Source organism: Chiloscyllium plagiosum, unplaced genomic scaffold (genome assembly GCF_037043375.1).
Source record: "Chiloscyllium plagiosum isolate Xiang-an unplaced genomic scaffold, Cpla_swu_hap1 HiC_scaffold_20, whole genome shotgun sequence".
Taxonomy (NCBI): Eukaryota; Metazoa; Chordata; class Chondrichthyes; order Orectolobiformes; family Hemiscylliidae; genus Chiloscyllium; species Chiloscyllium plagiosum.
In genome coordinates, this window is record NW_028270158.1 from 61766279 (window position 1) to 61837449 (window position 71171).

Sequence of the window (71171 nt, forward strand, 5' to 3'; positions counted from 1 at the left end):
TTGGAGGGAGAAATGATGCACTCCACTCCCTGCGGCGCCCACCTCTCCCTGAACAACTCCAGGGTGTTGGTCGACACCGCGTGCTCCTTCTCCAAGGACACCCGGGCCCGTATCCCTATTTATTTATATTTTTTTCCACCTAAGTGCAGTAGTGCTTATTTTTTTCCCCCAGCACCCATGGTGTGTGTGTGCAGGTGTGAGACACAGTGAAAGACACAAAGTGCACGAGTCTTTATTCAATTTCCACCACCAGGAAGATAGGAAAACACCCGAGTGGCCAGTGATAAACACTGCCCTTCACATCAAAGGGCAGTGCTGTGTGATCAAAACAGTGAAGGGGAGGGCTCTGGTAACATTTAATTTTTTTTTTTTTTTTTTTAAAACACACGGGTGGCCAGTGATAAACACTGCCCTTCACATCAAAGGGCAGTGCTGTGTGATCAAAACAGTGAAGGGGAGGGCTCTGGTAACATTTTATTTTTTTTATTTTTTTTTTTTTTTAGTGCACCAATCTTTTATTTTTTTTTCTTCTTTTTTTTTTTCCACACTACCACCTAAGTGCGGTAGTGCTTATTTTATCCCCAGCACCCATGGTGTGTGTGTGCAGGTGTGAGACACAGTGAAAGACACAAAGTGCACCAATCTTTATTCAATTTCCACCACCAGGAAGATAGGAAAACACCCGGGTGGCCAGTGACAAACACTGCCCTTCACATCAAGGGACAGTGCTGTGTGATCAAAACAGTGAAAGGGAGGGTAGGGACTAAATCAAAATAGAATTGGAGGGAGAAATGATGCACTCCACTCCCTGCGGCGCCCACCTCTCCCTGAACAACTCCAGGGTGTTGGTCGACACCGCGTGCTCCTTCTCCAAGGACACCCGGGCCCGTATCCCTATTTATTTTTTTTTATTATTTTTTTTTCTTTCTTTTTTTCTCTTTTTTTTTTCTTTTTTTTGTAACGACACTCTTCCCCCATTTATTTTTTTTTATTTTAACCCCCACACTACCACCTAAGTGCAGTAGTGCTTATTTTTTCCCCCAGCACCCATGGTGTGTGTGTGCAGGTGTGAGACACAGTGAAAGACACAAAGTGCACCAATCTTTTATTCAATTTCCACCACCAGGAAGATAGGAAAACACCCGGGTGGCCAGTGACAAACACTGCCCTTCGCGTCAAAGGGCAGTGCTGTGTGATCAAAACAGTGAAGGGGTGGGTAGGGACTAAATCAAAATAGAGTTGGAGGGAGAAATGATGCACTCCACTCCCTGCGGTGCCCACCTCTCCAATCTCCTGTTTATTTTTTTTTTATTATTTTTTTTTTTTTTTTTGTGTGTGTGATCTCCTGGTTATTATTATTTTTTTTTTTTTTTTTTTTTTGCTTGCGGTTTATTTTATTATTTTTTTTTTCTTTTAACCCCCACACTACCACCTAAGTGCGGTAGTGCTTATTTTTTTCCCCAGCACCCATGGTGTGTGTGATCTCCTGGTTATTTTTTTTTTTTTTTTTTTGTGTGTGTGTGCAGGTGGGAGACACAGTGAAAGACACAAGGTGCACGAATCTTTATTCAATTTCCACCACCAGGAAGATAGGAAAACACCCGGGTGGCCAGTGACAAGCACTGCCCTTCTCATCAAAGGGCAGTGCTGTGTGATCAAAACAGTGAAGGGGAGGGTAGGGACTAAATCAAAATAGAGTTGGAGGGAGAAATGATGCACTCCACTCCCTGCGGCGCCCACCTCTCCCTGAACAACTCCAGGGTGTTGGTGGACACCGCGTGCTCCTTCTCCAAGGACACCCGGGCCCGTATCCCTATTTATAGTGGTCAGCCAGGGCTTCCAGATTGGCCCAAGTTAACAACCCCAGTCAGGAATCAAGGTCAACAAGGTCCACCTGCTTCCAAGCACTACATTGGCATAGGGAAGTTATTCAGAAGCAGCAGGTTAGGGTGCAGGTTAGGGGGCGTTTCGGTGGTATTTTGCTGTGTTTTCAGCAGTTGACACCATTGAGGCCTCATTTGCTGCTCTCTGTTCTGTGCGGTAAGAGCATTTTTACCTGGGAAGCAAAGATCAGGAAGGAAAATAACCTATGATTGTGTAATTAAACTATTAAAAGATTCCCTGGAATACTTACTTTGTTTGTACATAATGTTTTGCGTTTGTTTATAGTACACTCCATTTAGAGTTGCTTGGTGATTTTGCGATAATTGCTCTGCACTTTAATCATAAAGGCATCACTACACAGGAAGAGGCCAATCAGCTCTTTAACTCGTTGTGGTTCTCCTTCCCTGCATAGCAGTGAACTTGACATGCACCAGAGGCAAATGACAAAGACACTTCTTAAATCTTACGTGCGGAGTTACACTATTTCTCTTCAGTACTGGATCCGATCACTTCCGAAATATGCTCAGTGTTTTTGTCTCCATTACTCTGACTGACTGTGTGGAGTTTGCACGTTCTCCCCGTGTCTGCGTGGGTTTCCTCCGGGTGCTCCGGTTTCCTCCCACACTCCAAAGATGTGCAGGCCAGGTGAATTGGCCATGCTAACTTGCCCATAGTGTCCAGGGATGTACAGGTTAGGTGGATTGGCCATGGGTTATGCAGGGTTACAGTGATAGGGTAGAGGAATGGATCTGGGTGGGATGCTGTTCGGGTGGGGGTTGGAAAAAAACCTGATTGGTTAAATGGCCTCTTCCCATACTGCTGGGGTCTATGATTCTCTCTGGAGCCTTCTCTAGTTGTTGACTGCACAGTGTCTGAACAAGTTTTTCCTGTGATCATTAGTACAAACATTTTAGATCCTTTTGATCCACTGTACTGTTATATTCAATGTAATATTCCAAGTTCTCTTGGGTGGAAATTTCTCATTTGAGGTTGAGATACAGGGACAAGGATGTGAGTTTTTGTAATACCCACCATGGCCCAGGGTGAGATGCATCAACAGAATATGTGCTTCTCATAGCATCCCTGCCTTATGGAAACAGGCCATTCAGCCCATCGAGTTCATACCGATCCTCTGAAGATCATCCCACTCAGATGCACCCCACCTACCCAATCCCTGTAACACTGCATTTCCCAGAGCTAATCCACCTAGTCTGTACATCCCTGGACACTATGGGCAAGTTAGCATGGCCAATCCACCTAACCTGCTCATCCCTAGGAGGAAACCAGTGTAGCCGGAGGAAACCCACACAGATTCGGAGAGAATGTGCAAACTCCACACAGACAGTCGCCCGAGGGTCGAATCGACCCCAAGTCCCTGACGCTGTGAGGCAGCAGTGCTAACCACTGAGCCACCATGTCGTCTTAATACAAATTCTCATCTCAATATCTACGTAAAGCAAGATGTTGCATGTGTTACTTGGTGAATCATGCATTAAGAGAATTGGAGATGCTAAAACAGGAGGGATCTTCCAGGCTTGATGGCTCCAATGTAACATTTAAAGACCAATTGGACACCACTTCAGACTCTCCAAGATAGGCTTTTCCCCACAGTCTATGGTGGTTATCCCTACAAATCAAGAAATGGGTCCAATGAAGGTCAACCTTTAAAGCACTGGAAAATAAATGGTCTGTGTAATGGGCAATCACTATCTTACACATACCATGACAAGAAGAACTCTCTCCAGACCTTAAATAAAACAAAGAACTGCAGATGCTTGTACAGAAATAGAAAATGCAGGTCTGACAGCGTCTACAGAGAGAAAACAGAGTTAATGTTTTAGAACCAGTGATCCTTCATCATCATCATCATCATCATCATCACCATTGGTTCTGAAGAAGGGTCACTGGATCTGAAATGCTAACTCTGCTTTCTCTCCATAGATGCTGCCAGACCTGCTGAGTTTCTCCAGCAATTTCTGTTTTTGTCTCTCCAAACCTTCTTTGCAGAGGCACATTTCACAAGGAGTGGACAACAGTCTCTTCCCCACCGTAGCCTTCTGAAGGGTAATGTGTGGAAGGGCTGCATTTGCAGGCATGTAGGAAGGGTCTGATGGGAATAGGCTTTCTGATTGCCAGTAAGTTTTAAACACATTTTTAACCACTGAAATTACTTCCCCTTTCCCCATGCAGGACATAACTAGACCTTTGTTATGTTTCATTAGGGGAGTCACATTAAAGGTCAAATCTTTTTGTTAGAGAGGCCCTTTGCAAATAGTTTTGCAGAAGTATGGCTTTATTCATAAGTTATGTAAATACAACATGGAAGTGGTCACTTTGAACATTGCAGAGAATACAGTGAAATTCTGAAATTTCACATTTGAGCCTCAATCCAATTACCAAAAGAGTAACGGTCACTAAACAAGAAACAATTTACATTCCTATAAAGACTGTGAGTTGTTCTCAGATGTAGCAGTCTGTATTTCAGGGCAGAAAGACCTCAGATGGTGGTCTTTCCCCACTGCGCCTTGGCAGCAGCTGCTCCAAGCTTTAATGTGTCCCCCAGCATGTAGTCCTGGACCTTTGAATGTGCTAGTCTGCAACACTTGATTGAGGTCAACTCCTAGTTCTAGAAGACCAACAGGTTTCGGGCAGACCAAAGAGCGTCTTTCACTGAGTTGGTGGTCCTCCAGGCACAGTTGATATTTGTCTCCGTGTGCATTCCTGGGAACAGACCGTAGAGCACAGAGTCCCTGCGTCACGGAGCTGCTCAGGACAAAACACAAAAAAAACCATTGCATCTTTTTCCAGACCTTTAACAAGGAACATTCCAGAAGGAGATACATAACAGTCTCTTCACCACCGTGGTCGTCTCAAGGGCAGAGTGCAGTGGCATCTGGGTGTACATGAGGGATCGCACAGGTAGGGCCCTTCTTACCACCAGCCACGTTACATTTCGGTGCTTGTTGGAAAGTTCTGGCGATGGGGCATTCTGCAAAATGACTCTGACGGTCTGTTCAGGGAACCATCCGACAGGATCAGATCAAGCTTCTCCTTTCCCTGCAGGGTATTGAGGAGGTTACAATGTTGATCACTGTCTGATGGACTTGTGGTCGAAAGGGCTTTTACTGGTCAAAGTTTTCCGCAAGGGACAGCTGAAACGTTACAATCCACTACCCATCCTTCACAACACCCCGGGGACAGGTGGAACACACAGAGTTTGCGCACTGATGGTCTACACTGAGTTTGATGCAGCCACACACAAAGGTAGCCATGGGGATGAAGATGGCATTGGATACCTTCTCCCTATCTTAGCCAGAACTTTGTATATGGTGTCCCTGAGGATGTGGTCCATGGAGTTGGCATAGGTGCCTTCTGTGGCACCCGCTCAGGGAATAGGCCAGACTTGCAGAAAACAGTAGCGTCATCCATGTGCAGGGAGGCTTTGACCCGCAGGCCTCCCCTACCTGAAATAGTCACCCCTCTCAAGCTCACATCGTCCCTGATGGACTCGGCAGAAGGTTCTATACAGCACACAAACAGAGCGGGAGAGAGACTGGGCAGACCTGCCTGATTCCGGATCTCTTCGGGAAGCTTTCTGATTCCCACCCACTGAATGACACAAGTAGCTAGCAAATGTGCAATCGTCAGGCATGGGTCAAATTTCATAGCCCAGGAACCAGTTAGCACTTTAACTGAGCTTTCAAAAGACTTTGTGAAAACATTACGTCAGAAATAGCCAATCCAGTCTGATCATATAATGTGACATGTTTGTCCAGATTTAAGTGACTTCCTTGATGAGTAAAACTTTAGGCCAAGCTCTGTATGGCATTTGAGACCTAATAACCGCTGTTCCAAGTCAGTACCATTGGAAATGATCATTGCTTCAGAGGATGGATGCCATTCACCAACTTGGAGATGCCAGTGTTGGACTGGGGTGCACAAAGTTAAACATCACACACTACCAGTCCACAACCACCTTATGAAGGAGCAGTGCTTCGAAAGCTAGTGCTTCCAATTAAACCTGTTGGACAATAACCTGGTGTTGTGTGATTTTTAACTTAATTCACCAATTTGTTAGAGTTGACATAGTCACCATCAAAATGCTTTTAGATTCTTCACAAATTCAAAATGGTGACCTTGTACACTGTTCACTGTACTCCTGTGTTCAAGTACACATGACAATAAAATCTAAATATACAAGATGTGGCATTGATACAAGACTTAAGATGATGCAATCCAGAAATCAGTCAGACGGAACAGTAAGGTTAATTCAATTATTGCCGCAGATGTGTTTTGTTTTTTGTTATTTGCACATTCAGGTATTAGTTTGGTAAATAAGCTCTCAAAAGAATTGTGGGTTATGAACCTCAACAATATTTACCTCCAATGCAAATTGGTTCAGATTGGACTCTGGAAGTGGAGCGTATTTTAGGGGAGAGTGCTGGCTCACCTCTTTATCCTTTATCCTAGTTATCCTCTTTATGATTATGTTATTTTAATCTGAGCTCGTTGTTTTGCTATTCTTCTGTTTGCTTTTATTTTTGTACTTTTAAAGGTGCTTTTCTAGCCTTCCACTGACACTGCATGGAACAACGTGGCTGAAGAAATCAGGTTCCTATCACCCTGGCGCCCTTTAACTTTAAGTTCATGTGCAGTGTTTGGATCTTTTAGAACTGATACATCAGGGATGAGCTTTGCCTCTCAATCTCTTTGTTAACATACTTGGCCAAGGGAAGTTCATGCATTTAATTTACCAACTCTTACTCTAGACCACCATGAGGCATTTTGCCATTCTGGTGCTATAGTTGTGCTGTTGGCTGCTTTAAGGCGTTTTGGTTTCTGTATTTTTATGATGTAAATTGTTTTACTTCTTTCTAATTTATCATTATTTGTATTTATGTTAAAACAGGCCAGAGTCCAGAACTTGTCACCCAATGGAGCTGCACAGAAGGAGAAGCTCTTGATTGAAGATGTGGTCGCTGGGACAAATTAGATTTGGACCAATAGATTTTTTTAAAAAGTTTGGACAATAGATATCTGATTTTATTGTCATGTGTATTTTAAGAATAAGAATAGAGCAAATTACAATGAAAACCTTTCATTTATCACCAGGATCTATTTTGAACAGTTATTTTGAATAATTTAAGAACGAGTGAAACAAAAGGATATAGCTTGAAGAGCCATTCCTGAACCCCTCGTCACTGCTTCGCAACCATCTACACCGGACCCAATCAACGTCAACGTCACCAATCCTCAGGCGCCATCTTTCGCCGCTGAGCTGGTTCTCCTCTGCCACAGCCTCGCCGCTGGGCCCACCTCATCGATGTTGCCATGACTCCCTTCCATCACCATTTTGCCGCATCAGCACCGCACCCAACCAACAATGAAGTTGCTGATCCTCAGGCACCGTTTTTTGCCGACATATGACACAGGCGGCTCACCCACTTGGACGCCTTGTCTACTGTAATAGTTTGGGCAATGGCCATCAGGCCAATTTGAGGGGTGGGGGTGGAGAGCAGAGGGTGAATGCAGTTTTGTCCTGTCTGAGGATTACAGTGGATCACATCTATTTTGGCACAAACCTAAAGAAAACCCCATACTGAGGTTAGGGTTTGAACTAGTGGCATTTGCTTAAGATGCCAAAGGCTTGGCCAAGGAGGTGTATAAAAAAATCACCTTCAACAACGTTGATCATACTATGGTTCTGGCTGCAGGCCTAATCCCAGGCCAACACACAGGAGAGTTCATAACCACCTGGCAATAACCTCTTTTACATGAGAACCTCCTGTTGCTGTGAGTATATATTGTTTGGTGTGTAAGTGTAATTTGCATTGACAGTTGAGGGAAAATTAAGTCACCATAGTCCCAGAGGACCATAGGTTGCTCTCTCATTCGAGAGAAAGAGCTGATGGGTGGTGGTTTAACCTGAGGGTCACCACATCTCAGACTCTGAGCAATTTTTATAGATGCACCATAGAAATGCATCACTGTGTGGTTTGGCAACTCCTCTTCCCAAAACCGCAAGGAACTACAGAGAGTCATGAACACAGTCCCCCAGTTCACCACACAATCCAGCCTCCCATCCATTGACTCAGTCCATACTTCCCGTTGCCTCGCAAAAGCAGCCAATGCCAAAGATCCCTCCCTCCCCGGCTATGCTCTCTGCCACCCTCTTCCATTGGGCGGAAGATATAAAAGTTTGAATGCACGTACGAAAAGATTCAATAAATGTTTCTTCCCCGCTGTCATCAGACTTTTGTATGGACTTCTCCAATGTTAATGCCAATGTCTCTCTCTGCACCTTCTCTGCAGCTTTAGCACTGTATTCTGCACTCTGTTCTGCTACCCTGATGCACTATGTACGCTGCGATCTGCCTGTAGAGCACACAAAACAACACTTTTCACTGTACCTCAATACATGCGACAACAATAATTCAAACTCTAATAGAGAGGTTACTAAATGGGTCCTTCACAGTGAGTAAACCTGTGCTATTCATGTTACTCTGCATCATAAACAGCTGTCCATCCAACTGAACTAACCAGCCCCCATGTATATTGTAGTGCTTTCTGAAATAGATAGTATGAGATGAAAAAGTAGAGAAACCTCCCTCCCCCTTTAATTTACTTCCCTCAGCTTTTCCTAGTTTACATTTAGCTGATTAATATTTCACATTGAAACATTCTTATCCTATTCATCTTTCCTTGTCCTCCTCCATATGTTGACTTGGTGGTCTTTAGCATATTCCTGATGTTAGTTTGGAATTTTTAAAATTAGCATGTTTAATCAGGGCATTTTTACAGCTTTCTATGTACCACGCAATCAACTTCATTTGCCTCCCAAGTGTCACTGACATATCATCTATTTGGCATTATAAAAGTGTCTGTACCTTGAATTTATCCTCACTTTTACTCGTTGGAGTCGTACCTTGTACAAATGAAATGGTTGTGGCTGTTGAGGGCAATCATGTCAACTCTAGGCCATCTCCACAGGAGACCCTCAGGGTAGTGCCCTCGGTCAAAACATGTTCAGCACTTCATCAATGACCTTCCTCTATCATTAGGTCAGAATTAGGGATAAGAGACTTAACAAACAATCCAGGTCTTTTTCAATACATAATTCAGTGACATCACACTGTAAACTTTTGCAATAAATTCTGTGCCTTAACATGTTATTCTCCACAACCACCTGATGAAGGAGCAGCGCTCCGAAAGCTAGTGCTTCCAAGTAAACCTGTTGGATTATAACCTGGTGTTGTGTGATTTTTAACTTTGTACACCCCAGTCCAACTCTGGCATCCCTGAATCATAACTTTCACAACACCTTTCCCATAGCAGGGAGACCAGAACTGAAGGCAGTATTCCAAAAGTGGCTGAAGTCAATATCCTGTACAGATCCCAATCAAGTTGCTGTGAGCACCCCCTTGTCCAATTGACAGCTCATTGGACACAAATTGGCTAAAAATACTCGACTTTCTAATCAACCTGTGCAGAGACATTGTTACATGCTTTGGGGGAGTGGGACTTAAATTCAGGCCTCCCGGATAAGTGGCAGGGACGTTACCACTGTCTCAAGAACCCTCCAAGACCGGCCTTTTCCAGAGGTAGGCAGAAATACATGAGTCATTGGAATTGCCCATTAGTGTTCGTGAAGGAAGGGAATGGAGCTGACAACGAGCAAATAATGATCGATCTGCTTTGCAGTGCGACGTCATGTGTTAAAACCAGTCAAATGATATTAGTTCAGACTAAGAGGCCGAGCTAGTGGTTAGTGTCTTCTTATAGCGATATATACACAGAGCTTTCTGTACACCGCTCACGGACGGTGTGTACTTGAAGGATTTAAGGTAATAGGACACCTTGGTATCTCTACAATTCTCTCGTTACTTTATTGGGCTTGCCGAAATGTGTTAATCGGTTTTTATTTTAAACTGAAAGTGTTAGACGGTGATTGTGTGTGTGTGTGTGTGTGTTAGAATCTGTTGCTCGACAACAGCTGAAGTAGATGTCGTAAACATTCTGGGCTTTTCCTCCTCGTCCTCAAAATCAGGCAGTGTTTTATATGTTTAATACTGGTGGGGGTTGATTTTTGGGTCGTCTGTGTATTTTTAAGAGTCTTCTGGTAAGTAAATGATTTCTAAGCTGATTGTTCACTACGTCGTATTTACTGGGTACCAGGATTTTAAAACTAGCTATTTTAAAGGGATAAAGTAAGTACATCATGATGACTTTTAACATTTTTATTATAAGAAATGTTAGGTCAACACCTCCTACTATTTTTTTAAGGCTAACCACGACAATGATCTGGGGAAAATCTAACTTAAGCGATATGACCTTTTCGGGAAGAATGTACAGATCTCCATTTACAGTTTCCTGTGGCATTGTTAAATAACCGCAGTAACTAACTTTTTTTTGAATTTTAAAATTAGTTTAATCAGTCACTTAGCAAAGTATATTTGAACAAGTTGAAGTAAACATTGGTGTTCAAGTAGCAGGCAGTTGGTGTTGTTTGGCGCGTAAGCTATGGGTGGGATTGTAAATAGGATCTTTTTAGACTACAGGTGTAGCTGTTTAGCACTGAAATAGCCAGTGCTTAATTCAAACACATAACGTGGGGGGAAAAAAAAGTCGGAGTGAAGTTTGGATCTGCAGTAAACGTGCAAGAAAATGGCGTTTCTTTTTAAAAAAAACTGAAGAGTCTCGATTCAAAATGCTAATTCTGCTTTCACGTCACAGGTGCTGCCAGACCTGCTGAGTTTTTCTAGCATTGGTGTTTTTTTTTGTACAATGTTTTGCTACTTTTTACCCCTTTTTAATGGGTTAACAAGCTTATGTCTGCAGGGATCACTGGAATGGACATGGCCACTTAAGCAAATGGCTTTCATCATCAATTCTATAGTGACTAGTTGTGAAGTCTATGGGTAAATGTTTGGAAAACGGTGCTACTTCTCCAGAGTATGGAGGCTTGTGGCTCTTATTGAAGGTATTATCTGCAGACACTTGATGCATCTATCCACTGGGTAAGCTTTCAGAGCTGTGCATGCGGTATGGTGGATGTATGTGAGAGAGATTGTTTCACTTTGAAGTGTGTGAAAAGATTGTGAACTGCAACTGTGTAAACTAGGCTCTTACTCGGGAGTTTAAAAATGCGTTGCTGGAAAAGCGCAGGTCAGGCAGCAAAGGAGAACCGACGTTTCGGGCACAAGCCCTTCAGAAGCGGGCTTATGCCCGAAATGTCGATTCTCCTTTGCTGCCTGACCTGTGCTTTTCCAGCAATGCATTTTTAAGCTCTAATCCCCAGCATCTGCAGTCCTCACTTTCTCCTAGTTTTTCTTACTTAGGAGGTTGCTGACTAATCTCTTCAGGAAACTAGATCTACCTTGACCAGTGTGATGGAGAAAAGTCACCACTTCTGACCAGATTCTGTTGTGAACTATCTGGTTCATTGTATCTGGTCCTGAAGAGGTGTTACACCTGAAATATCGACTTGTGCACCTCCTGATGCTGCCTGGCTTACTCTGTTCTTCCAGCCTCCTGACTGACTGACTACTTTAGATTCCAGTATCTACAGTGTTTTTTTTTGTCTCATTGTGTAACATAGGGTGAGAGGGGAAAGCTATGAAAGAGACGTAAGGGGCAACTTTTTTACGCAGAGGGTGGTACGTGTATGGAATGAGCTGCTAGGGGAAGTGGTGGAGGCTAGTAAAATTCCAACATGTACAAGGCCTCTGGATGGGTATATGAATAGGAAGGGTTTAGAAGGATATGGGCCAGATGCTGGCAGGTGACTAGATTGGGTTGGGATATCTGGTCGGCCTGGACAGGTTGGACTAAAGGGTCTGTTTCTGTGCTTATACATCTGACTCTAAATTACAGGTTCCACCGAGGGGTTTTGGTTCTTTAGTTCCTCAAACAGATGTTGAGTCTTGTACCTTGAGATACTAAACTGTTCTGTCCACAACTCCACTTTCTGTTTACGTGATCTGTAGTAGGTTTTTTTATACTGAACTGGTTTGTAGGACTGTAATCTTCAGATAAAGCCTGTGTCTAGAACACTAAGTTGGACTTCGTTATCAGATAACAACACTTGGGTGTTTTAGTTTGTTCATGTATTGAATGTGAAAACCAGGTTTGTGACCACAGCACTTAGTGGGTGATGTTTATGGCACACTCCAGTGTTAACCCTTCCAGACCCAAGAGATGAGAAACTATGTACTTCAGTTATTGAAAGTCTAGATATAGCTCCTGTGTTGATCTTGTGATCAAGGTCAATATAACAAAGTTGAATTGAATAATTCAAGATGTCAAACTCCAACCCCTCCACTGTTTGTGCAAGTCTGAGTGCTGTCCAGCTGACACCATGTGACCCATTATAGTCAGGAGGTTGACAGTGGCAGTCGTGCATGTTGTGTTAGTATAGCAAATTGCCCCAAGGTACTTTTCCATCTGTGTTCCTCTTAACACTTGACCCTGAGCTAGAACAGCTGGCTAAGCTTGGTTAGAAAAGCAGGTTTTAAGGACCTGAAGTCATGGTCACCAGTTATGGAGTTTTTAACACTGGATGTTCTGAATGCCAGGATTGAAGCAGATTAGTGGTGTGGGGGGATTTGATTAAGGATGAAATACTTAAAATGAAGATAATGATTCAGTCTGACAGGTAAGTTAGTGAGCACAGGTACAGTGTTTGACCAGCACTTGGTGTGAGCTCTTATATGTGAGCAAGTGTGAAAAATGGTCAGTACTGTGGTGATTTAAGGACTTTGCACATTTGAAACTTTAGAATTGTGCAATCACTTGATCGATGCTAGAAATCTGAATAGTGTGCTGGAGAAAATCTGCATGTCTGGTAGCATTTGTAGAGAAAGCAGAATTAATGTTTTGAGTCCAGTGACCTGTCCTATTGGAATTGCAAACTTGCCTACTTCAATAAATTGAATGTGATTTTAATTGAATCGTGAAACAACCGGCTTAATGGACAAATGGCCTAATCCTGATTGTCGGGATTCTGATTTTGATCATTAGTGACCACAATATGGAAACAGGCCATTTGGCCCACCCAGTCCACACTAACCCTCCAAGTAATCCACCCAGACCCATTCCCCTACCCTATTATCCTATACTTACCCCTGACTAATGCATCTAACCTACACATCCCTGAACACTGGGCAATTCAGCTACAATTCCTCTTTGGATTGTGGGAGGAAACCAAAGCACTGGGATCTATGGGATTGTATTTCGTGTCCGTTGATGCATCAAATGCTTTTATGAAAGCTGCTACCATTAATTTTATGAATGCAATAAATTTCTCAAGTCAAGTTTTGACGCAAGGCTGATTTCCAGTTAGAATACAGCTATTCTGCAAATCGATTTCATGCTGCTTAACAAAACCTTTTTTAACCTAAAACAATCTTTCTGGGGTAGAAAACCATGGTTTTGGGGGTGAACTTTCAGGTTGCCCAACTGATTTAAACAGAGGGGATAATAATTACAAAATACCTCTTTATTGGGAAATCCTGCATTTCTTTTGAAGTGAAGACACTGCTTTGGCACTTGATGGCTCGGTGCCTTTTTACACATTGAAACCGATCAATACTGTGAACGGCAAATGAGGAGTTGCTATGTCACTTGATACAATTATGGCTGACCTCATCTCTGCCTCAGTCTGCTTCTCTGTAACTCTTCGACCCATTTACTAATTTTAAAAGTCTATTGATTGCAAGTTTTATTCAGTGTCCCAACATCCACCACACTCTAGGGTAACGAACTCCATAGATTAATTGTTTTTTTGAGAAGTAATTCCTCTTTTGTTGCTTTGAATCTGCCACCCCTTAGTCTAACACTGATATCCTGTTCTGGATTACCGCAGAAGGGGAAAGATATCTGCTCCGAGTCTATTGTCATTCCCGCTAGCATCTTGCACGTGTGTCTTCACTTTAATCTAAGAACTTTATCTGAACTGCCTTCAGTGCAAATGCTCCTCTCCCTTTCTTGTAAGGGGACAAACTGTGCATGGTACTCCAGAGAAAAGAAGCCAGATAGAGTTAGTCATCTCTGGAACTGCATTGTCTGTCAGTGATAACTCTTCAGGTTTTTTTCCCTGAAGTGCTTGGGGACTCTAGATAATATCTTCGAGGAGAAAATGAGGACTGCAGATGCTGCCTGACCTGCTGTGCTTTTCCAGCAACACATTTTTGACTCTAGATGATAAAATAGTTCAGGTTCCCTAGTTATTTTGAACTGATCATTATTTTCAGGCAGGCTTTTTTCTTGAACTTGTTGGGAGCTTTCATTCAATATTAATAGTGCTTGAGGGAAATGTTTGTTTGGTGCCCATTACTTCCAATGGGTTGGAGTGGATCCGCATTATTAATACCTCAGATGGGGAGTCTGTGTCTTTACTACAGAGCAAACTGTAAATTCAGCTTCACAGATGTATATCAGTTGTCTGTAATTCCTAGCATGTTGCACAACAGATTTTATCCAATGTGCCACTGCACAAATCGCAATTGGTTCACTTCAATAGATGGTTAACAATGGATTAAATGATACTTTTTTAAAAAAAAAAAAAATTCCCTTGCTGCAAATATTCAAGTTACCAGCTCATTTAGTTGAACTCTGTATTGCACTCTACCAATGGTCTTTAGTAGAATTGATATCTATATAGAGTCAGATGTACAGCATGGAAACAGATCCTTCGGTCCAACCTGTCCATGCTGACCAGCTATCCCAACCCAATCTAGTCCCATTTGCTAGCACTTGTTCCATATCCTTCCAAACCCTTCCTCCTTGTATACTCCTCCAAATGCCTTTTGAAATTTTGCAATTGTACTCTCCTCCATCACTTCCTGTGGCAGCTCATTCCATACACATACCACCCTCTGTGGAAAAGGTTGCCCCTTGGGTTTAGAGTGAGAGAAAAAAATTATGCCCTCTAGTTCTGGTGTCCTCGTCCTCACTTTGTTTATTTATCCTATCCATGCCCCTCATAAATTTGTAAACCTCTCTGAGGTCACCCCCTCAGCCTCTGCTCCAGGGAAAACAGCCCCAGCCTGTTCAGCCTCTCCCTAGAGCTCAAATCCTCCAACCCTGGCAACTTCCTTAAGTCTTTTCTGAACCCCTTCAAATTTCACTACATCCTTCCAATAGGAAGGAGACCAGAATTGCATGCAATATTCCAATAGTGGCCTAACGAATGTCCTGTAACAGCTGACACATCACCCCCCAACTTGTGTACTCAATGCTCTGACCAATAAAGGAAAGTATACCAAACCCCTTCACTATCCTATCTACCTGTGACTCTGCACTCCAAGAAACTATGAATCTGCACTCCAAGGTCTCTTTGTTCAGCAACACTCCCTAGGTCCTTACCATTAAGTGCATAAGTCCTGCTAAGACTTGCTTTCCTAAAATGCAGCACCTCGCATTTATCTGAATTAAACTCCATCTGCCACTTCTCAGCCCATTGGCCCCTCTGATCAAGATCTTGTAATCTGAGGTAACCCTCTTCGTTGTCCACTACATCTTTAATTTTGGTGTCCTCTGCAAGCTTCCTAACTATACCTCTTAAGCTCACATCCAAATCACTTATATAAAAGTAGTGGAGCCAACACCAATCCTTGTGGCACTCCACTGGTCACAGGCCTCCAGGCTGAAAAACTTCTGATTCGGATCCAATTATTTCACTAAATTGGTCACTTGGCAGAAAACGAGCTTGGTTTTTCTATCTGCAGGATATCAGTCTAGTGGTGGTTTGGGAAATGTTGCCCAATACTGTTAGTGTCAAACTTCAGAACACTTCCAATTTATGGAGTGAAAGTGAAGAAGAGTACATGTATTTGTGCAGGGACTTTCATGACCAAGTCGTACCCAAGCTATTCCAGTCAGTGAGCTACTTTTTTTTTTTGAGATGCAGTCAGTGATGTAGGTAATAGTCCATCTTTGCAGCATGAAATGGCCTCTGATGCAGAGGTCCTCAGGGCTCACCCATTTTTTTTAACTTCCATTTAAAGGCAAGTGAAGCTTGCCATTTTTTTTTTGTATGGGTCAAAGATGTTTTGAGGTTTCTGTTCCCTCCTGGAGTAGTTTTTGACATTTTGAACCCCTAAGGACAAAGTGAGGACTGCAGATGCTGGAGATTAGATGTTGCTGGAAAAGCAGAGCAGGAGAATCGATGTTTCGGGCAAGAGCCTTTCATCAGGAATGAGGGACAGAATATTGAACCCACTATAATCTCCCCTTGAAGTGGAGGTGTTGCCACTCCAGCCTGGCAGTGGCTCTGATCACCACCTTTTTTTTTTCAAAACTGCTGATCACCTCACTGTCCCCTGCAGGCTGTCTGGCATCTGGATTTGTAGCAGCCTTCAATAGCTTGCTTAATATTTTCAATTAATTGGAGCAACTTTCTTCCTCTGTCTCATTTTGTAAATTGAAGTTTGGAAAACCTGCTGGTAACAAAGCTATGTAAGACCCACCAGTGTGGGGACACTTTGTATTGACTCCAGGGAGTAGGATATTAGGTTAGATTACTTACTTACTGTGGAAACAGGCCCCTTCGGCCCAACAAGTCCACACCAACCTGCCAAGTGCAACCCACCCAGACCCATTCCCCTACATATACCCCCTTCACCTAACACTATGGGCAATTTAGCATGGCCAATTCACCTAACCTGCACATTGTTTTGGATTGTGGGAGGAGGAAACCCACGCAGACACGGGGAGAATGTGTGCAAATGCCACTCAGTTGCCTGACGTGGGAATTGAACCCAGGTCTCTGGTGCTGTGAGGCAGCAGTGCTAACCACTGCCACCGTGTTGCCCACATGATCCATTGAAAAGAATGGGAAGTATTGTAGTGCATTATACCCAATTACTTGCTATGCCTTTGCCTCAGCCCAAACACAAGGGTTCCCTTTCTTAATATCTCCTCATCTCCAGCTACTTCTGCATATTACTTTAAAGTGCATCTGTCCTTTTGTTGGCTGGTACTGAGACTCTCATCCTGAGCATGATGGACATTTTATCCTATAACTCTCTAGTTTTTGTATGTTTGCATACTTTTAATGGTGTAATGCTATATTGATGCTACTAGGCAGGCTAATGTTCTGGGACATGGATTCAAAATATCACCAACAGATGGTAAAATTTGAATTAATTGATCTCTTTGAAGTTAAGCTATGTTCCTGGAACAGGCTCTTCTGCTCACAATACTGTGCTGAACATGAGACAAAGTTAAACTAATCTCTTCTGCTGAGCTATGGTCCATATCCCTGCATTCCTTGTTTTGTCTTGTGCTGCTCTAAAAGCCTCTTGAATATCCCATCATATCTGCATAATACCATGAGATTTCAATAAAAATCCCAGGTTCTTTTTTAAAAAGGGAAGGAAATCTTTTTGCTTTGCCTGCCTGATCTGTCCATGTGACTCCAGACCCAGAGCATTCGGGCTTTTGAATGCTCTCAAGCCTAGCAAACTATTCTAGCTGTATCAGACTATGAAGCCTTAGGGGGGGAAAAAAAAAGCTGAGCATTTACCGAGATACTGGAAACAATAGAAAATCAGTTCTACAAAGTCAACCATCCCAATGAAAAATCTGCTGTCAGAATATGACCATTCCTGGGTATCTCCTAATCCTATACCTTGGAGAGACCCATAGCAGTGGTGGCTGCACGGAGCATATTTAGCATCATCAACATTGACCAGACGCCACTAACTCCGGCATTTGATCAAACATAAATGTGGACATATCTTGCCTGCCTATCAATGCAGTCTCAATGACCATATTAGAAAGAATGACTACTGCACAATCCTTGTGAAGATGAAACCCTGTCTTCAAATTCTGAGGATGACGACTTGTGGTACTACCAAGTGCTAAATGTAACTGAACAGATTTCTCAACCTGCTTGGGTATCCGTGAGCTACCACCCCCAATAGCAATATTGTATTCAATCTTCTAACCTGGCACACTCAGCCAATAGGTCAAGCTGAGACACCAGTCTTCATTCAAAGAACACCATAAGTGGGCTTACCAGGAGCAGTGCCAGGCACACTAAGTTGAGTTTTGAATCTTCAGTACAGAACTAAATATGCTAAGCAGCATGTGATAGTGCTCAACAATTCCTGCAGCCAACAGACCTCTGCAGTATGCCACGCACTACATTGTGGTGGTGAGCAGTTCGATAACTGGCTGCATGTAGCTCCTCAAATCCCATGTAGTCCAGCATGGTGTGAACTTTACGACTAAAATTCTTCACCCAGAAGTATTGACTGGATTCTGTCAGGAGGTTCCTGGCATCATGCAAGAGCTACAATGGTTCAGGGAGGCAGCAAATGCTTAGCTGCTGATCTTTCTCTTTTTCTGGCCTATTGGCAAACCCAGTTTAAACATCAATCTGGATAGTGCAGGCTTGACTCTTTTTTTTTGATTACTGATTTGTCACAAATCTTTACAAAACCAAGATTTTCATCCTAACTGGGTAATATTGCAAAACTCCAAACTACTTGGTTTGTCCCTGCACCCCTGTTTCATTTGTATACGTAGCTGTCTAATGGTGAGCAAACATTAGCCATTGATCATTTGTTTTTAGTTATGAGATTCATGAGGGACCTTGGCAACAGGTTAATGTGTTAGAGAAATTGACATAATGTCTTCCACAAGCATGAAGAATGGCTTTTTGGCTTTGTTCCAAAGTGCTGGAGAAACTGAGCAGGCCTGGCAGAATTCCTACAGAAAGTTAATATGGAGTCCAGTGACCCTTTTTACAGAACTAAAAAGCTACTGTGAAAGTAGACAGAATGACCAACCCATTCCAAACAGGAGGGTAATGAAAATTGGAATGAGTTGAGGTAAAACCACTTAAATGCTGCAGAATGTTTCTGCAGACTGACTCATTTGATCAGTGAGAAATGGCAATTCATGGAGGCAAGTTGAGCAAAGACTGAGATTTTGCTTTCATGTAAATGAGAAACTTGTGATTTGAAGAGAAATTAAGTAAACAAAGGGGAAGAAAGCCTAGTGACTTCTAGGCAACTTTCAAGTGAAAATAAAGGTTTCAGTAAGTAGCTGAAGAAAGTGTTAGTGGAGTGTCTGCTCTAAATTAATCTTTGACTGTTCTAATCTAGCAAATTATATAACTTGCCATTTGTAATCTTTAAATAAATTTAAAGACCCACCAAGTGTCCCATCAGACACTTCTGGGTGGGGGCCATACTACTAAAATAGTCTTCTCTACCCTATCTAACCAGAAAGTAAGGTTTCCTTTAATCAAAACAAAAGTAACTTTTTATTTTAAAAATGGCTCCTTTGACTCCACCCCCACTCCCTACACTTTTTTGGTGTAGGGACAAAAGGGGTTGAATTAAAAATAAACTTTATTCCAGCTCATTCAAAAGTAAAAACTTTTTTGTTTGGGGGGGAAAAATCAAATCCCCTTTTTCTCTGTCCCCATTGAAGGCTCCTGGGAGAGAGACAGCAAGGGTTTCAAAATCCACAGAAGTTTCTCTACTCTAACTAAAAATAAAATCTCCCTCACTTCAACCCCATCAAGCACACTGGGATGGTATAGGGTTTAAATAAAAAGCTCCCTTTTGGCTCTTACAAGGACTTCACACTCCCTTTAAAAGAAAATTTAAAGCGACCCTCTTTCTGAACACACAACTGAATAACAAACTTAAACTTAAAAAGTCAAACTTATACAACACAATAAAATAATTGCCATCTTCCTGATGACCTTTTTTCTTACCATTGCCGGAATGGAATATTCAAAACCTGCATTGAGTGCTGTGGTTTAGTCACTCCATGTTCTTCCTGTTTTCATGACCTCTCATTAAAAGTCTGAGGATTTGAAAACGGAGGTTTTTATTTTGTTTTAGAACTAATATTAAAGACATTTTTAATTTGTTGGCTTTTTTGGCTAATGCTCATTTGTCTGACAGGTCTACAAGATGCCACTTTTTATTGAAACTTTTTTTCTTAAACGAAACTTCCAACCCAGGCAATATTTTTGAAGGCAGAAGGAAGTTGAAGCAAACTGTAGGAATTAGTCTTAAAACCTAATGCATTAGGTGTGAAATTTAACTAACCTTTTTTTTTAAATTCAATGTTATTCTTATCTGAATTCCGTGTGCAATTCAAAAATAAGCTGGTGCTTTTGGTACTGTTCTTAATCTTTTTTACAAATGCACTTGAGCAAGTACTTCAGTTAAACAATTCATCTGAGAATGGGCTTTTCATACAGTACTGTATTTCTAAAGGAAGGAAATCATGTGGTGGTGGCAGAGGTTTACTGGTCTTAAAAATTACAAGGGCCATCTCATATCTGGAAGCATTATGACCAGTGTTACCCCCCTCCCTTTTGTGAAGGCAGAGGATATTTTGTTCATTCTAGTCATTTCATGGTCCGACTGAAATGTTCACTAAGGCCTCTTGTATTGATGTGGTATTGTCCTTGCCTATGGACTGGAGGTCTAGGTTCAAGTTCCACATCTCTGAACAGGTTGATTATAGAAAATATCTCTAGAAGAAGAGTCTGCATAGCTTCAAAGTGCTCCTGTTTTCCTGGGAGAAAGTGAGGTCTGCAGATGCTGGAGATCAAAGTTGAAACTTTATTGCTGGAACAGCACAGCAGGTCAGGCAGCATCCAGGGAACAGGAGATTCGACGTTTCGGGCACAGGCCCTTCTTCAGGAATGACCTGTTTTCCTGGGTCAACATTATAAAAAGCTGTGGTGAGTTATAGGACCATACCATAAACTGGATCAGTGACCAAATGATTAAATGCTTTTGGGGAGAGTGGGGCTTTTTTAAACAACTGATTATCTGCACCTTTGATAAATGCACTGCAGTTGTTGCTTTTTAGTCTTAAAGAATAAAACTACTTGCACATTGAGATGAGTCATGAAATCGCTCTGACTGTGGGTGTGAATGTCCACTGTTGTCCTAAGGCTGTTTGCTCCCTATCTCTAACTAGGTCTTTTCAAGTCATTTATATTGTAACAAATTTTTTTCCTCTGTTTGTTTGTATCTGTGCATGGTATAGAACACAGAAAAATACAGTGCAGTACAGGCCCTTTGGCCCTCGATGTTGCGCCAATCCAAGCCCACCTAACCTGCACTAGCCCACTATCCTCCATATGCCTATCCAATGCCCATAATGAGGGAGAGTCCACCACTGCTACTGGCAGGGCATTCCATGAACTCACAACTCACTGAGTAAAGAATCTACCCCTAACATCTGTCCTATACCTACCCCCCCTTAATTTAAAGCTATGCCCCCTCATAATAGCTGACTCCATACGTGGAAAAAGGTTCTCATGGTCAACCCTATCTAAACCCCTAATCATCTTGTAAACATTAGAACCAATGTTCTCAACAAGGGGAAAAATGCTTGGGTCAATGCATTGAAGCTGCTTGACTCAGGCGGTCTAATAACAAAACCAGTGAAGTAGATGTATTGCAAAATGAAGTACCTGTGTAAGTACTAAGGCAGGGAAACTAAATCCTCATGTGATTTCAAGCAAACTAAGACTTGGAATGAAATGATGCAGATTGGGGAAGGAGCAGGGGGAATTCAGTGACGAGTTATAAGACACTTTCCTTGAAAGATATGAAACCATGGCAGGAGGTGGCTATTTGGCCAGCCAAGTCCCTCCTAGCTCTCATCAAGAGTCATTTATCTAGTTCCACACCCTTGCCTTTTACCCGCAGCCCTGCAAAAGTAGTCAGTCCATGTTCTTTCAACATAGCTTATGTGCCATAATGAAGACTTGGCCATCCGAGAGTTATGGACAAACTTTCCTCATTCCTGAAGAAGGGCTTATGTCCGAAACGTCGATTCTCCTGTTCCCTGGATGCTGCCTGACCTGCTGCACTTTTCCAGCAACACATTTTCAGCTCTGATCTCCAGCATCTGCAGACCTCCCTTTCTCCATCCTAGAGTTGAGACTGCTGTCTTCTGTCAGTCACATGAATGATTAGGTTAGATTCTCTACAGTGTGGAAACAGGTCCTTCGGCCCAACAAGTCCACACTGCTCCTCAGAATGTGCAAACTCCACACGGACAGGTGGGATTCGAACCCAGGACCCTGGTGCTGTGAGGCAGCAGGGCTACTGCTGAGCCACTGTGCTGCCCAGGAATGGTTAATTCCTGAATTATACAAATCTCCTCGTACCTCAGTACTGCCTAGGCCCTTTGCTCAAACTACTTGAATTGAGCACTTTTAAGCATCGGTGATATGGTTTTAAAATAGCAGGTTTTCAACATTCCATTGGGATCTGGGTTCAATCCTGGCAACTGTCCATGTGGAGTTTGTACACTCTCTCTCCCCATATCTACGTGGGTTTCCTCTGGGTGATCAGGTTTCATCCCATAATCCAAAGATGTACAGGTTAGGTGAATTGGCCATGCTAAATTGCTCAGTGTTCAGGGATGTGTAGGTTAGGTGCATTGGTCAGGGGAAATGTCAAGTAATAGGGTAGAGGAATGGGTCTGGGTGGGTTAATTTTCAGAGGGTTGGTGTGGACTTGTTGGGCCAAAATGGCCTGTTTCCATACCAGAGGGATTCTGATTCTATTGTGGTCTTTTATTCTCCATCATATTGATGATTTAAAATTCTGGTGTGGCATGATGGCCACAGGATTTCAATTTTTCCTTGGGGAAATATTGATCTGACCATTACAGCTACAGTTTGTCTAATCCATTCAATCAAGAGTAACTTTTGGTGGTACAAATTTTTCTGATATGTCACTGGCAAGTTAAAGGTTAGGTACCTGCTTGAAATGTGCCCTGACTCATTCTTAAAATAGAATGTCTCCTAAATAGATTTTATATTAACCAGTAATTGCCTGTCTGGAATTTTTGGAAGGCTTGTTTGCATAGAGCCAGACATGGGAGGGGAGGTGGGGGAAGTCACACTTTTTTACACTCTCTCTTCTGTTTTGGCAGTTCTACAATGTAGATATCTACTTTTTTTTCAACTGAACAATCTAGCAATGCACTTTTTTTAAACTTATGATCCTTTGTGTGGAGGGGGAAGGACGTGGTTACCATTTTGTGACAGCAGCCTGCCACAAGGCCAGTTTTGAAAGATAATGGTGATTCATAGCAGTGATGTCTGTAATCTGACCATTGTATTTCAAAAGATGGTAGAATGAAACGAAGAGTCGTGAAGCAACACCATCTTCCTGTATCTAGTTTAGTTTCCAGAAGTGAAATAAGGTCTAGTAATTTTTAATGTAACAATTGTGGGAAGTTGGTTTGAATCATGCAGACTAAAGGGTCACTTGACTTGAAATGTCAACTCTGCTTTATCCCTAATGCTGGAGAAACTCAGCAGCAACTTCTGTTTGAATCATGTGGCTTTTTTTGGGTGTGCTGTGGAATGGGCAGGGTTGAGTGCAGGATGGAGGAAAGCTCCCTGACCATAAACACTTCTTTTTTTTTGTTTTAATTTCCTCTGGCGTGTGGATTGTTTTTTTTTTTTTGGTGAGGCTCTCTAATCTCCCATCCTAAATCTGTTCCTCTCAGTGGTTTAGACTTGCAGCCCACATCTACTACCTGTTTTTCATATGTTTGTATTTAATTGCTTCAAAGTAGTAACTGGCTTCCTCCTGGGTCTGTCTTTTAAGAGACTTCAGGGAAACTCTGAATTACTTGTCATGTGAAGTTAAAGATCACACACTCCAGGTTTATTTGGAAGCAATAGCTTTCCGAGCACTGCTCCTTCAGGTGATTGTGGAGAATAAGATCATAAGACAGACTTTATAGCAAAAGTTCTTAGTGTGATGTAGCTGAAATTATTTCTATTGAAAAAGACCTGAATTGTTTAAGTCTCATCTATTTAGAATGACCATTTTGGTTTCAGTCATTACGTAAAGCACAACCTTTTTTTAAAAGCTACATGGGCATATGGTTCAGGATAGGTTCCTGAATCTTGTGCAAGGGACCATGAACTGCCATTCGTGGAGAAGCTCCATTGGATCCTCCAGTTGCAGGGAACTGGGAAGTGCCTAATCCTCTTTGGAACCAGCCAGGTCAGGTATGCTTATATTGGCTTGCGATCTACCATTCTTTTTCAAAATATACTTTTCATAACTGCTTTAGTGATCAGTTCTGTACAGTAACATATGAAGAAATGAACATTGTTGGCTGGATAGAGTCACACAATCTGGAAGGCATCTCTTGTACAAGATTATAATTAGGTGCATTTGAGGAACCAGGAGGATCCAATAACTGAACAGACCCCTGTTTTTAAACTTTGACAGAAAGACCTTAGATGGTGGTCTTTCCTCACTCTGCTTTGGTGGTAGCTGCCCCCAAGTTTTATTGCAGCCCTCAGCATGTAGTCCTGGACCTTGGATTGTGCCAGTCCCCAACAGTCGGCCAGGGTCAACTCCTCCTTGTATTGGTCTGACCGAAACTTGGTCTTCCAAAGAGCCTTTTGCTGAGTTGCACCTCCCCAGGTGTTTGTTTGTCTCTCTACATCTGGGGGAGCAGATTGCAGAATATAGAGCTGCTCAAGATCAACCTCAAACCACTCTTCTTCCACACTTCCTTTGCAAAGGCACATTGTGTTCTTGCTTGTGGGGCAGGGAGGGCCATGGGAATCCTGGTATGTTCATGAGCTGCTTCTAATCTGTAAATCAAGAGGCCAAAGTGAACGTTAGTCTTTTTAGAAAATATGACTGGGAAAGTAGTAATGGGAAGCAAACAAAAGCAATTTTGAATAAATATTCTATAGTTTTCGTGGTCAATGCTAACAGCATTCCAAAATAACTAAAGGACCTGAAAGGACAATAGAAATAAAGGCAAGTACTTTACTAATAGCCTAAAGCTTGAAACCTTGTGGGTTGCATCTGAATATTTGAAGAAAATAGCTGGAGTTTGGGTATGTATCAGTGCCATGCTTCTAGGAATTCCCTGGCTGTTCTTTGTTTGGCTTGCCCTATAATGGTAGCGTTGTTCCAGTCGAATTCATGTTGCTTGTCGTCTGCGTGTGTGGCTACTAAGGATAGCTGGTCGTGGCGTTTCGTGGCTAGTCGATGTTCATGGATGCGGATCTCCAACTTCTGCAGTACTCACCACTACTGCCCAGCCAACTCTGTATCCAGACAGCAGGTTTCCTTACTTTCTAAATGAACCTAATGTGGGGAACCTTACAAATGCCTTGCTAAAATCCCCATACACCACATCCACTGCTCAACCACCTTCAACGTCTTTTGTCACATCCTCAAGATTTCAGTAAGGTTTGTGTGGTGTGACCTGACTCTTCTCCTCCTCCTCCTCCTCTTTCCCCCCCCCCCCCCCGACAAACTATGGCTTGTCAGTAATCAAATCTTGACTTGGAATCCTCCAATAGCTTTTTGCCCACTACAGATGTATGACTGCCTGACATTGAATAATGGAATAACATTTGCCACCCTCCATCTTCTGGTACTACTCTGGAAGACAGGATACAAAGATCACTTGCCAAAGATGCAGCAATCTCTTCCTCACTTCCTGTAGTAATCTAGGGTATCTCCCATCTAGCCCAAGGGACTTATCCTTATGTTTTTCAATTTTCAGCACATCTTTCCTAGAGTCAACCTGTTCTAGCATATCAGTCTGTTTTCACACTGTCCTTAAACATCAAGGTCTTTTTAGTGAAATATTGAAGCCAAGTATTAATTGAAGGACCTCCCTACTTCCTCTGACACCAGGTGCAAGTTCCCTCCTATCCCTAGATGGCTCTGCCATTCTCTTGTCCCTCAAGTTTTGAATGCCTCAGGGTTTTCCTCAATCCTACCTGCTAAGGCTTTGTCCCCTTGTAGCTCCTAAGTCAACTACATTCTGTCCTGGTTACCTTTGTAACCCTCTAAAACCCTGTCTGATCCTTGCTGCCTCAACCTTAAGCTTGCTGCTTCCTCTTGACTAGATGGTCCACATTCCTTGTCACCCAAGGTTCTTTCAACCTATCATCCCTTCCTTGCCTCAGTGCTAGACAAGCTTGTCTTACTATCAGCAAATGCTTCCAAAGCAATCTCTGCACTTCCCTGAGAATGTCTGTTCTCCATTTAGGTGCCCCAGTTCCTGTGTAATAGCTTTATAATTCCCCTTTTCTCCCTTTTACTTGTAGTAAAGGTCATGGAGTTCTGATCACAATCACCAAAATGCACTCAAGACCTGACACCTGGCCTGCTTAATTGCCAAGCACCAAATCCAAAATGGCCTTTCCTGTAGTTCGCCTTTCTCTATAGTCAGGAACCCTGGACACCTGACTAACAAAGTTGTTAGTTTAACCACTCCACTCAAAATAGATCTTGAACTAAGTTTAAGAACCATAGACAAGCTGTTTCCTGTTACTTTTGCAAGAAGAGGTTTAAAATCAACACATCAAACATATTGACTTTGCTAGGAAGGTTTTGGGTTTTTTCTAATCAGTGTAGAGTGGGAGTTCTGATGTCCTGGGTAGACTTCAGTTAGACTAGGAGGACAATGGATGTTCTACTTAGTATCTCCTCTTTCTTGTCTGAAGCTTTAAAATTGAGGCATGGAAGGTTTTAAGTAATATAATAATGTGAACATTTGAACTTTTTTTAAACTTTGGATGAAAACTTCTTTCCTTTGCCAAAAAAATGCAACAACATTGACTTTTCTCAACATAGCAAGTACTAAGCAAAGAAAGAAATGAAGTTTCAGGCAGCTCTTGCAGCAGATGAAGTTTGTTAACTGGCCTGATCACCAAAGGAGCAGATGCCTTAGTGTTGGTAACTTTTTTTGCCAATTTTTGAAGAACAAACTGGCTTTGCATTTCATGCCTCTAAGTCAAAAGACACAAGTTTTAAATACTTTTTTTTCTCCCTGCTAAGGATGTTTAATTAACATTTTGGTGCACACAGGCTTGCTTTTCTGCAAAGTCAAAGACAGGAGTGCTGATAGGCTACTAGTCCAGGGAATTCTATCCAGATAAGATTCCTAGGGCACCCCTGTATGTTACCACAAGGTTCAAATTTTTTTAAACAGGAGTGGTCTGGAGAAATTGCCAAACACTCTTTTTTTTTTTTCTTGATTTCCAGCAAATATGGTTATGGTAATTGGCCTGGTTGGATTTGTCATCTGTGCCCTGTATGTAGTTGGGCAATGTTCAATTGCTGAGATACCTCAGTAGCTGTAATGAAACGGTTTAGCTGCATGCAAGAGTGCAAATCTTCTGTACTGTTGCCACTATGTTGGGGGGTGGGGGGGTGCTGTAATCTGTGGTATTTGTGCCTGCAGCCATTTCAATTCCGGTGAATTGGTTGAGGACTGATATCTGGGGATCCCTGGAGGAGGCTGTGATGGATCATCTAAGCACTTCTACCTGAAGACTGCAATCAATTCAGCCTTTGTCGTTGTTGTGAGTCATTGGACTCTTTCTTCATGAATATGAGCTATTTGTGCAGTCAGTCAGATGTGTAGCACAGAAACCGGCCCTTCAGTCCAACATGTCCACGTTGTCCCAATATCTGGAATTAATCTAGTCCCATTTGGCCCTTATCTCTCTCAAACCATTCCTATTCATTTATATACCCATCCATATGCCTTTTTTAAAATGTTGAAATTGTGTACCCCTGTCTGCAGTGAGTTCTTAATTGTCCCTCTGTGGCTGGATGTGGCATGACTGCAGAGCTTGGATCTGATTTTGTTTGGTTGTGGAATCACTTGGCTCTGTTTGCTGTTTATGCTTTTGGCATGAAAGTAGTCCTGTTTTGTAGCTTCACTGGGTTAAATTAACTGAATCAGTTTTTTTTTTAAAAAATCTACCCCCTCAGCTTGATAGTGGGTTTTAGATTGTGCTGGAGTACAAATATATGCTGATCATCCAGTGAATTCCCTAAATTGAGTTGCTAGTTTTATTCTGTCTTGTTAAGCACATGGCAGAGGTGCTGGTGTTGGACTGGGTTGGGCAAAGCTTTCTTGAAGCATCCCAAAACCAGGTTATAGTCCAGGTTTATTTGGAAGTACTAGCTTTGAGTGCTGCTCCTTCAGGAGTAGGCTCTGCAAGCTACACTTTCAAATAAACCTGTTGGACTCTAACCTGGTGTCATGATTTTTAACTTGTTTCAGCATAGTGGTAGAATGCCCTCCATTGTGTTGTCTATTTTTAAAAACAATTATTTATTGACTTTGTGCTTTTAAAATTTAAATTCCAGTCCAGCCGTATAAATCTGAACTTGCATCTTTTTTTGTAATAGTTTGCTACATGGTTTCACTTCAAGCTGATTTTAAAATGGGAGTGGGCTGTCTATAGGATAAAATCACGAGGTAATATAGCTGTTTCCTGTTTCCCTCTATTAGAATTCATAGGGTATGACAATTTTGCAGGTCAGTAATAATGCTTCACAATGTTACAGAAGCTGTAAACAAGTGTCATGTTTAAATGCTCTAGTACGAGTGAAATTGCCTATGTGCTCAACTCACCACTAAATCATCATCATTGTAACAAGATTATAAATAAAATGGATTCTTCAGGTTTTTTAAACTTGTATCTTGTACACTTCATCAGATACTCTGTGGACAGTAAATAAATTAAACACAATATCTGGTTTAAAGGAAAATAGCAGTAAGTAGATGCCTGGCAAACTCTTACTTGCAGTACTTGTACACTCTAATGGATTGTATGTATTGAAGGAACTAGATATGTAAACATGACCTGCTGCAATATTCCTGACTTGGTGACTCTTTATGGCCTTTTAGACTATTTATTTAAAATCCTCCACTCCCATCGAGGCTGTGTTCTGTAACAACAGCCATGGCCACTCTTGTAGACAATTTGCATACTATGTCTCGCTAACTTTTTTTTGTTAAAGATTTTTTTTGAAGTGGTGTCTTGATCATGGTATGGGAAGCAAAGTTTTCTGGGGATGGGCAGAGGGGGCTTCTACTTTGGTTCCATCTTTAGATTAAACATCAAGTGTTCCACATCCTTTCCCCTTCCCACTTCCCCCAGCACTTTAAGTGCTGACTGGGGTTATGGCTGGTCACTCAATCGTACATTTTCCTGAAGGTTTGGGGGCCATGATCAGATGCTTGTATGAAATAGGAAGGTTTATGGGGATATGGGGACTAGGTCAGATTGGGATGTCTAGTCAGTGCAGACAAGTTGGATTGAAAGGTCGTTTTTTTTTTTTTCCCTGTGCTGTACACCTGTCATTCTCTGATTTCTGGTACTTAAGAGATGTTTATAGTTCTGTGTACACAACTTACTATATTTGTACATTGGTGTGAAAGGCTAATAGTCCAAGAATCTTATCTTAGAACCTCTAGTGTGTGGAAGCTGGCCCTTTTGGTCCTCCAAGTCCACACCAACTCTCTGAATATTCCACCCAAACCCATTCCCCAATACCCCATATACTTAACCCTGAATAATGCACCTAACCTACAAATCCCTGAACATACGGGCAATTTAGCATTGCCAATTCACCTAACCTGCACAGCTTGGAATTGTGGGAGGAAACCAGGGCACCCAGAGGAAATCCACACCAGACCATAAAGATGTACTGCACTGAAACAGACCCTTTTGTCCAACCTGTCCATGCTGACCAGATATCCTAAATTAATCTAGTCCCACTTATCAGCACTTGGCCCATATCCCTCTTTTAAATCTTTCCGATTCATATACCTATCCAGATGCCTTTTTTTTAAATGCTGTAATGGTACCAGCCTCCACCACTTCCTCTGGCAGCTCATTCCATACACGTACCACCCTCTGCATGGAAAAAGTTGACCCTTCAGTCCCTTTTTTTTTCAAAGTTTCCCTTCTCACCTTTTTAAACTTCTCCTCTATAACATGGAGGAGCCAGTGTTTGGACTGGGGTGGATTAAGTTTTCAAAAATCTCTCTACCGCATCTTTTCCACTTCCCGCTCCTCCGCCCTTGAGCCCCGCCCCTCCAACCGCCACCAGGACAGAACCCCACTGGTCCTCACCTACCACCCCACCAATCTCCATGTACATCGTATCATCCGCCGTCACTTCCGCCACCTCCCAACGGATCCCACCACCAAGGATATATTTCCCTCCCCTCCCCTATCAGCTATCAGCTTTCCGTAGAGACCACTCCCTCCGCGACTCCCTTGTCAGATCCACACCCCCCCCCCCCCCCCCCACCAACCCAACCTCCACTCCCGGCACCTTCCCTTGCAACCGCAGGAGGTGCAACACTTGCGCCCACACCTCCCCCCTCACTTCTCTCCAAGGCCCCAAAGGAAACTTCCATATCCGCCACAGATTCACCTGCACCTCCACCCACATCATCTACTGCAGCCGGTGTGGCCTCCTCTATATTGGGGAGACAGGCCGCCTACTTGCGGAGCGATTCAGAGAGCACCTCTGGGCCACCCGGACGAACCAACCCAACCACCCTGTAGCACAGCATTTCAACTCCCCCTCCCACTCCACCGAGGATATGCAGGTCATTGGACTCGTCCACCGCCAAACCACAACAACGCGACGGTCGGAGGAGGAGCGTCTTATCTTCCGACTGGGAACCCTCCAACCACAGGGGATGAACTTGGACTTCACCAGTTTCTTCATCCCCCTCCCCCCACCTTGTCTCTGCCAAATCCCTCCAGCCCGGCACCACCTTCCTGACCTGCAGTCTTCTTCTTGACCTCTCCGCCTCCATCCTACTCCGACCTATCACCCTCACCTTGACCTCTTTCCACCTATCACATTTCCAACGCCCCTCCTCCAAGTCCCTCCTCCTACCTTTTATCTTCTCCTGCTGAACACTCTCTGCTCATTCCTGAAGAAGGGCCTGTGCCCGAAACGTCGAATCTCCTGTTCCCTGGATGCTGCCTGACCTGCTGTGCTGTTCCAGCAATAAAGTTTCAACAAAAATCTCTGCCAAGTTCAAGTAGCTGTGGAGCAGGATCATGAGACTTCCTCCTAAGGAAGTTGAGGGAGAGGTGCACACACTGCAGATGGTGAAAACCTTAAGTTATCTCTGACTGGAAAGGAGTTCTAGGATTTACATTAATGAACCAAAATCTTTCTAAAAGGTTTCAGTCTTCTAAAGATGAAAGACTTAACAGTCTAGGTTTGTTCAATATATTATTTCAGTTGCATGACATTGTCATCTTCTGCTATAAATTCTGTGTCTTATGGTCTTGCTCCACAGCTACCTGATGAAGGAGCAGCGCTCGGAAAGCTAGTGCTTCCGAATAAACCTGTTGGACTAAACCTAGTGTTGTGATTTTTAACTTTATGCTCTCTAGTTTTGGACTCTCCAGCCTAGGGAAAAGATGGTGGTTTGTTTGTCTTTTTTTGTTTATCCTATCCAAGCCCCTAACAATTTTTTAAGCCTCTAATGTCACCCCTCAGCCTCTGACCTCCCAGGAAAACAGCCCCAGCATTTTCAGCCTCTCCTACAGCTAAAATCCTGTAATCCTTGTAAATCCTCTCTGAACCTTGTTTCAAGTTTCACAACATCCTTCTGATAGGGAGACCAGAATTGCACATAATTTTCCAAAAGTTGCCTAAATAATGCCCTGTACAGCTATAACATGACCTTCCAACTCCCGTACACAATGCTCTGACCAATAAAGGAAAGCATACCTAATGCTGCCTTCAGTATCCTGTCTATCTGCAACTCCACTTTCAAGGAGCTATGAACCTGCACCCTAAAGTCTTTGTTCAGCAACACTCCCTAGGACCTTAGTAAGTGTCTAAGTCCTGCTCTGATTTGCCATTCCAAAATGTAGCACCTCACATTTATCCAAATTAAACTCCATCTGCCACTTCTCAGCCCATTGGCCCATCTGCTCAAGATCCTGTTGTAATCTAAGGTAACCATCTTCACTGTCCACTACACCTCCAATTTTGATGTCGTCTACAAACTTACTAACTGTACCTCTTATGCTCACATTCAAATCATTTAGAGAAATGACAAAGTAGTAGATCCAGCACTGATCCTTGTGGCATACCACTGCTCACAGGCCTCCAGTCTGAAAAACCAACCCTCCTCCACACCCTCTGCCTTTTTTCAGCCCATTCTGTATCCAAATGGCTAGTTCTCACTGTATTCCATGTGATCTAATCTTGCTAACCAGTCTCCTTGGAGGAAAATTGTCAAATGCCTGAAAGTCTAAATAGGTCATGTCTACCACTCTGCTCTCATCAATCCTTTTTTAACTTAAAAAACCCCCAAGTTCATATTTCCCATGCACAAAGCCATTCTGACTATCCCTAATCAATTCTTGCCTTACTATGTAAATCCTGTCCCTCAGGATTCCCCCCCCCTGCCCTACAACTTGCCCACCACATTAACAAGTCTAAATGATAACTATACTATGCTGAGTGACATTTATTACTAATGTTAATATTTCTAGTGTGGTGTTTTATTTTTGGAATGTCATTGAAGTTCTTTTTGGGTTCTAATGCTCCACTCCGTTTGAGCCTTTTTTACTATTGAGTAAAGGTCATAGTGCTCTGGAGTAACGTTGAATTATCATGGCACTGTCTGCCAGTGCCACTGGCTGGAAAGTTAATGCTAAAGAGGCAGGAATCTACACCAGGCCAGACTACAATAGCATTGATTTATCCCTGCCTAAGTCTGACCCTGGATTATCAGATTACAATCCGTATAGCAACAGTGCAGAAAGGCCACTCGGCACTGCTCAGAGCATCTAATGCAGATCCCTTCTCTGTCCAGTAACCCAAATTTATCATAGCCAATCCAGCTAACCCCTACGTCTTTGGACTGTGGGAGGGAGCCAGAGGGATCGCAAACACCTGAGAATGTATGGAGTATCCTGGGGTGGAGCCCAATGGGTCCCTGGTGCTGAGACAGCAGTGCTAACCACTGCTATCCAGTGTTTGGTGTTGCCATTAAAGTTGCTTAAAGGGCTGTTTTCAGGATTTGTCTTGCCATCTCTTCAACCATGCTGCTTTGCTTTGCCTTGCCACCCAAAAGTTGGGGTACGATAATCCCCACAATTGCCATCTGACTGCTATGGGGTGGTGGGGAAATGCCCAAACATCCTTCCAACCTGAGCAGTCACTCATTCATTCAGCAGAAAATGAAGTTTCATGACTTGTGGCTGAATTCTTCCCACATTCACATGTTTGTTACGTGTTCCTATGCAGTCGTCATTACCAGGAACTTTTCATTAAAACAGATGTGATATTTCAGCTGACTTGGCGCCCTTTAATTTGTATTTAACTTGGCTTTCCTAATATTTAACATGCAGAGACAAATGAGCTGACTGACTCTTTTTTTTTTGAATTGGGGGAAGTGGGGTGATGGCCAAGTCAAACAGGAATTACTTTGCTCTATCCTTTTGATTCACTCAGTAATACAAAAATGTAGTAGTTTAGACAATAGTGAAACAATGGGAGGCCTTAACCATTTTTTTTAGCTACAAAATGGGCACTCTGTCTTGCCCTTTGACCTGTCATTGCCACCACCCCCACCCACTGAAGAGGGAAGGGAAAGCATTTTAAACTAGAGCTTGTTGATGTCCAGTTATAACTACCTGTTGCATTATGCCATGCAGCCTGTTTCTGATACAGCAGCACAGTGGCCTGTCTGTTTCTTCTTTTTTAGGCAAAGCGGTGTGTTTTGGGAGCATGGGGATTGCCAGGCACTTCATTTGGTTCTGAGCAGAGCACAGGCTCCATTATGTGTCTCTGCCTAAAGGATTAGAGTGGAGTGACAATGAGTGGATGGCTTCCAGTCACCTGGTGGCTATAGATTCAGAGCAGTCCCTCTTGACCTTTTTTGGTGGGTGGGAAAGGGGTATGAATAGCAGTGTTAGAGGCTTTCCTTGTATATTTCGGTAGTTTGCTGCCTCGACCCTGGAATTTCAGCTGAGCAGGAGCAGTCAAGATTTTCGGAAAAGTGTTGGTGCCAAGTACCCAAACGGATGGGAAGAATGATTGCTCCTTACAGTGAAACATGTCAAGACTGGCCATTCCCAGGGATGTTTTTCCATGGATCTTCAATGCATTCTTCTTCAATATTTTCAGGGAGCTGTCAGCAAGGGCAGGACACCTTTTTTATTTATTTTGGGAAAAATTTAGAGGTCTACAATCATGCAGGTGGAAGATCATCTCTCTAAGTGCTGTTCTACACAACTTCCAGTATTTAGATGTTGGCCTTGGAATGTGATACACCCTCTGAGCACAATAACAATTGTTTCAGGAAGCCTAAAGCTATCAATGAGCCATCCAGGTCTCATTGTTTCTGTGTAGTGATCTTTTCCCCCTTGCTTCTGCTGTAGATTATCAATAACCTTTTTTCCCTCTAAACCTGCCCCCAACCCAAAGTCATGAGCTGTAGGTCTTGTTGGCTGGACCAACATTGGTTGGTTGCTTTAGTTTAATTGCCCAGAGCAATAGCTCGCTGCTTTGATTCACTGAAATCTGTGCTGTTGGGAGTTCTTCGTCACATTGAATAGGACAAGACACTTTTTTTTGACTTTTTTAGCAATGTTTTTAACTTTGTTAGGCTCCTGCTGTGAATGATTTGGCTTCTGAGACCACTGCAGATGCTGGAATCTAAAGTAGCCAAGCAGGAGGCTAGAAGATCACAGCATTCGGTGGAGAAGTCAATACTTCAGGTGTAACGCCTCTTCAGGGCCCAGCCAGTTGCCTCTGGGGAAGGGCTCCTGCCAAACTGTGTGAGAGTGACTGGAGGTTACCTTGCAAGGCTATCTGCAGCCTGTTTAAGTATTGAGAGCACTGGTATGAACTGTTCCATGTTTACTTGTCCCTGCACACTGGACTGAAAATCAGCAGCAGAAGTGCTGGCATGAATTGAGATGGTGGCTGAGCCATTAGCAATTCTTCCCAGACTGGCATTCCAGTAATCTGCTGGAGTGGATTGTGTACTTTAAGGATCTGTGGTCTTGAGGCAGCTGCTGTGAGACACCAAGCATTTTTTTTTTTTGAAGTTCTGCAGCTTTCAGGCACTGGTTGATAGTTTGTGCTGCATTGGAGCCTCTGCACATGTGGCAACTCTTCTGCATCTGAAAAGGCAGAAGGTTGGGTGGGAGAGGGTCTTTGGCTGCACTATCTACAGCAAACTCAAGGCAAAAGCTGAATAGCTGCCATAGGTTCACCAAGCCAATTGGCAACACTTCCTCCTCTTCCATCCCTCCCCTCAACCTCCTGTCAGCTTTCTACTTTCCAGTGACAGTAGAATGTTAGTATACATGTTGCAATGTGAGTGTGTTATGTTCATCACAATGCCATCTGATGTGGCTAAAGTTTGTGGTTATGGCAGTGGGTGCATGTTAATGTCATCCAGACTGATTGAGCTTTTAATGGGTTGCCTGGCATTTCCACATCACTGAAGGAATTGCCATCCTTTTATTCCCACCCTTTGAAGTCAGGTGGGGGAGAGTATTTGATTTTTGAGATTTCAACTTGAATTTGTGTAGCACCTTGTGCTAAAGCATCTTGCACCATCTTACAGTTTTGCATCTCCCTGTGAAGGGAAGTATGTTTCTGTATCAACCTCTAGGTTTCAGTTCTCTAGTCCCCAGTGGGAAAATACCTCAAACCACCTTCAAAATTTGTATTTGAACCAAAAAAAATTATTTTTCTGCTCATTAGTCAAAATACTTATCACAAAAGCAATAAAACACACATTCTGTGGAAATTTTAAGCATCTATAATGAGAAAAATGGCTGCACAGCACTGGGGACATATCTGATAAAGCTGAGGAAGTCTGTTTGCAGTTTTTTGTTCTAAGCAAGATCATGTAAGTGTGAGGGTTGCTTGTGTTTGCTGCCATAGTGATGACATTTACCCACTTGGGTAAACTCAGTGAAAGTGGAGGCCTGTTTCATAACATGCAAATGTTAGGCAAATATCTATAAATTTTCTTAAGCTGAAGGAGAAGCCTTCAATTTAAAACAAAAAGGTTTTCTGTTTGTGTTTAGCATGTTTTGCAAAGGTGAGTTCTGTCCCTGTGCAAACTTTCATAAAAGACATGGGAAACGCTTCTGGATCAGTAAATGATAAATATTGAGATGGAATGATCTGAAAGTGATGCCTTTATGGACTGGGTCACTGCATTTGGTGTTTTTTTTTCTTCCCTCAGCAGTCACTTAATCATGGCATTAGCTATACAGTATGGAAACACTTTTTTTCTTGTTGAACATGTCCATGCTGACCAGATCCTAAATAAATCCAGTCCCATTTGGGCCATATCCCTCAGCCCTTCCTATTAATGTACCCATCCAGATACCATTTTTAAGTGTTATTGTACCAGCCTCTAATTTGGCAGCTCATTCCATGCCCGCACTACCCTCTACATGAAACAATTGCCCTGCAGGTCCTTTTTTTTTTAAAATAAAATCTTTGCTCTCACCAATGCCCTGGATCCCTGTTACTCTTGGGTGGGTGGGAAGAGAAAGACCTTGACTATTCACCAATCAATGCCCCTTTTTTTTATTATATGAACCTCTACACAATCACCCCTCAGCCTCTGTTCCAGGGACAATAGCTCAACCCTCCAACCCTAATAACATCCTTGTGAAACTTTGTAAGTTTTTTTTTCTGAACCCTTTCAACATCTTTTCCTCTTGCAGGAAGACCCGAGTTGAATGCAGTATTCCAAAAGTGGCCTAGCCAATGTCCTATACAACTTAAATGTGCTCTCCCAACTTTTTATCCAATGCACTGACCAAGAAAAATCAAGCGTTTCCACACTGTAGGGAATCTAATCTAATCATACCAAACACCACCCTCACTATTCTATCTACCTGTGCCTATACTTTCAAGGGACTAGGAGCCTATACTCCAAGGTCTTTGTCTACCCAGCTGAACACCGGCACATCAGCATTTTAGCTGAACAAAGTCAAAAATCACAACACCCAGGCTATAGTCCAACAGGTTTATTTGAAACTGCAAGCTTTCAGAGTCCTGCTGCCTCAGGCAGTGAGAATACATATCTGATGCAGAATTTAAGTTTTTAAAAAATCCAAGGGTCATACAGCTTAATAGAAACCTGCATCGCCATTCTCTCCAACCAAAAGACTTAACAGCCATCTAGATATGTTCATGCATTCTAATCAGCTGTATGACCTTTTTTTATCTTAAATTGTGTCCAATCTAGATAAGTTGAGTTATCAATTTCAACTTTGGAAGAGTTGAGGTATTCTTGTGAACTGTTTTTAGGTGATACATATATTTCCCCCCCCCCAATGGAGTCTAAAGGTCCTGGTGTACCACCCCCTAACTATGCTGATGTTGTGCAACCAAGTTACCAAGGGGCTGCTGTAAATCCACCTTATCCAGCTGGACCTGCCATGGGAGCTCCTGGGATGCCAGCTGCTTCATATCCACCACATCCTGCAACTGCTCCTGTTGGTAAGTCTACTGTTATTTCTTTTTTTTTTCTTCCCCCCCCCCCCCCCCCCCCCCCCCCCCCCCCCCCCCAAAATCACATGGATGAATTCTTAACAGATGAGCTTTATGAATGTGGAATTTACTTACAGCATCCATGTTGTAGCCTGCACAACATGCGAGCACTTGAAGAAATTAGTGCCAAAAGAATGGATTTACCTGGTGTTCTCGTGATCAAACATGTCTGATCCATGGTCTGCATTCTGGATTTATTGGCATTTTTCTACTTGCATAGTGTCTGCTGACTTTCCAAGAAATGGCTAAGTCTTGATCCTGCACTTTAACCCTTCCTGGGTGTTACATTTTTATCTCCGAGCTTGCTGTTGGCAGTTTTTCTATTCATCATCTGTCTCTACTTACAATGCTTGAACATGTGTGAAAAATGCACTTTATTTGTTCGGTTGTGCAGGCTAGGCTTGGCTTGAGGTGTTGCCAGTATTTCTTCAGTTTTAGTGATGCGGCTGCAATGTGTTGCAGACCACAACTTAGCCTTTATGGAAGGCTTGTTTCATGAGAACTCAAACATCTGCTCTCCAGTTGATTTTGCCATTTTGGTCAAATTTGATAATGGTTAACTTATGAAATGCATCTACCATAAGATGTTAATATGCTGCTTTTCTTGATTATCTCTTCCCTAGTGGTGCAGACTGTATATGTGCAGCCCAGACAACTTGGTTTCCAGCCAACGCAGACTATCTGTTCCTCCTGTAACCAGTCAATAGTGACCCGTGTTGTCTACTCACCAGGTGCACTAACATGGCTAAGTTGTGGAGGTCTCTTCCTTGTTGGGTAGGTTGTCAAAATAACCATTTTCTTCCCTAAAATCTTGTGCAAAGTCCATTCTAAACGTATAGCAGCTATGTACATTTGTCTGCTTCATCAGCCTCTTTAATAGAGAAAAGGATTTTATTTGAATGAATACAAAGCTGTTTCTGTGGATACTGACAGTAGCAGTCAGCTGGCAAACACCATCATAGGTGAGTAAACACTGTAGAAAATGGGCTATTGTTCTGACTTAGGCTCACTTGCAGAATTGATAACGGTGTGCTAATCCAGGTGGGGAGGGGGGGGGGGAACAAATACTTCAGCCCATGAACCTGACCAAGCAGGAAATTAAAGTAAATATTCCTCTCCTCTCTTTTTTATAGAAAGGAGTGCCACGGAAATAGTCAGAACTGTGAATAGCTGTAGCCATGGGCCCATTTTCAAAAAGAATCCTTGAATACAGCCTACTCTGATCAAATTACCAAAGACAAGTGTTTCTGACAGTCTCGAGGAGCAATAATGCCACACATGACATGATTTGGAGATGCCAGTGTTGGACTGGGGTGGACGCAGTTTAAAAATCTCAACACCCTGTTATAGTCCAACAGGTTTGTTTGGAAGCACTAGCTTTCGGAGCACTGCTCCTTCAGGTGGTTGTGGAGTACACAATTGTAAGACAGAATTTATAGCAAAAAAGTTTAGTGAGATGTAACTGAAATTATACACTGAAAAATACCTTGTTTGTTAAGTCTCTCATCTGTTAGAATGACCATGTTAGTTTCACTTATGTAAACCACAACTTTTATTTTTAACAAGTTACACTTTCAGGTTAACTAGAGGGGAAAAATTGTGATTTACATATGAAAGAAGTGAAACTAACATGGTCATTCTAACAGATGAGAGACTTAACAAACAATCAAGGTATTTTTCAATGTATAATTTCAGTTACATCTCTCAACTTTTTTTTTTGCTATAAATTCTGTCTTACAATTGTGTACTCCACAACCACCTGATGAAGGAGCAGTGCTCTGAAAGCTAGTGCCTTAAATTAAACCTGTTGGACTATAACCTTGTGTTTGTGAGACGTATATGGCAGGCTCTGATGCTGAGAAAGGCCTCTCCTCAACATTCTCTTAAACCTAGAGGGAGGTGAGGATAAAAGGGCAGCAGTGGTTAGCACTGCTGTTTCTGTGCCAGGGATTGGGGTTTGTTTCCAGTCTTGGGTGACCTTGCAAACTCCAAATGGACACCGTTCTCTTCCTGTCTGCGTGGGTTTCCTCTCAGTCTGAAGATGTTGAATGGACTGGCATTGATTAAATTGTCCTGTGGTGTCTAGGAACGTGCAGGCTAGACTGGCTAGCCGTGTAAACTCAGGATGGTTGTCTGGGTCTGGGTGAGATACTGTTGGAGGGTTTGTACAGACATGTGCCAAATGCTGCCTGTCTTTCTGCATTCAAAAGACAATTTGACAAAAGGAGTTGTGGTTAGGTTTGAGTCAAATTTTGGGATACCTACCTTCTCATTCAGGAAGGGTTATTTTTCTGAAGAAATTGTCTTATTGATATAAACTGTGTAGAGAGTTTGAGACAGGGTTTGAGGATTGACATTTCCTAAGAAGAGTCTGCCATTTAAAGACCTGATCGCAGTAACTGACACTTTGCTGAGGAAGCAGCAAGGTGTCTCTGAGCAGTTGGTTTCAAAAGGCATGTAGGTACAGAATAATTGGCTGGAGTCATTACAATAGAGTGAAAAACATTCTGGATTGTGTAGAAGACTGAATTTGTAATAAAACTGTATGGGAAGCTAATCAGAAAAATGGACTTGACAGTGTACAGCAAAATGTGACTCTTGTTTTGAGGTTAACACATTCCATCTCAATTTAAAACAAAACCCCACTCCTCTACATGATGCACTTTGTTAGATCACATTCTACTGACACAACTGCTTTGATCTATCTGAAATGCTATCGTTAATGTTTGCAGGCAAACTAGAGAAATACAACTTTTTTGTCCGAGATGTGCTCTAATCGCCTGACCTCTTTATATTACAGGTGTGGACTTGGCTGCTGTTTGATCCCATTTTGTGTTGATGGCCTTCAGGATGTGGAACACTACTGTCCAAATTGTGGAGTAAACATTGGTGTCTGTAGACGCCTTTAAATTTCCTTCAGATTCAGCTATCCCTCTGGACATAACTTTTGGCACTTCCACCTGAACTGCTCTTCAGACATTAGTCTTCTGTTTTCTAATTAGTCATGAGACATTTTTCCAGAGATTCAACAGCTACTATCTGGAAAGAAATCTTATCTATGTTGGAGACAATCTACAGCTGATCTCTAATCCACATAATTGCATCTGCTATGTAATCTGTGATCCTGACTCATGAGCAGCCATTTTATTTAGAGGGAGACGATGTTAAGATCTTCAGGTAGTTTTTGTCACTGGTTTAAAATATCCTTTTTTTTAAAATTGGATTTTTGGCAACTAGCATTATCTATAGGCAGGTCTGAGTCAAAGGATTTTTGATTAGGTAAACTTTTGTTGGTCTGGTAGTTTTGTTGACTTTACTATTTTTAAAAATGGTAACATTCTAAAATTTAAAACCCAGGCCTGGATTGAAGATCACGTATCTCAACATTTCTGGACTGGTGATCTGACATTTCTCTGGGTAGCTGGTTTACCGCAACTACACTCCAGTACGTTAAAGATTAAATGATTTGAGTTTTTGTACGTTTGTATAAATAGTCACATGATAGCACTGCCAAAAGGTTTGGAAACACTTGGATTGTATTACAAATCTAGAATTTGTCACTTTTTTTTAAACACCACCAGTCTTTTGTCTTAAAGTTTTTTTTTAGCATTAAGCCATGCCACTCCCCAGATATGAAAATTCTGTAACTTTGGAAATTCATGGGAAGAATGTACCACCAAGAATTAAATGACTAATCTTTTTGTGATGTAGAGGTGCTGGTGTGTGGACTGGGGTGGACAAGGTCAGCAGTCACGTGACACTAGTTTATTTGAAATCACCACCAAGCTTTTGAGGTGCTGCTCTTTATCATGTGAAGTCACTTCACCAGATGAAGGACCTGTGCTCGGAGCTTGAGATTTCAAACTTGGGCTAAACCTGGTGTCATGTTACTGCTGACCTTTTTTTTTTCTCTCTGTTGTGAACACCTGAACAAGAAATTGTTGCTAATTCCAATGATTACACTTGCGTTGTGGGTCATGAGGAAGGCTGACTTTGCAAGGGATGGGCTAAACAGGTCAGTGATTTGATCATGCAAATAACTCCAGGCCCAACTGGCAAGTAGCAATAGTGGAGTCTAAGACTTGCTGCAGTGGCAGGCTGTTGCTTTTATTATGGAAATTGATTTAAATTTGTAGCAAACGTTTGCTCATTATACATAATTAGAGTAGAAGTTGAAATAGCATTACACTTAATCATTAGCCTGCCAGTTAGAGAAACTTTGCTATAAAATAAACCACCTCAGTTTAAGGAACTTCCTGAATTAAAAAAAAAGTTGCAGGCTAGAAAATGGTGAGAAGCTAACCAATCTTAAATGTGCACTACTGGTTATGATTTAGAAACTCCCAAATATCACTTCAGTACAGAAATTGATTCAAACAAAATCTGTTTTCCTGACCTAATCAAAAAGTGCTCATTTTGACTTCTACTCTGCACATTACCAAGTCAACTGGCTGTTCATTTGAAAATAAAAGTATTCAATATCTTAGAATGATCCTTCATATTTAAAAAGTGATTATTTTTTAAACAAAAAAGTGTAAAAAGCACAATGCAACTTATCTAGTGGTTCTATGTGCAGCAAGACTTGTGAAGTGTTTAGGGGTGCAATACTTAATGCTTGTTGCAAGTCCTGCATTTGTCGTCTTTTACACAAACTTTAAACAGCGCGCCATATAAACGTCAACAGATCAGCAGGATACCAACAAACTTTCACAAGCTTGATGCCTGTGGATACTTTTTAAAACAAATTTTCACTAAGATTCAGTTTTACTTCTGTTGAACATAGCTCTTGATGTTACACCTGAACTGCTCATATAGCTTTTAATGTTAATGAGACTTAGACTCAATTCAACAACCACTGAATCTGGATGGAAACCCTAATACAGTAGACTGACTACAGCCTGCCTCTAAATCCTCTTAATTGAATAACCATTTGACTTTTTAAGAAGTTCTGGTATTACTAAAATGCAATCTATTTTATACTAGAATTTTCTATTTACAGCTTTGTTTGGACATTAGTGCTGAATATGTAGATATATAAATCTCCAATACTGAAGAATTGGATCTTTATTTGAATGTAATTTGTTCTAATCTGCCAGTTGTCTAAATTAACATTGAACAAATCCCGGGTAAACTTTTTTTATTTGCAATATATTGTAATTTTTAAATTTTTCCCTGTTTTTTGCTTCTGAATTAAAGATGTCTTGACAGCATTTCTCTGTTCAATGAGATTCTGGTTTTATAAATAAAGTCACCATCAGAAACTCATTGTCTGTCAACAGTAAGCTGTCTCCATTTTTTTTTTTAGGAGATAAATACCACAGTCCAATTATCACTTATTCCTACTTCTGCATGTTTGTAACCAATGATATCAGCATCAGTCCTACTTTCCACTGAATTCCAGTTTTTGTTTTGAAAGCCTGAGTCTACAATGGTGGCTGAGTCCGCACACTGAATGAAGGATGCACTGGGTACCCTGTGGGTGAGCTTGCACACATTTGTCTTGACACCCTGAATCCAGCTCCAACACCTTGGTCTCTGCAGCACTGACATTAGGAAGACTGGAATGCCTTTCAAGCATTTCCCACCAGTTAAATGAACTCCTGGCTGATCTGTGGCCTAACTCAATATACTGTACTTGCCTTTGACTCTCTATGGCTTTTTAAATTAAAAATTGTCTGAGTTAAGTAACTGAACAACTGATTTTAACACTTACTGGTTTATGGAAGAAAGTTCCAAACTTCTACCATGCTTTTGTGTGGAATTATGGGCAGCACGGTGGTTAGCACTGCTGCCTCAGTGCTAGAGACCTGGGTTCAATTCCCACCTCTGGCAACAGTATGTGTGGAGTTTGCACATTCTTCCTGTGTCTGCGTGGGTTTCCTCCAGGTGTTCAGGTTTCCTCCCACAGTCCAAAGATGTGCAGGTTAGGTGAATTGGCCATGCTAAATTGTCCATAGTCTTGGGTGAAGGGGTAAATGTAGGGGAATGGGTCTGGGTGGGTTGCTCTTGAGGGTCGGTGTGAACTTGTTGGGCCGAAGGGCCTGTTTCCACGCTAAGTAAGTCATTTAATTGATCCCTAACTTTTTTTTTCTCTTGGACAGTCTGGCCCTAATTATCAGACTATGCTCACTAGTTTTAAAATTTTCAACTAATAGCTCCAATAGAAGAATTTCTATCTTTTTCCTCTAATATCTTAAGGGATGACTTAATTTGAGATATCAACCATCTAAAATATTTGTATAATCTGAAGTTCTGGTCTCATTCTTTTTAAACCTACATTCTGAACGTGTGATGCCTTAAGTACTTAAGTACTCTCTGCTCACCACTCCATGTGGGGTCTAAGCAGCAGTTTGTATAACTGCAACTTTTTTTATATTCAGTCCCTTTTTTAATTAAAGGCCACCATTCCTAATTTTTTTTTTCCTCCGTGAATATGTTCATGGAGTAAGCTTTTTTTTTTGAGAAAGATCTTTTGCATCTGAACCCCCGAGTCTCTTTTGGACATCTTTTCTGTTTAACTTGTAGAAAATACCCTGATCTTCCCCTTTTTTAATTCCCCAGTCCAACATGGATAACCCCACTCCCTGCCATAGCTTTGTCTGTTCACTTGTTCATAGCACAAAATTTGATTTTTTAAAAAGTAGTCATCCATATGCCACCTAACTTTGCTATCAGCAAATGTGGATATGAGTTTGTACCTGTTAATGAGTGAGACCCTAACACATCCTCATGGAACACCACTGGTCATATCCTACCAATTCAGATACCTACCCATTCTCCCTCCTTTTTTGTCACTTGCCTCTTGACCAAGTTAGTTGCTTACAGGATTTTGGGACTTCCAGGAGGCAATTGCAAAAAAAAAGCATCCATAGACCTTCCCTTGTCCACTACTTTTAGTTGCCTCTTCAAAATATTCAAGGAGGTTTGTCAGGTATTGACCTACTTGACACTTGTGCATTTTATTCTGACTGTTTGCATTTCTACCATGGATGCTCAGGTGTTTGCTAGCAATCCCATCTACGTGAAGCTTTCTTCCAGTTTGGTTTGGTGGCAGAGGTAATGACCCCACCTCTGTGCCAGAAGGCCCAGGACCATATTTCACCTGCTCCGAGGTGTCTTAGTTAATCTGGTTAACTAACTACAGTGTTTGCCTATGATTTTTGGAGTTATCCATCCCTCACTAGTTTGGCTAATCTGGCCAATAGGTCAAGACTAAGTGTGCTAAAATAGAAATGACTTTGTAACCAGATGGAGACATGTATGATGGGTCAGTCACAAACTAGCTTGAGGAATTTGGTATCTTAGAGAGATGCCATATTGGGGATGAATAAAACAGAATTGAACCTAGTTTGAAAGTTGACTTAAGGTATCAACCGTTAGTAGTTTGGCGTACTGACCTTTACACCGCTGAGGCTAAGCGCCAGCTCGTGGACACCTCCTCCTACTGCCCCCTTGACCATGACCCCACCTCCCACCACCAGACCATCCATAACCTCATCACCTCAGGGATCTCCCATCCATCGCCTCCAACCTCATAGTCCCACAACCCCGCACCGCCCATTTCTACCTCCTGCCCAAAATCCACAAACCTGACTGACCCATTGTCTCAGCCTGCTCCTGCCCCACTGAACTCATCTCTGCATACCTCTGCATGGTCCTGTCCCCCTTAGTCCAAGAACCACCCACACCCTCCCACCTCCATGATTTTTGCTTTCCCCGGTCCCCAACGCCTTATCTTCACCATGGACATCCAGTCCCTGTACACCTCCATTTCCTCCATCACGAAGGACTCAAAGCCCTCCGCTTCTTCCTTTCCTGCCGTACCAACCAGTACCCTTCCACTGACGCCCTCCTTTGACTGAACTGGTCCTCACCCTGAACAACTTCTCTTTCCAATCCTCCCACTTCCTCCAAACCAAAGGAGTAGCCATGGGCCCCAGCTATGCCTGCCTCTTCGTAGGATATGTGGAACAATCCATCTTCCGCAACTACACTGGCACCACCCCCCACCTTTTCCTCCGCTACATCGATGACTGTATCGGTGCTGCCTCGTGCTCCCACGAGGAGGTTGAACAGTTCATCCATTTTACCAACACCTTCCACCCCGACCTCAAATTTACCTGGACTGGCTCAGACTCCTCCCTCCCCTTCCTAGACCTCTCCATTTCTATTTCGGGCAACTTAACTTACTATAAACCAACTGACTCCCACAGGTACCCAGACTACACCTCCTCCCACCCTGCCCCCTGTAAAAACACCATCCCATATTCCCAATTCCTTAGTCTCTGCTGCATCTGCTCCCAGGAGGACCAGTTCCAATACTGTACAACCCAGATGGTCTCCTTTCAAAGACTGCAATTTCCCCCAGATGTGATCAGCGATGCTCTCCACCGCATCTCTTCCACTTCCTGCTCCTCCTCCACTTCCCGCTCCTCTGCCCTTCAGCCCTGCCCCTCCAATCGCCACCAGGACAGAACCCCACCAACCTCCATATACATTGTATCATCCTTTGTCATTTCCGCCACCTCCAAATAGACCCCACCACCAGGGATCTATTTCCTTTCCCTCCCCTCCCCTCCCCTATCAGCGTTCTGAAAAGACCACTCCCTCCTTGACTCCCTCGTCAGGTCCATGCCCTCCACCAACCCAACCTCCACTCCTGGCACCTTCCCCTGCAACTGCAAGAAATGCAAAACTTGCACCCACACCACCTCCCAAGGCCCCAAGGGATCCTTCCATATCCGCCATCAATTCACCTGCACCTCCACACACATCATTTTACTGCACCCGATGTGGCCTTCTCTATCTTGGGGAGTCAGGCCGCCTACTTGCGGAACGTTTCAGAGAACACCTCTGGGATACCTGGACAGACCGACCAACCACCCTGTGGCTCAACACGGCAACTCCCCCCTCCCACGCCACCAAGGACATGTAGGTCCTTGGACTCCTCCATCGCCAGACCATAGCAAGACGATGGCTGGAGGAAGAGCGCCTCATCTTCTGCCTAGGAACCCTCCACCCACTAGGGATGAACTTAGACTTCTCCAGTTTCCTCACTTCCCTTGCCCCACCTTGTCTCAGTCCCAACCCTCAATCAGCACCACCTTCCTAACCTGCAATCTTCTTCCTGACCTCTCTGCCCCACCCCCACTCCGGCCTATCACCCTCACCTTAACCTCCATCCACCTATTGCATTTCGAACACTCCTCCCCAACTCCCTCCTCCCTACCTTTTATCTTAGCCTACTTGACACACTTTCCTCATTCCAGAAGAAGGGCTCATGTCGATTCTCCTGCTCCTTAGATGCTGCCTGACCTGCTGCACTTTTCCAGCAACGCATTTTTCAGCTCTGATCTCCAGCATCTGCAGTCCTCACTTTCACCTTAAGGTATCAACAGTAAGATCTTGTAATTCCCCTCTCACAATCCTTTTGTTCATGCCTCCATCTCTTATGTGTGTTCATAAGATTCTAACAACATTAGTTGGAGTGCAGTTAATTCCATGTCCTCAAATGTGAGAATGGATTATTTCAAGTTTGCAAGCACAAAAATATAATGTTAATTTCAACTTTCAACTAATGTCCCAGTGTAGCCAAGGATTTTTTTTTTGAACCGAGAAACAGGCCCTTGGCTCTTGATGTTGTGCTGACCTTTTATCCTACTGAAGTCAAACTAACCTATACCTATGTACCCTTCATTTTACAATCATCCATGTGACTATCCAAGAGTTGCTAAATTGTCCCAAATTTATCTGACACTACTACTACTGGCAGTACATTCCATGCACCCACCATTTTGTGCTCCTATTTCAGAAATAGCTGTCTCGGCGTTCCTGCCCAGAGATACAGGGGGAAAACTTACTCTCCTGTGATCTTTTGTGATCAATTTTTTTTTTCTTTCATTCTTGCAATTGTGGTTAGCCATCCAACGTCTTTTTTTTTTGCTTCCTTGATTTCAGTACCTGGACAACTTGCATTACTTATTTTACTTTCCCCTTCCTCCATCGTCCGTGGCAAACTTTTTCTTGCCTTTCTGATCTTCTCTTTTACTGGCTACACTTACTCACCCAAAAACAAAATGCTGAGTTTGCTGGACATCTGACGTAAGGAGAAAATGTACTGGAAATACTCAGCAAGTCAAGACCAGCACCTGCTTTGGTGTTCCTGTTTCAGGCCTGAATAGTCTTTTACCTGTCTGTGAAGGATTTGTCTAGTGCTTGTGGCCTGTGCGGATATGAATACTTACTCCTCTTGAGTTTTCTGTTTTGACCATAGAGATATACAGCATGGAAACAGACCCTTCAGTCCAACTTGTCCAGATAGCCTAAATTAATCTAGTCTGATTTGCAGCATTTAGCCTATATCCCTCTCAACCCTTCCTATTAATTTACACATCCAGGTGGCTTTTTAATGTTTTAGATTAGATTCCCTACAGTGTGGAAATAGGCCCTTTGGCCTAACAAGTCTGCACTGACCCTCCAAAGAGTTACCCACCCAAACCCATTTCCCTCTACCTAATGCATCTCACACTATGGGCAATTTAGAATGGTCAATTCACCTGACCTGCATATCTTTGGACTATGGGAGGAAACCCACGCAGGCACTGGGAGACTGTGCAAACTCCACACACACACACACACACACACACACACACACCCCCCGAGGCTAGAATTGAACCCGGGTCCTTGGCGCTGTGAGATAGCAGTGCTAATCACTGAGCCACCGTGCCTCAGTTCTCGCGTAACTAGTTCCAATAGCTTATTTGCTTATAGCATCACTGAGAAGTTAAGGAATGGGAGTTTTGAGAATGCTTACCTTTGTCCACAATTCCAGTGGGGATTGTGTCGCATGCTTTGTTCTGCACATACACCGATATCAGCACTGGTCCACGTGCTGTTCTGCACACGTGCTGATGTGTGCTGTTAACAGAGCAGCTTGCTGAGAGAGATTCATTGAACAGCTTCCTGTGAAAGGTACCCTACTCCTACATTATCCCTTTATGCCCCTCCATTTTTGTTTCCAAAATAGTGACAAGAATGTTAACAAGAAGTGTCCTGGTGATAAAATTGCAGGCGGTGAATGCAAAATGAAGGCTTTAACACACAGAGAAGCTAGATATTATAAAGTGTTTTTTGAGCATAAGGAGAGGATATGTGATGTAGCTCACCTTAATAGAAATGAGGGATTCTACCTTACCACGATGACCTTCTGATCCTGCATTAATTTTTAAAAATGTACTGTTAAATTTACTTGTTTTGTTGATAAACATGATTTATACTTTCATTCAGGCTATGCTATACTTTGTGATAGACATTTGGGTGATTCTTGAGTGATCAAGAGTGATTTTTATTTTTTTTTGTTTGCTGATCTGCCCCTCACCCCATAGGCCCAATTATTTAAATTGTGATTTTCTATTAAGTGAGGTTTTTCTGGAATGCAACTATGGGGGGTGTTATAGGAGAGCCACTTGTAGTTGTCCCAGCCTTCTACTTCCTCTGTCTGCTCATTCCAAACATGCACCACTCTGCTTGAAAAAGTTACCCCCCGTGTACCTTTTAAATCTTTTCCCCTCTCACGTTTATGCCTTCTAGTTTTGGATCCCCCCTACCTTGGAAAAAGACCTTGGCTATTCACTTTATCCATGCCCCTCATGATTTTATAAACCTCTGTGTGGTCACCCTTCAGCCTCAACGCTCCAGCCTATTCAGCCTTTCCCTGTAACCCAGACACTCGAACCCTGGCATCTTCCTTTTCCACACCGTTTCTAGTTTAACAGCGTATTTCCTATAGCAGGGAGACCAGAATTGGATGCCATATTCCAATAGTGGTTGAACCAATGAACTTGGAGAAGGCCAGAAGATGGGTTTCCAAATACCACACCTGTGCCAGAATGGAGATTAAACTCTAAGCCACCTACATCCCAGGACTCGAAGTTTCTGTAGTAATTGTTTATTATCCACATCGATAATGGATGCTCCAATCATCTCATCCTGTGGCTGACCAGGAATCTACTGCTCTCGCTGCCTGTTATTGGCACAAAGCATTTACAAATTGAGGTTTCCAGGGGCCCACACTTCACTGGCAAATGGGACAGATGTGCCTTTATGTCACACTCTGTACCTGGATGCTAGCTTGCCTAAAGGGCCTGTTTCTTGTTGCACTGTTTTGCAGCATGAATGACTGACTGGCCTGGTATTGAACCTATCTTGCAGCTTTATCAACATTTCTCCCAATGAAAACATTCTGGAATGGGTGGAAACCCAGAGCTCTCGCTGAAGATAGCGGTGCCACTGCACTACACAATCTCCTTACTGTCTCCTTTGCTGTATTTTCATAACATGCAAAGTTTCCCCGACTGTAACCTTTGCTTTACCATCTGAAAATGACGTGTTGCACTGTGGACACAAGAAGTGTTTATTTACATTTGTAGTCAAATCCTTACTTTTAGATCTTTTGTTCAGCATTTTAACGTACGATATTTTTAATCAACCTGTTCAGACGTATTTGGACACCCCTCTGGAGTAGGGTCAGAGATTCACATGACCACTGCACCACACTAGTCTGTACTAATAATTACACTTAAAGCAAATTGTAACAAACTCCAGCAGTGGGTGACGGTGCAGAGCAGGGAAGCTCGAGCAGTTGTGCCATGACCTCCAACACTCCGGGGCACACACATGAAGCAAGCCCACCACCCCGTGGCCGAAGACTTTAACTCCCCCCTCCCACTCTCCCCAAGGACATGCAGGTCCTGGGCCTCCTCTATCGCCAACCCTTATCCCTGCTGCCCGGAAGAAGAACGCCTCATCTTCCACCTTGGGACCCTTAAACCACGTGCGATCAATGTGGGTTTCATTAGTTTCGTCATTTCCATCCCTCCACCTTATCCCAGATCCAACCTTCCAACTTGACACCGCAGTCTTGACCTGTCCATCTCTTTTTCCTACCTACCCTCTCTGACCTACCACCTTCTCCCCCACCTTCATTACCTATCACACCCTCAACCACCTTACCCCCACCCCCACCCCCACCACCCTCCCATTTGTCTCTCAGCTCCCTGTCACCACAAATCTTATTCCTGGTAAAGGACTTATGCCTGAAAAGTTGACTCTCCTGCTCCTCGGATGCTGCCTGACCGACTGTACTTTTCCAGCACTGCACTCTCGACTCTGATCTCCAGCATCTGTAGTCCTTGCTTTTTCCAGGACCTCCAGTAGCAGATGGTAGCAGTGAGGAAGGGTGCAGAGCAGGGAAGTTCAAGCAGCTGTGCCAGGACCTCCAACAACAGGTGACGGCAGTCAGGGAGTGTATCTGGAGCAGTCCCCCAGACCCTGTCTGGGGAGAATAGTACTTGAGGTGGGGGATGAAGGATGGCTCATGAAGAATCAGGCAGGAAATTCTTAAAGCACAGGTTTTGTTCCATGTAAGTGCTTTATTGCTTAAGCTTAGTTTTAATTCTTACTTGAAGAGGCATTTGTTGACTGTGATATTAAGATATTTGGGCCTTTGTATTCAATTTTCATTACATAGCAAAATGATTCATGTAAAAGAATTGAATTCCTATATTGAGCACAATTTTGGGAATAAATTCCTTAAATTACTGCAAAATGACTTCCCAATTTTTTTTTTCAGTACATCAACAAAGTGGATTCTTATGAACCTAAAGTTATTTGCATTTAAGGCTGAAAAGCGAGGGTTCAGTTTTTGGGGTGGCAGGGTAGTTCAGTGGTTAGCACTGCTGTCTCACAGCGCCAGGGCTTGGGTTCAATTCCCACCTCGGGCGACTGTCTGTGTGGAGTTTGCACATTCTCCCGGTGTCTGCGTGGGTTTCCTCCGGGTGCTCTGGTTTCCTCCCACAGTCCAAAGATGTGCAGGTCAGGCGAATTGACCATGCTAAATTGCCCTGAGTGTTAGGTGTATTCAGGGGTGAATGTAGGGGAATGGGTCTGGGTGGATTGCTCTTTGGAGGGTTGGTGTGGAGTTGTTGGGCCGAAGGGCCTGTTTCCACACTAGGGAATCTAATCTAATCTAATCTAATCTGGTATTAAGGATGGTATTGAGTAATTGTGGTATATGTTAATGCAATTTATCTCTCATTTGCGATTACTGCAGGGCTCATGTTTCGGAGTACAGCAGTTCAAAGGGCAAAGTTGAACACCACCTTCTCAGTATAAGTTGAGCTGTGTGATAATTGTGAACTTTCCGGTGTTCGCACATGTTCTAAGAAAAAAACTTGTAATATTCTTGTAATTAAAAGGCTGTAAAGTGGATATGAATTGAGACAATTGATTAAGATTGGTATTTGAATGCACAGTAATATCCAGGAATAGACAATTGTAGCTATGCCTCCTCTGGTGTAACAAGGAGCAAATCTCAGCCAATATTGTAGGAATGATGGAAAGTGTTTCCGCTGCTTCGGTCATCTAGCTAAGAATGGGCAAGGGCAGCAAGGCCAGGGTGACAAGGGATATCAAGAGTTAGGATGAACTTAGGATCATTCGGGAGGCAGAGGGGGTCATAGATTGGAGCTTTAGGGAAGTAGTAACTCCAAAGATGGCAGACAGATGGGTGACAGTGAGGGGGACTGGGAGGAAGCAGCCAGTGCAGGGATCCCCTGCGGCCGTTCCCCTCAAGAACAAGTATACCATTTTGGATACTTGTGGGGGGGGGACGACTTACCAGGGGTAAGTAATGGGGCTCAGGCCTCTGGCACGGAGCCTGTCCCCGTTGCTCAGAAGGGAAGGGTGGAGAAGAGCAGAGCAATAGTTATTGGGGACTCGATAGTTCGGGGCACAGATAGGCGGTTCTGTGGGGGCGAGAGAGACTCACGTTTGGTATGTTGCCTCCCAGGTGCGAGGGTACGTGATGTCTCTGATCGTGTTTTCCGGGTCCTTAAGGGGGAGGGGGAGCAGCCCGAAGTCGTGGTCCACATTGGCACCAACGACATAGGTAGGAGGAGGGCTGAGGATGTTAGGCAGGCTTTCAGGGAGCTAGGTTAGAAGCTCAGAGTTAGAACGAACAGAGTTGTTGTCTCTGGTTTGTTACCCGTGCCATGTGATAGAGAGTCGAGGAATAGGGAGAGAGAACAGTTAAATGCGTGGCTACAGGGATGGTGCAGGAGGGAGGGATTCCGGTATCTGGATAACTGGGGTTCTTTCTGGGGAAGGTGGGACCTCTATAAACAGGATGGTCTACACCTGAACCTGAGGGGCACCAGTATCCTTGGGGGGAGGTTTGCTAGTGCTCTTCAGGGGGGGTTTAAACTAACTCTGCAGGGGCTTGGGAACCTAGACTGTAGCTTTAGGGTGCAGGACCTGGAGTGCTGGGAGGTTAGGAACATGGCATCAATCTCAAAGGAGGGTGCCTGTAAACAGGAAAGTGGCTTGAAGTGTGTATACTTCAATGCAAGAAGTATACGAAATAAGGTAGGTGAACTTGCAGCATGGGTTGGTACCTGGGACTTCGATGTTGTGGCTATTACGGAGACATGGGTAGAACAGTGACAGGATTGGCTGTTGCAGGTTCCAGGGTTTGTGTTTTAGTAGGGTCAGAGGTGGGGGTAAAAGAGGGGGAGGTGTGGCATTGCTTGTCAAAGATAGTATTACAGCGGTGGAAAGGACGATAGATGAAGACTCGCCATCTGAGGTAGTTTGGGCTGAGGTTAGGAATAGGAAAGGTGAGGTCACCCTGTTAGGAGTTTTCTACAGGCCTCCTAATAGTCCTAGAGATGTAGAAGAAAGGATTGCGAGGATGATTCAGGAGAAGAGTGAAAGTAATAGGGTGGTTGTTATGGGGGACTTTAACTTTCCAGATATTGACTGGGAAAGCTATAGCTCGAGTTCGTTAGATGGGTCGGTGTTTGTCCAATGTGTGCAGGAGGATTTCCTGACACAATATGTAGATAGCCCAACAAGAGGTGAGGAGAAAGTGAGGTCTGCAGATGCTGGAGATCAGAGCTAAAAATGTGTTGCTGGAACAGCGCAGCAGGTCAGGCAGCATCCAGGGAACAGGAGAATCGACGTTTCGGGCATAAGCCCTTCTTCAGGAAGAAGGGCTTATGCCCGAAACGTCGATTCTCCTGTTCCCTGGATGCTGCCTGACCTGCTGCGCTGTTCCAGCAACACATTTTCAACAAGAGGTGAGGCCATACTGGATTTGGTTCTGGGTAACGAACCAGGCCAGGTGTTAGAATTGGAGGTAGGTGAGCACTTTGGGGACAGTGACCACAATTTGGTGAGTTTTACTCTAGTGATGGAGAGGGATAAGTGTGCACTGCAGGGCAAGAGTTAGAGCTGGGGGCAGGGAAATTATGATGCTGTGAGGCACAACCTAGGATGTGTGGCTTGGAAAAGTAGGCTTCAAGGGAAGGGCGTAATTGTTATGTGGAGCTTGTTCAAGGAGCAACTATTGAGTGTCCTTGATAAGTATGTACCCGTCAGGCAGGGAGGAAAGGGTCGTGTGAGGGAGCCGTGGTTTAATAAGGAATTGGAATCCCTTGTTAAATGGAAGAGGGCGGCCTATGTAAAGATGAGGAGTGAAGGTTCAATTGGGGCGATTGAGAGTTGTAAGGTAGCCAGGAAGGACCTGAAGAGAGAGCTAAGACCAGCAAGGACCGGACATGAAAGGTCCTTAGTTGGTAGGATTAGGGAAAACCCTAAGGCTTTCTATAGGTATGTCAGGAATAAAAGAATGACTAGGGTAGGAATAGGTTCAGTCAAGGATAGTAGTGGGAAGTTGCGTGTGGAGGCTAAAGAGATTGGGGAGACACTTTTCGTCAGTATTCACTCAGGAACAGGACATTGTTGCCGATGTGAATACTGAGTCACAATTAAGTAGAATGAATGGCTTTGAGGTATATAGGGAAGAGGTGTTGGAAATTCTGGAAAGGGTGAAAATAGATAAGTCCCTGGGCCTGATGGTATTTATCCCAGGATTCTCTGGGAAGCAAGGGAGGAGATTGCAGAGCCATTGGCCTTGATTTTTATGTCCTCGTTGTCTACAGGAGTAGTGCAGAAGACTGGAGGCTAGCAAATGTGGTTCCCTTGTTAAAGAAGGGAAGTAGGGATAACCCTCGTAACTATAGGCCGGTGAGTCTCACTTCTGTTGTGGGCAAAGTCTTAGAGAGAATTGTAAGGGATAGGATTTATGAACATCTGGATAGGAATAATGTGATCAAGGATAGTCAGCATGGTTTTGTGAAGGGCAGGTCGTGCCTCACAAACCTTATTGAATTCTTTGAGAAGGTGACTAAGGAGGTGGACGAGGGGAAAGCGGTAGATGTGGTGTATATGGATTTTAGTAAGGCGTTTGATAAGGTTCCCCATGGTAGGCTACTTCAAAAAATACGGAGATATGGCATTGAGGGTGAGTTGGAGGTTTGGATTAGGAATTGGCTGGCTGGAAGAAGACAGAGGGTAGTAGTTGATGGTAAAGGTTCATCTTGGAGTGCCGTTACTAGCGGTGTTCCTCAAGGATCTGTTTTGGGACCATTGCTGTTTGTCATTTTTATAAATGACCTGGAGGAGGGGCCAGAAGATTGGGTGAGCAACTTTGCGGATGATACGAAAGTCGGTGGAGTTGTAGACAGTGAGGAAGGATGTGGCAGGTTACAGCGGGATATAGATAAGCTGCAGAACTGAGCAGAAAGGTGGCAAATGGAGTTCAATGGAGCTAAGTGTGAGGTGATTCACTTTGGTAAGAGTAACAAAAAGATGGGGTACTGGGCTAATGGTCGGATACTTGGTAGTGTGGATGAGCAGAGGGATCTTGGTGTCCATATACACAGATCTTTGAAAGTTGCCACCCAGGTAAATAGTGCGGTGAAGAAGGCATTTGGCGTACTGGCTTTTATTGGTAGAGGAATTGGGTTCCGGAGCCCTGAGGTCATGTTGCAGTTGTATAAGACTCTGGTGCGGCCGCATCTGGAGTGTTGTGTGCAGTTTTGGTCGCCATACTATAGGAAGGATGTGGAGGCACTGGAACGGGTGCAGAGGAGGTTTACCAGGATGTTGCCTGGTATGGTAGGAAGATCGTATGAGGAAAGGCTGAGGCACTTGGGGTTGTTTTCATTGGAGAAAAGAAGGTTTAGGGGTGACTTGATAGAGGTGTACAAGATGATTAGGGGTTTAGATAGGGTTGACAGTGTGAACCTTTTTCCACGTATGGAGTCAGCTATTACGAGGGGTAATAGCTTTAACTTAAGGGGGGGTAGGTATAGGACAGATGTTAGGGGTAGGTTCTTTACTCAGCGAGTCGTGAGTTCATGGAATGCCCTGCCAGTAGCAGTGGTGGACTCTCCCTCTTTATGGGCATTTAAGCGGGCATTGGATAGGCATATGGAGGATAGTGGGCTAGTGTAGGTTAGGTGGGCTTGGATCGGCGCAACATCGAGGGCCAAAGGGCCTTTACTGTGCTGTATTCTTCTATGTTCTATGTTCTAGGTACCTATCTCGCTGGACTCTCTAGGTACCTGTCTCGCTGGTCTCTCTAGGTACCTGTCTCGCTGGACTCTCTAGGTACCTATCTCGCTGGACTCTCTAGGTAACTGTCTCGCTGGACTCTCTAGGTTCCTGTCTCGCTGACCTCTCCAGGTACCTGTCTCGCTGGTCTCTCTAGGTACATGTCTCGCTGATCTCTCTAAGTTCCAGTCTTGCTGGATTCTAGGTTCCAGTCTCGCTGGATTCTAGGTTCCAGTCTCGCTGATCTCTCTAGGTTCCTGCCTCGCTGATCTCTCTAGGTTCCTGTCTCGCTGATCTCTCTAGGTTCCTGTCTCGCTGATCTCTCTAGGTTCCTGTCTCGCTGACCTCTCTAGGTTCCTGTCTTGCTGATCTCTCTAGGTTCCTGTCTCGCTGGACTCTCTAGGTTCCTGTCTCGCTGATCTCTCTAGGTTCCTGTCTCGCTGGACTCTCTAGGTACCTGTCTCACTGGACTCTCTAGGTTCCTGTCTCGCTGACCTCTCCAGGTACCTGTCTCGCTGGTCTCTCTGGGTACATGTCTCGCTGGTCTCTCTGGGTACATGTCTCGCTGATCTCTCTAGGTTCCTGTCTCGCTGATCTCTCTAGGTTCCAGTCTCGCTGGATTCTAGGTTCCTGTCTCGCTGATCTCTCTAGGTTCCTGTCTCGCTGATCTCTCTAGGTTCCTGTCTCGCTGGTCTCTCTAGGTTCCTGTCTCGCTGGACTCTGTAGGTACCTGTCTCGCTGGACTCTGTAGGTTCCTGCCTCGCTGACCCTTCTAGGTTCCTGTCTCGCTGATCTCTCTAGGTTCCTGCCTCGCTGACCCTTGTAGGTTCCTGTCTCGCTGGACTCTCTAGGTTCCTGTCTCGCTGATCTCTCTAGGTTTCTGTCTCGCTGATCTCTCTAGGTTCCTGTCTCGCTGATCTCTCTAGGTTCCTGTCTCGCTGATCTCTCTAGGTTCCTGTCTCACTGCATTCTAGGTTCCTTTCTCGCTGGACTCTCTAGGTTCCTGTCTCGCTGATCTCTCTAGGTTCCTGTCTCGCTGATCTCTCTAGGTTCCTGTCTCGCTGGTCTCTCTAGGTTCCTGTCTCGCTGGACTCTCTAGGTTCCTGTCTCGCTGATCTCTCTAGGTTCCTGTCTCGCTGGACTCTGTAGGTACCTGTCTCGCTGGACTCTGTCGGTTCCTGCCTCGCTGGCTTCTAGATTCCTGTCTCGCTGATCTCTCTAGGTTCCTGTCTCGCTGACCCTTCTAGGTCCTGTCTCGCTGACCCTTCTAGGTTCCTGTCTCGCTGGACTCTCTAGGTTCCTGTCTCGCAGACCTCTCTAGGTTCCTGTCTCGCAGACCTCTCTAGGTTCCTGTCTCGCTGATCTCTCTAGGTTCCTGTCTCGCTGATCTCTCTAGGTACCTGTCTCGCTGACCTCTCTAGGTTCCTGTCTCGCTGTACTCTCTAGGTTCCTGTCTCTCTGGACTCTCTGGGTTCCTGTCTCTCTGGACTCTCTGGGTTCCTGTCTCGCTGGACTCTCTGGGTTCCTGTCTCGCTGGACTCTCCAGTTACCTGTCTCGCTGGACTCTCTAGGTTCCTGTCTCGCAGACCTCTCTAGGTTCCTGTCTCGCTGATCTCTCTAGGTTCCTGTCTCGCTGATCTCTCTAGGTACCTGTCTCGCTGACCTCTCTAGGTTCCTGTCTCGCTGTACTCTCTAGGTTCCTGTCTCTCTGGACTCTCTGGGTTCCTGTCTCTCTGGACTCTCTGGGTTCCTGTCTCGCTGATCTCTCTAGGTTTCTGTCTCGCTGGACTCTCGAGGTTCCTGTCTCGCTGGACTCTCGAGGTTCCTGTCTCGCTGGACTCTCGAGGTTCCTGTCTCGCTGACCTCTTGGGGTTCCTGTCTCGATGATCTCTCTAGGTACCTGTCTCGCTGATCTCTCTAGGTACCTGTCTCGCTGGACTCTCTAGTTACCTGTCTCGCTGATCTCGCTCGGGTCCTGTCTCACTGGTCTCTCTAGGTACCTGTCTCGCTGACCTCTCTAGTTACCTGTCTCGCTGACCTTTCTACGTACCTGTCGCGCTGACCTTTCTACGTACCTGTCTCGCTGACCTTTCTAGGTACCTGTCTCGCTGCATTATCTAGGTTCCTGTCTCGCTGGACGCTCTAGGTATCTGCTCGTTGATCTCTCTAGGTACCTGTCTCGCTGATCTCTCTAGGTACCTGTCTCACTGGACTCTCTAGGTATCTGTCTCGCTGATCTCTCTAGGTATCTGTCTCGCTGATCTCTTGAGGTTCCTGTCTCGCTGGACACTCTAGGTACCTGTCTCGCTTGTCTCTCTAGGTACCTGTCTCGCTGATCTCTCTAGGTTACTGTCTCGCTGGACTTTCTAGGTATCTGTCTCGCTTGTCTCTCCAGGTTCCTGTCTCGCTGGTCTCTCTTGGTTCCTGTCTCGCTGATCTCTCTAGGTTCCTGTCTCGCTTGTCTCTCTAGGTACCTGTGTCGCTGGTCTCTTAAGGTACTTGTCTCGCTGGTCTCGCTAGGTTCCTGTCTCGCTGGTCTCGCTAGGTTCCTGTCTCGCTGGACTCTCTAGGTACATGTCTCGCTGGGCTCTCTTGGTTCCTGTCTCGCTGGTCTCTCTAGGTACCTGTCTCGCTGGTCTCTCTCGGTTCCTGTCTCACTGGACTCTCTAGGTTCCTGTCTCGCAGATCTCTCTAGGTTCCTGTCTCGCTGGACTCTCTAGGTTCCTGTCTCGCTGGACTCTCTAGGTTCCTGTCTCGCTGGACTCTCTAGGTTCCTGTCTCGCTGGTCTCTTTAGGTTCCTGTCTCGCTGGTCTCTCTAGGTTCCTGTGTCGCTGGTCTATCTAGGTTCCTGTGTCGCTGGTCTCTCTAGGTACCTGTCTCGCTTGTCTCTCTAGGTTCCTGTCGCGCTGACCTTTCTACGTCCCTATCTCGCTGACCTCTCTGGGTACCTGTCTCGCTGGACTCTCTAGGTACCTGTCTCGCTGGACTCTCTAGGTTCCTGTCTCGCTGATCTCTCTAGGTTCCAGTCTCGCTGATCTCTCTAGGTTCCTGTCTCGCTGATCTCTCTAGGCTCCTGTCTCGCTGATCTCTCTGGGTTCCTGTCTCGGTGACCCTTCTAGGTTCCTGTCTCGCTGACCTCTCTAGGTACCTGTCTCGCTGGACTCACGAGGTTCCTGTCTCGCTGGACTCTCTAGGTTCCTGTCTCGCAGACCTCTCTAGGTTCCAGTCTCGCTGACCTCTCTAGTTACCTGTCTCACTGGATTCTAGGTTCCTGTCTCGCTGGACTCTCTAGTTACCTGTCTCGCTGACCTTTCTCGGTTCCTGTCTCGCTGATCTCTCTAGGTACCTGTCTCGCTGGACCCTCCAGGTTCCTGTCTCGCTGATCTCTCTAGGTTCCTGTCTCGCTGATCTCTCTAGGTACCTGTCTCGCTGATCTCTCTAGGTACCTGTCTCGCTGATCTCTCTCGGTACCTGTCTCGCTGGTCTCGCAAGGTTCCTGTCTCGCTGGATTCTCTAGGTACATGTCTCGCTGGGCTCTCTAGGTTCCTGTCTCGCTGGTCTCTCTAGGTTCCTGTTTCGCTGGACTCTCTGGGTAACTGTCTCGCTGATCTCTCTAGGTACCTGTCTCGCTTATCTCTCTAGGTTCTTGTCTCGCTGGACACTCTAGGTACCTGTCTCGCTGGTCTCTCTAGGTACCTGTCTCGCTGGTCTCTCTAGGTACCTGTCTCGCTGGTCTCTCTAGGTACCTGTCTCGCTGGTCTCTCTTGGTTCCTGTCTCGCTGGACTCTCTGGGTAACTGTCTCGCTGATCTCTGTAGGTACCTGTCTCGCTGCTCTCTCTAGGTTCCTGTCTCGCTGGACTTTCTAGGTTCCTGTCTCGCTGGTCTCTCGAGGTACTTGTCTCGCTGGTCTCTCGAGGTACCTGTCTCGCTGGACTCTCGAGGTACCAGTCTCGCTGATCTCTCTAGGTACCTGTCTCGCTGATCTCTCTAGGCATCTGTCTCGCTGATCTCTCTAGGCATCTGTCTCGCTGATCTCTCTAGGTACCTGTCTCGCTGACCTCTCGAGGTACCTGTCTCGCTGACCTCTCTAGGTTCCTGTCTCGCTGATCTCTCTAGGTTCCTGTCTCGCTGATCTCTCTAGGTTCCTGTCTTGCTGATCTCTCTAGGCTCCTGTCTAGCTGGTCTCTGTAGGTACCTGTCTCGCTGACCTTCCTAGGTACCTGTCTCGCTGCATTGTCTAGGTTCCTGTCTCGCTGTTCTCTCTAGGTACCTGTCTCACTCGCCTCTCTTAGTACCTGTCTCGCAGACCTTTCTAGGTACCTGTCTCGCTGCATTATCGAGGTTCCTGTCTCGCTGGTCTCTCTAGGTTCCTGTCTCGCTGGTCTCTCTAGGTTCCTGTCTCGCTGGTCTCTCTAGGTTCCTGTCTCGCTGGTCTCTCTAGGTTCCTGTCTTGCTGGACTCTCTAGGTACCAGTCTCGCTGGACTCTCCACGTACCTGTCTCGCTGGACTCTCTAGGATCCTGTCTCGTTGGACTCTCGAGGTTCCTGTCTCGCTGGACTCTCGAGGTTCCTGTCTCGCTGGACTCTCTAGGAACCTGTCTCGCTGACCTCTCGAGGTACCTGTCTCGCTGACCTCTCGAGGTACCTCTCTCGCTGACCTCTCGAGGTACCTGTCTCGCTGACCTCTCTAGGTACCTGTCTCGCTGATCTCTCTAGGTTCCTGTGTCGCTGGTCTCTCTAGGTTCCTGTGTCGCTGGACTCTCTAGGTACCTGTCTCGCTGATCTCTCTAGATACCTGTCTCGCTGGACTCTCTAGGTACCTGTCTCCCTGATCTCTCTAGGTTCCTGTGTCGCTGGTCTCTCTAGGTTCCTGTCTCGCTGAACTCTCTAGGTACCTGTCTCGCTGGTCTCTCTAGATACCTGTCTCGCTGGTCTCTCTAGGTACCTGTCTCTCTGATCTCGCTAGGGTCTTGTCTCGCTGGTCTCTCTAGGTTCCTGTCTCACTGGATTCTAGGTTCCTGTCTCGCTGGACTCTCTAGGTTCCTGTCTCGCTGATCTCTCTAGGTTCCTGTCTCGCTGGTCTCTCTAGGTACCTGTCTCGCTGACCTCTCTAGGTTCCTGTCTCGCTGGACTCTCTAGGTTCCTGTCTCTCTGGACTCTCTAGGTTCCTGTCTCGCAGACCTCTCTAGGTTCCTGTCTCGCAGACCTCTCTAGGTTCCTGTCTCGCTGGACTCTCTAGGTACCTGTCTCGCTGGACTCTCTAGGTTCCTGTCTCTCTGGACTCTCTGGGTTCCTGTCTCTCTGGACTCTCTGGGTTCCTGTCTCGCTGGACTCTCTGGGTTCCTGACTCGCTGGACTCTCCAGTTACCTGTCTCGCTGGACTCTCTAGGTACCTGTCTCGCTGATCTCTCTAGGTACCTGTCTCGCTGGACTCTCTAGGTACCTGTCTCGCTGATCTCGCTCGGGTCCTGTCTCGCTGGTCTCTCTAGTTACCTGTCTCGCTGACCTCTCTAGTTACCTGTCTCGCTGACCTTTCTACGTACCTGTCGCGCTGACCTTTCTACGTACCTGTCTCGCTGACCTTTCTAGGTACCTGTCTCGCTGCATTATCTCGGTTCCTGTCTCGCTGGACGCTCTAGGTACCTGTCTCGCTGGACTCTCTAGGTATCTACTCGTTGATCTCTCTAGGTACCTGTCTCGTTGATCTCTCTAGGTTCCTGTCTCGCTGTTCTCTCTAGGTTCCTGTCTCGCTGGACCCTCTAGGTTCCTGTCTCGCTGATCTCTCTAGGTTCCTGTCTCGCTGTACTCTCTAGGTACCTGTCTCGCTGGACTCTCTTGGTTCCTGTCTCGCTGATCTCTCTAGGTACCTGTCTCACTGGACTCTCTAGGTATCTGTCTCGCTGATCTCTCTAGGTATCTGTCTCGCTGATCTCTCGAGGTTCCTGTCTCGCTCGACCCTCTAGGTACCTGTCTCGCTTGTCTCTCTAGGTATCTGTCTCGCTTGTCTCTCCAGGTTCCTGTCTCGCTGGACTTTCTAGGTACCTGTCTCGCTGGACTCTCTAGGTTCCTGTCTCGCTGATCTCTTAAGGTACCTGTCTCGCTGGTCTCGCTAGGTTCCTGTCTCGCTGGTCTCGCTAGGTTCCTGTCTCGCTGGACTCTCTAGGTACATGTCTCGCTGGGCTCTCTTGGTTCCTGTCTCGCTGGTCTCTCTCGGTTCCTGTCTCACTGGACTCTCTAGATTCCTGTCTCGCAGATCTCTCTAGGTTCCTGTCTCGCTGGACTCTCTAGGTTCCTGTCTCGCTGGACTCTCTAGGTTCCTGTCTCGCTGGACTCTCTAGGTTCCTGTCTCGCTGGTCTCTTTAGTTTCCTGTCTCGCTGGTCTCTCTAGGTTCCTGTGTCGCTGGTCTATCTAGGTTCCTGTGTTGCTGGTCTCTCTAGGTACCTGTCTCGCTGGACTCTCTAGGTACCTGGATCGCTTGTCTCTCTAGGTTCCTGTCGCGCTGACCTTTCTACGTCCCTATCTCGCTGACCTCTCTGGGTACCTGTCTCGCTGGACTCTCTAGGTACCTGTCTCGCTGGACTCTCTAGGTTCCTGTCTCGCTGATCTCTCTAGGTTCCAGTCTCGCTGATCTCTCTAGGTTCCTGTCTCGCTGATCTCTCTAGGCTCCTGTCTCGGTGATTTCTCTGGGTTCCTGTCTCGCTGACCCTTCTAGGTTCCTGTCTCGCTGACCTCTCTAGGTACCTGTCTCGCTGGACTCACGAGGTTCCTGTCTCGCTCGACTCTCTAGGTTCCTGTCTCGCAGACCTCTCTAGGTTCCAGTCTCGCTGACCTCTCTAGTTACCTGTCTCGCTGACCTTTCTACGTACCTGTCGCGCTGACCTTTCTACGTACCTGTCTCGCTGACCTTTCTAGGTACCTGTCTCGCTGCATTATCTCGGTTCCTGTCTCGCTGGACGCTCTAGGTACCTGTCTCGCTGGACTCTCTAGGTATCTACTCGTTGATCTCTCTAGGTACCTGTCTCGTTGATCTCTCTAGGTTCCTGTCTCGCTGTTCTCTCTAGGTTCCTGTCTCGCTGGACCCTCTAGGTTCCTGTCTCGCTGATCTCTCTAGGTTCCTGTCTCGCTGTACTCTCTAGGTACCTGTCTCGCTGGACTCTCTTGGTTCCTGTCTCGCTGATCTCTCTAGGTACCTGTCTCACTGGACTCTCTAGGTATCTGTCTCGCTGATCTCTCTAGGTATCTGTCTCGCTGATCTCTCGAGGTTCCTGTCTCGCTCGACCCTCTAGGTACCTGTCTCGCTTGTCTCTCTAGGTATCTGTCTCGCTTGTCTCTCCAGGTTCCTGTCTCGCTGGACTTTCTAGGTACCTGTCTCGCTGGACTCTCTAGGTTCCTGTCTCGCTGATCTCTTAAGGTACCTGTCTCGCTGGTCTCGCTAGGTTCCTGTCTCGCTGGTCTCGCTAGGTTCCTGTCTCGCTGGACTCTCTAGGTACATGTCTCGCTGGGCTCTCTTGGTTCCTGTCTCGCTGGTCTCTCTCGGTTCCTGTCTCACTGGACTCTCTAGATTCCTGTCTCGCAGATCTCTCTAGGTTCCTGTCTCGCTGGACTCTCTAGGTTCCTGTCTCGCTGGACTCTCTAGGTTCCTGTCTCGCTGGACTCTCTAGGTTCCTGTCTCGCTGGTCTCTTTAGTTTCCTGTCTCGCTGGTCTCTCTAGGTTCCTGTGTCGCTGGTCTATCTAGGTTCCTGTGTTGCTGGTCTCTCTAGGTACCTGTCTCGCTGGACTCTCTAGGTACCTGGATCGCTTGTCTCTCTAGGTTCCTGTCGCGCTGACCTTTCTACGTCCCTATCTCGCTGACCTCTCTGGGTACCTGTCTCGCTGGACTCTCTAGGTACCTGTCTCGCTGGACTCTCTAGGTTCCTGTCTCGCTGATCTCTCTAGGTTCCAGTCTCGCTGATCTCTCTAGGTTCCTGTCTCGCTGATCTCTCTAGGCTCCTGTCTCGGTGATTTCTCTGGGTTCCTGTCTCGCTGACCCTTCTAGGTTCCTGTCTCGCTGACCTCTCTAGGTACCTGTCTCGCTGGACTCACGAGGTTCCTGTCTCGCTCGACTCTCTAGGTTCCTGTCTCGCAGACCTCTCTAGGTTCCAGTCTCGCTGACCTCTCTAGTTACCTGTCTCACTGGATTCTAGGTTCCTGTCTCGCTGGACTCTCTAGTTACCTGTCTCGCTGACCTTTCTCGGTTCCTGTCTCGCTGATCTCTCTAGGTACCTGTCTCGCTGGTCTCTCTAGGTACCTGTCTCGCTGATCTCTCTAGGTACCTGTCTCGCTGGACCCTCCAGGTACCTGTCTCGCTGATCTCTCTAGGTTCCTGTCTCGCTGCATTATCTCGGTTCCTGTCTCGCTGGACGCTCTAGGTACCTGTCTCGCTGGACTCTCTAGGTATCTACTCGTTGATCTCTCTAGGTACCTGTCTCGTTGATCTCTCTAGGTTCCTGTCTCGCTGTTCTCTCTAGGTTCCTGTCTCGCTGGACCCTCTAGGTTCCTGTCTCGCTGATCTCTCTAGGTTCCTGTCTCGCTGTACTCTCTAGGTACCTGTCTCGCTGTACTCTCTAGGTACCAGTCTCACTGGACTCTCTAGGTATCTGTCTCGCTGATCTCTCTAGGTATCTGTCTCGCTGATCTCTCGAGGTTCCTGTCTCGCTCGACCCTCTAGGTACCTGTCTCGCTTGTCTCTCTAGGTATCTGTCTCGCTTGTCTCTCCAGGTTCCTGTCTCGCTGGACTTTCTAGGTACCTGTCTCGCTGGACCCTCCAGGTACCTGTCTCGCTGATCTCCCTAGGTTCCTGTCTCGCTGATCTCTCTAGGTACCTGTCTCGCTGATCTCTCTAGGTACCTGTCTCGCTGATCTCTCTCGGTACCTGTCTCGCTGATCTCTCAAGGTCCCTTGCTGGTCTCGCAATGTTCCTGTCTCGCTGTTCTCTCTAGGTTCCTGTCTCGCTGGACCCTCTAGGTTCCTGTCTCGCTGATCTCTCTAGGTTCCTGTCTCGCTGTACTCTCTAGGTACCTGTCTCGCTGGACTCTCTTGGTTCCTGTCTCGCTGATCTCTCTAGGTACCTGTCTCACTGGACTCTCTAGGTATCTGTCTCGCTGATCTCTCTAGGTATCTGTCTCGCTGATCTCTCGAGGTTCCTGTCTCGCTCGACCCTCTAGGTACCTGTCTCGCTTGTCTCTCTAGGTATCTGTCTCGCTTGTCTCTCCAGGTTCCTGTCTCGCTGGACTTTCTAGGTACCTGTCTCGCTGGACCCTCCAGGTACCTGTCTCGCTGATCTCTCTAGGTTCCTGTCTCGCTGATCTCTCTAGGTACCTGTCTCGCTGTACTCTCTAGGTACCTGTCTCGCTGATCTCTCTAGGTACCTGTCTCACTGGACTCTCTAGGTATCTGTCTCGCTGATCTCTCTAGGTATCTGTCTCGCTGATCTCTCGAGGTTCCTGTCTCGCTCGACCCTCTAGGTACCTGTCTCGCTTGTCTCTCTAGGTATCTGTCTCGCTTGTCTCTCCAGGTTCCTGTCTCGCTGATCTCTCTAGGTTCCTGTCTCGCTGTACTCTCTAGGTACCTGTCTCGCTGGACCCTCTTGGTTCCTGTCTCGCTGATCTCTCTAGGTACCTGTCTCACTGGACTCTCTAGGTATCTGTCTCGCTGATCTCTCTAGGTATCTGTCTCGCTGATCTCTCGAGGTTCCTGTCTCGCTCGACCCTCTAGGTACCTGTCTCGCTTGTCTCTCTAGGTATCTGTCTCGCTTGTCTCTCCAGGTTCCTGTCTCGCTGGACTCTCTAGTTACCTGTCTCGCTGACCTTTCTCGGTTCCTGTCTCGCTGATCTCTCTAGGTACCTGTCTCGCTGGTCTCTCTAGGTACCTGTCTCGCTGATCTCTCTAGGTACCTGTCTCGCTGGACCCTCCAGGTACCTGTCTCGCTGATCTCTCTAGGTTCCTGTCTCGCTGCATTATCTCGGTTCCTGTCTCGCTGGACGCTCTAGGTACCTGTCTCGCTGGTCTCTCTAGGTATCTACTCGTTGATCTCTCTAGGTACCTGTCTCGTTGATCTCTCTAGGTTCCTGTCTCGCTGTTCTCTCTAGGTTCCTGTCTCGCTGGACCCTCTAGGTTCCTGTCTCGCTGATCTCTCTAGGTTCCTGTCTCGCTGTACTCTCTAGGTACCTGTCTCGCTGGACTCTCTTGGTTCCTGTCTCGCTGATCTCTCTAGGTACCTGTCTCACTGGACTCTCTAGGTATCTGTCTCGCTGATCTCTCTAGGTATCTGTCTCGCTGATCTCTCGAGGTTCCTGTCTCGCTCGACCCTCTAGGTACCTGTCTCGCTTGTCTCTCTAGGTATCTGTCTCGCTTGTCTCTCCAGGTTCCTGTCTCGCTGGACTTTCTAGGTACCTGTCTCGCTGGACCCTCCAGGTACCTGTCTCGCTGATCTCTCTAGGTTCCTGTCTCGCTGATCTCTCTAGGTACCTGTCTCGCTGATCTCTCTAGGTACCTGTCTCGCTGATCTCTCTCGGTACCTGTCTCGCTGATCTCTCAAGGTACCTTGCTGGTCTCGCAAGGTTCCTGTCTCGCTGGATTCTCTAGGTACATGTCTCGCTGGGCTCTCTAGGTTCCTGTCTCGCTGGTCTCTCTAGGTACCTGTCTCGCTTATCTCTCTAGGTACCTGTCTCGCTGGTCTCTCTAGGTACCTGTCTCGCTGGTCTCTCTTGGTTCCTGTCTCGCTGGACTCTCTGAGTAACTGTCTCGCTGATCTCTGTAGGTACCTGTCTCGCTGATCTCTCTGGGTTCCTGTCTCGCTGATCTCTCCAGGTACCTGTCTCGCTGGTCTCTCTAGGTTCCTGTCTCGCTGGTCTCTCTAGGTACCTGTCTCGCTGGACTCTCTAGGATCCTGTCTCGTTGGACTCTCGAGGTTCCTGTCTCGCTGGACTCTCGAGGTTCCTGTCTCGCTGGACTCTCGAGGTTCCTGTCTCGCTGGACTCTCTAGGTACCAGTCTCGCGGGACTCTCTAGGTTCCTGTCTCGCTGGACTCTCTAGGAACCTGTCTCGCTGACCTCTCGAGGTACCTGTCTCGCTGGACTCTCTAGGTACCTGTCTCGCTGGACTCTCTAGTTACCTGTCTCGCTGGACTCTCGAGGTACCTGTCTCGCTGACCTCTCTAGGTACCTGTCTCGCTGGTCTCTCTAGGTACCTGTCTCGCTGGTCTCTCTAGTTACCTGTCTCGCTGGACTCTCTAGGGTCCTGTCTCGCTGGACTCTCTAGGTTCCTGTCTCCCTGATCTCTCTAGGTTCCTGTGTCGCTGGTCTCTCTAGGTTCCTGTGTCGCTGGACTCTCTAGGTTCCTGTCTCGCTGGTCTCTCTAGGTTCCTGTCTCGCTGGTCTCTCTAGGTTCCTGTCTCGCTGAACTCTCTAGGTACCTGTCTCGCTGGTCTCTCTAGATACCTGTCTCGCTGGTCTCTCTAGGTTCCTGTCTCGCTGGTCTCTCTAGGTACCTGTCTCTCTGATCTCGCTAGGGTCTTGTCTCGCTGGTCTCTCTAGGTTCCTGTCTCACTGGATTCTAGGTTCCTGTCTCGCTGGACTCTCCGGTTACCTATCTCGCTGATCTCTCTCGGTTCCTGTCTCGCTGATCTCTCTGGGTTCCTGTCTCGCTGATCTCTCTAGCTACCTGTCTCGCTGGACTCTCGAGGTACCTGTCTCGCTGGACTCTCGAGGTACCTGTCGCGCTGAGCTCTCTAGATTCCTTTCTCGCTGGTCTCTCTAGGTACGTGTCTCGCTGGTCTCTCTAGGTACGTGTCTCGCTGGTCTCTCTAGATACCTGTCTCTCTGGACTTTCTGGGTTCCTGACTCGCTGATCTCTCTGGGTTCCTGTCTCGCTGATCTCTCTAGCTACCTGTCTCGCTGGACTCTCGAGGTACCTGTCTTGCTGGTCTCTCTAGGTACCTGTCTCGCTGGACTCTCCTGGTTCCTGTCTCGCTGATCTCTCCAGGTACCTGTCTCGCTGATCTCTCCAGGTACCTGTCTCGCTGATCTCTCTATGTACCTGTCTCGCTGAGCTCTCTAGGTTCCTGTCTCGCTGATCTCTCTAGGTACCTGTCTCGCTGGTCTCTCTAGGTACCTGTCTCGCTGGTCTCTCTCGGTAACTGTCTCGCTGGTCTCTCTAGGTTCCTGTCTCGCTGATCTCTCTAGGTTCCTGTCTCGCTGGACTCTCTAGGTACCTGTCTCGCTGATCTCTCTAGGTTCCTGTCTCGCTGATCTCTCTAGGTTCCTGTCTGACTCACCTTTCTAGGTTCCTGTCTCGCTGACCTTTCTAGGTTCCTGTCTCGCTGACCTTTCTAGGTTCCTGTCTCGCTGATCTCTCTAGGTTCCTATCTCGCTGACCTCTCTAGGTTCCTGTCTCGCTGACCTCTCTAGGTTCCTGTCTCGCTGACCTCTCGAGGTTCCTGTCTCGCTGACCTCTCTAGGTTCCTGTCTCGCTGACCTCTCTAGGTTCCTGTCTCGCTGATCTCTCTAGGTTCCTGTCTCGCTGGACCCTCTAGGTACCTGTCTCGCTGTCCTCTCTAGGTTCCTGTCTCGCTGTCCTCTCTTGGTTCCTGTCTCGCTGATCTCTCTAGGTACCTGTCTCGCTGGACTCTCTAGGTACCTGTCTCGCTGAGCTCTCTAGCTTTCTGTCTCGCTGATCTCTCTAGGTACGTATCTCGCTGGTCTCTCTAGGTAACTGTCTCGCTGGTCTCTCTAGGTACTTGTCTCGCAGATCTCTCTAGGTTCCTGTCTCGCTGTTCTCTCTAGGTACCTGTCTCGCTGGACTCTCGAGGTACCTGTCTCGCTGGACTCTCTGGGTTCCTGTCTCGCTGATCTCTCCAGGTACCTGTCTCGCTGGTCTCTCTAGGTACCTGTCTCGCTGGACTCTCGAGGTACCTGTCTCGCTGGACTCTCTAGGTTCCTGTCTCGCTGGTCTCTCTAGGTTCCTGTCTCACTGATCTCTCTAGGTTCCTGCCTCGCTGGTCTCTCCAGGTACCTGTCTCGCTGATCTCTCTAGGTTCCTGTCTCGCTGGTCTCTCTAGGTTCCTGTCTCGCTGGTCTCTCTAGGTTCCTGTCTCGCTGATCTCGCTAGGTTCTGGTCTCGCTGATCTCTCTCGGTTCCTGTCTCGCTGATCTCTCTAGGTTCCTGTCTCGCTGATCTCTCTAGGTTCCTGTCTCGCTGGTCTCTCTAGGTTCCTGTCTCACTGATCTCTCTAGGTTCCTGCCTCGCTGGTCTCTCCAGGTACCTGTCTCGCTGATCTCTCTAGGTTCCTGTCTCGCTGGTCTCTCTAGGTTCCTGTCTCGCAGGTCTCTCTAGGTTCCTGTCTCGCTGGTCTCTCTAGGTTCCTGTCTCGCTGATCTCGCTAGGTTCTGGTCTCGCTGATCTCTCTTGGTTCCTGTCTCGCTGATCTCTCTCGGTTCCTGTCTCGCTGATCTCTCTCGGTTCCTGTCTCGCTGATCTCTCTCGGTTCCTGTCTCGCTGATCTCTCTCGGTTCCTGTCTCGCTGATCTCTCTCGGTTCCTGTCTCGCTGACCTCTCTCGGTTCCTGTCTCGCTGATCTCTCTCGGTTCCTGTCTCGCTGATCTCTCTATGTACCTGTCTCGCTGATCTCTCTAGGTACCTGTCTCGCTGGACTCTCTAGGTTCCTGTCTCGCTTGTCTCTCTAGGTACCTGTCTCGCAGGTCTCTCTAGGTACCTGTCTCGCTGATCTCTCTAGGTACCTGTCTCGCTGGTCTCTCTAGGTTCCTGTCTCGCTGAGCTCTCTAGGTTCCTGTCTTGCTGAGCTCTCTAGGTTCCTGTCTCGCTGATCTCTCTAGGCTCCTGATTCGTTGGTCTCTCTAGGTTCCTGTCTCGCTGATCTCTCTAGGTTCCTGTCTCGCTGATCTCTCTAGGTTCCTGTCTCGCTGGTCTCTCTAGGTACCTGTCTCGCTGATCTCTCTAGGTACCTGTCTCGCTGTTCTCTCTAGGTACCTGTCTCGCTGTTCTCTCTAGGTATCTGTCTCGCTGATCTCTCAAGGTTCCTGTCTCGCTGATCTCTCAAGGTTCCTGTCTCGCTGATCGCTCTAGGTTCCTGTCTCGCTGATCTCTCTAGGTACCTGTCTCGCTGGACTCTCTAGGTTCCTGACTCGCTGATCTCTCTAGGTTCCTGTCTCGCTGATCTCTCTAGGTACGTGTCTCGCTGGTCTCTCTAGGTACGTGTCTCGCTGGTCTCTCTAGGTTCCTGTCTCGCTGATCTCTCTAGGTTCCTGCCTTGCTGGTCTCTCCAGGTACCTGTCTCGCTGATCTCTATAGGTTCCTGTCTCGCTGATCTCTCTAGGTTCCTGTCTCGCTGGACTCTCTAGGAACCTGTCTCGCTGACCTCTCGAGGTACCTGTCTCGCTGGACTCTCTAGGTACCTGTCTCGCTGGACTCTCTAGTTACCTGTCTCGCTGGACTCTCGAGGTACCTGTCTCGCTGACCTCTCTAGGTACCTGTCTCGCTGGTCTCTCTAGTTACCTGTCTCGCTGGACTCTCTAGTTACCTGTCTCGCTGGACTCTCTAGGGTCCTGTCTCGCTGGACTCTCTAGGTTCCTGTCTCCCTGATCTCTCTAGGTTCCTGTGTCGCTGGTCTCTCTAGGTTCCTGTGTCGCTGGACTCTCTAGGTTCCTGTCTCGCTGGTCTCTCTAGGTTCCTGTCTCGCTGGTCTCTCTAGGTTCCTGTCTCGCTGAACTCTCTAGGTACCTGTCTCGCTGGTCTCTCTAGATACCTGTCTCGCTGGTCTCTCTAGGTTCCTGTCTCGCTGGTCTCTCTAGGTACCTGTCTCTCTGATCTCGCTAGGGTCTTGTCTCGCTGGTCTCTCTAGGTTCCTGTCTCACTGGATTCTAGGTTCCTGTCTCGCTGGACTCTCCGGTTACCTATCTCGCTGATCTCTCTCGGTTCCTGTCTCGCTGATCTCTCTGGGTTCCTGTCTCGCTGATCTCTCTAGCTACCTGTCTCGCTGGACTCTCGAGGTACCTGTCTCGCTGGACTCTCGAGGTACCTGTCGCGCTGAGCTCTCTAGATTCCTTTCTCGCTGGTCTCTCTAGGTACGTGTCTCGCTGGTCTCTCTAGGTACGTGTCTCGCTGGTCTCTCTAGATACCTGTCTCTCTGGACTTTCTGGGTTCCTGACTCGCTGATCTCTCTGGGTTCCTGTCTCGCTGATCTCTCTAGCTACCTGTCTCGCTGGACTCTCGAGGTACCTGTCTTGCTGGTCTCTCTAGGTACCTGTCTCGCTGGACTCTCCTGGTTCCTGTCTCGCTGATCTCTCCAGGTACCTGTCTCGCTGATCTCTCCAGGTACCTGTCTCGCTGATCTCTCTATGTACCTGTCTCGCTGAGCTCTCTAGGTTCCTGTCTCGCTGATCTCTCTAGGTACC

The 71171-nt window shown here is 45.6% G+C and overlaps 1 protein-coding gene across 3 annotated transcripts; it reads left to right on the forward strand.

Moving 5' to 3' along the window:
- Window positions 1–9464: 9464 nt before the first annotated feature.
- On the forward strand, window positions 9465–42527 carry LOC122560485 (lipopolysaccharide-induced tumor necrosis factor-alpha factor homolog). Of its 3 annotated transcripts, none has more exons than XM_087998022.1 (4): window positions 9465–9485; window positions 37020–37211; window positions 37886–38036; window positions 40063–42527. In XM_087998022.1, the coding sequence occupies exons 2-4, from the start codon at window positions 37046–37048 to the stop codon at window positions 40169–40171; spliced, it is 426 nt and encodes a 141-aa protein (XP_087854148.1). In that variant the 5' UTR covers window positions 9465–9485; window positions 37020–37045; the 3' UTR covers window positions 40172–42527. The 3 variants fall into 3 exon arrangements, with proteins under 3 accessions (XP_087854148.1, XP_043567065.1, XP_087854147.1); XM_043711130.2 differs by lacking the exon at window positions 9465–9485 and adding an exon at window positions 9555–9728; XM_087998021.1 differs by lacking the exon at window positions 9465–9485 and adding an exon at window positions 9900–10003.
- The last annotated feature ends 28644 nt before the right edge of the window (window positions 42528–71171 follow it).

Coding starts and splice junctions, on each gene's coding strand:
- LOC122560485 (XM_087998022.1), top strand. CDS start 37,046: ATGGAGTCTAAAGGTCCTGGTGTACCACCCCCTAACTATGCTGATGTT. Junction 37,212..37,885: donor TCCTGCAACTGCTCCTGTTG/GTAAGTCTACTG, acceptor TCTCTTCCCTAG/TGGTGCAGACTGTATATGTG. Junction 38,037..40,062: donor GGAGGTCTCTTCCTTGTTGG/GTAGGTTGTCAA, acceptor TTTATATTACAG/GTGTGGACTTGGCTGCTGTT.